General features: G+C 37.4%; 1 protein-coding gene and 3 non-coding genes across 4 annotated transcripts; 1 reads left to right on the top strand and 3 right to left on the bottom strand.

Annotated features, from left to right (window-relative positions):
* The first annotated feature begins 23282 nt into the window (after positions 1–23282).
* Positions 23283–27942, top strand: LOC107643632 (ninja-family protein AFP3). The gene is made up of 2 exons (XM_016347334.3): positions 23283–24708; positions 27321–27942. Exons 1-2 carry the CDS (start codon positions 23901–23903, stop codon positions 27731–27733), a joined length of 1221 nt encoding a protein of 406 aa, XP_016202820.1. The 5' UTR covers positions 23283–23900; the 3' UTR covers positions 27734–27942.
* A 9580-nt stretch (positions 27943–37522) lies between these two features.
* Positions 37523–37629, bottom strand: LOC148564459 (small nucleolar RNA R71). Its single transcript, XR_015884866.1, has one exon. It is a non-coding gene; the product is annotated as a small nucleolar RNA R71 (small nucleolar RNA).
* An 8962-nt stretch (positions 37630–46591) lies between these two features.
* LOC148564458 (small nucleolar RNA R71) lies at positions 46592–46699 on the bottom strand. The gene has a single exon (XR_015884467.1). It is a non-coding gene; the product is annotated as a small nucleolar RNA R71 (small nucleolar RNA).
* Positions 46700–63815: 17116 nt separating this feature from the next.
* On the bottom strand, positions 63816–63923 carry LOC148564457 (small nucleolar RNA R71). Its single transcript, XR_015884509.1, has one exon. It is a non-coding gene; the product is annotated as a small nucleolar RNA R71 (small nucleolar RNA).
* Positions 63924–72089: the final 8166 nt, after the last annotated feature.

Raw genomic sequence — 72089 nt, 5'->3', positions numbered from 1 at the left:
ATTTAAGTTTGGTGTTGTGATGAGCGGATAATTTATACGCTTTTTGGCATTATTTTTATTATGTTTTTAGTAGAATCTAGTTACTTTTAGGGATGTTTTCATTAGTTTTTATGTTAAATTCACATTTCTGGACTTTACTATGAGTTTGTGTATTTTTCTGTGATTTCAGGTATTTTCTTGCTGAAATTGAGGGACTTGAGTAAAAATCAGATTCAAAGGTTGAAGAAGGACTGCTGATGCTGTTGGATTCTGACCTCCCTGCACTCAAAATGGATTTTCTGGAGCTACAAAACTCAAAATGGCGCGCTTCCAATTGCGTTGGAATGTAGACATCCAGGGCTTTCCAGAAATATATAATAGTCCATACTTTTCCCAAGTTTATACGACGCAAACTGGCGTTCAACGCCAGCTCTCTGCCCAATTCTGGCATCCAGCGCCAGAAACAAGTTGCAAAGTGGAGTTCAACGCCCAAACTGGCACAAAAGCTGGCATTCAACTCCAGAAAGAGCCTCTGCATGTGGAACATTCAAGCTCAGCCCAAGCACACACCAAGTGGGTCCCGGAAGTGGATTTATGCATCAATTACTTACTTTTGTAAACCCTAGTAACTAGTTTAGTATAAATAGGACTTTTTACTATTGTATTAGATATCTTTGATCAGTTGTCTGCTATCTGAGATCACGTTTTGGGGGCTGGCCATTCGGCCATGCCTGGACCTTTCACTTATGTATTTTCATACGGTAGAGTTTCTACACTCCATAGATTAAGGTGTGGAGCTCTGCTGTTCCTCAAAGATTAATGCAAAGTACTACTGTTTTTCTATTCAATTCAACTTGTTCCACTTCTAAGATATTCATTCGCACTTCAACCTGAATGTGATGAACGTGACAATCATCATCATTCCTTATGAACGCGTGCCTGACAACCACTTCTGTTCTACCTTAGATTGAATGAGTATCTCTTAGATCTCTTAATCAGAATCTCCGTGGTGTAAGCTAGATTGATGGCGGCATTCATGAGAATTCGGAAAGTCTAAACCTTGTCTGTGGTATTCTGAGTAGGATTCAGGAATTGAATGACTGTGACGAGCTTCAAACTCGCGAGTGCTGGGCATAGTGACAGACGCAAAAGGAGGGTGAATCCTATTCCAGCATGATCGAGAACCTCAGATGATTAGCCGTGCTGTGACAGAGCATTTAGACCATTTTCACATGAGGATGGGATGTAGCCATTGACAACGGTGATGCCCTTGCATAAAGCCAGCCATGGAAAGGAGTAGGATTGATTGGATGAAGGCAGCAGGAAAGCAGAGATTCAGAGAAACGAAAGCATCTATACACGCTTATCTGAAATTCTCACCAATGAATTACATAAGTGTTTCTATCCTTATTTTCTGTTTAATTAGTATTATTTTCGAAAACTCCATAATCAATTATTATCCGCCTGACTGAGATTTACAAGGTGACCATAGCTTGCTTCATACCAACAATCTCCGTGGGATCGACCCTTACTCACGTAAGGTTTATTACTTGGACGACCCAGTGCACTTGCTGGTCAGTTGTATCGAAGTTGTGACAAATTATGAATTTGAGATTAGAGCACCAAGTTTTTGGAGCCATTACCAGAGTTCACAATTTCGTGCACCACTTATTGTATATATATATGCAAAAAATAAGAAAATACAAGTAAAAATCCTAAAAACCTAAAATGAAATGCAAAAGTGTTGGGATTAGAGATTTGTCACCCAAAAGAGGCACCGATTCGGTCGGACGACCTCCCACACTTAAAAGTTTGCACCGTCCTCGGTGCATTCAAAGATGAACAAGGGGGTACGGCGACTCTCCGGAATGCTACCTTCAGCTGGTAGATCAACCGGTTGCTGTGTGTTCTTCCTTCCGCTTCCATTTTTGCTTGTGGTGCATCGTTCATGAAAAACAAAAATATAACACCATAAGATGAGAAAATACAAAAGCAAGGAAGCATACATTGTTGGAATGAGGTAATTCACTAGAAATGAGTGAGTGGATTAGTGTGACATTTATGACAAAAAGATGTGTAAATTCTAAATTGCACGGTTTAGAACACACATTAGCATAAAAGCTATGTCACTAAAGAAGCATGTACATCACTCATCCTAGTGTGCTTGAAATGCATTAAGTAAACTTGTAAGGTAAAACAAGCATTAAAGAAGCATGATAGCATTCAAGCTAAAAGCATATGGATGCATGTGATCGTGAAATACAATGCATTAAGGTAAATGCACACCATCCAATGTCAAGAGATTGCCTAATTAAAGAATAGGGATCAAATCACATGATGGCCAAATCATGCAATTCAAGAAGAGTTACAAGCTCGAAGGCAATTCTCATCACTTGGTATTTTTAAAAGGTAAGCATGAAAAACTCAAAACCAAGTAGCAAAATATAACCTCAAAAATAGAATCCAACAAAGATTATAAACATAATGATGTTAAGATTACATCCTTTTTTAATACTCAGCAGCAATTAATGGTAAACAAGAATAGCAATCCAACACTTACAATGAAAGAGGAAATTAAATAAAAACTAACTAAAACTAACTAATTAACTAACTAACTAATGAATTAGTTAACTAAAATAAATGGTCATTAATGGTGTTTGGGAGTGTTAGATGAGGGGTAGAAGAAGGGAAGAAGAAAGGGAAAGGAAAGAAGTGGAAAGAGGAGAAGAAAAGAGATGTGTTAAAGGAAGGACATCCGCGCGTACGCGCGCATAGCGCGTGCGCGGATGACGGTGTAATGGATGCGACGCCTAAGCGTACATGGCGCGTGCGCGCGTGTGGCTTATTTCGAGAGTGACGCGTACGCGTCATGTGCACGTACGCGCGAGTTGTTTTGTGCCAAAGGCATAATGCACGCGCAACGTTCGCACAACTCTCGGGTTTTTTAGCTTGGGGGTGAAATTTCTCAATCCACACGTACGCGTACATGGCGCATCCGCGTGGGTAGGCGAAAATGCTTGATGCACGCGTATGCGCGCAGTGCGCGTACGTGCAGATGGTGCTCTATTTTTCAAATTTTTTTTTATGTTTTTGCACCAATCCAAGCATTTCAAACCTCCAAACAGCTACCAAAACACCTTAAAACCTTATTTAACATACTAAACTATCAATTATACTAAAAAAATCAACCAAAAACATGAATTTAAGCTAATTACCAATATGTACAAAAAGAGAAAATGAAAAGAAGTTACCATGGTGGGGTGTCTCCCACCTAGCACTTTTGTTTATTGTCCTTAAGTTGGACTTATGGGGAGCTCCTCTCAAGGTGCCTTGTGCTTGAACTCATCTTGGAGCATCCACCAATTCTTGAGTCTCTAATAAGCACTATTCTTCAAAATTAATAACTCCAAGCTTGGGTGGAGTTCCTCACAAACCATGGGCTCCCAAAAGTGGTCCTCACCTTGTAATCCGGGATCCCACACTCTATTTTCACATCCATCTTGAAGTTGATCATCATTATTAGTCCAACCGGGTGGTGAGTAAGGTGAATTCTCAATAAAATGGCCAACAATCCTCCTAGACCCCTCTAGTTGAGCACCACTCCAACCTTTATATCTCATGTTTGAAGCATCAACCATAATGAGCCTTGATTTGCAACGCCAACCACAAAACCTTTTTCGTTTATGCTTCATCCCACAAAGTTCCCTAAGTTGGCCATCCGTTTCAAGCAAACCATATTCAAGTGGAATAATAAAGCTAATAGAAATGAATTTCACCCACTCAAATGAAGGAGTAGATGGCAACCTAGGCAAAGAGGCTTCCAAGGGTCTTGACAAAGCATATTCAATTCCCATCCTCCTTTTTTCTAAAGATCTCCACCTCCTCACAAGATCTCTTAATCTTAATCCTTTGTTCAACAATTTTACCTAAGACTTTTCCCTTAGTCAAACTATAAATGGGAGGGTGAGAAAAATTTACCTCCTCAATGCTTTCACATCCAATGGGAGAAGGTTCTTCATACTCAAAGGATTCTTCACCACTAAGACTTGATGATTGATCTTCCTCACTAAGAAAACTCAATTCTTGCTCTATCCCATCCAAGTCTTCATAAGGGATATGCCTTGGAAGATGTGCACTTTCCTCCTTAGCCTCAAATTCAATCTTCTTGGAGGGGTTTTCTTCAATTCTAGATTCCCAAGGTGGTTCCGCATCTCCTAAGTCTTCAACCACTTCTTCCTCTTCTTCAACAATTGTAGCTTCCTCCAATTGTTCCAATACAAAGTAACTACCCTCATTCTCCACCAATCTCTCCTTCATGTTATGCTCTTCATTTGACTCTCCACATATAGCCATGGGAGTTCCTTGAGTATTCAGGCGCACAAGACGTCCGAGCGCTGCTGGCAGAGAGGGTCTCAAGACATGTGCGTGCGCACAAGGCTGTGCGCACGCACAGAATACTTCTTCTTTTTTCTTTTTTCTTTTTTTTTTGAGAAAATGGAGGTGTGCGGGCACACACAGGGTGTGCGGGCGCACGCAGGATGTGCGGACGTACGCAGGGTGTGCGGACGTACAGGAGGAGAGAGGGGGGTAGTGTTCCCATGCATAAGCTGTGCGCGTGCTGGGAACAGAGGGGGTGTTTAAGGGTGTGCGTGCGCACGTAGCTGTTCACATGCACGGGAACTGAAAAATAGGGGAACTGTGCGGACGCACAAGGCTATGCGTACGCACAGGTCTCTGTTTCTGCAACAAAAACTTTGCCTCTAAAGCATCAAACATGACATCCAAAACAGGTTTTCGCATCCCAAATCATCATAAAACTCCAAAAAACACATTATTTCACTAAAATTACCTAACAAACATCAAAATAAATCTAACTAACCAAGCAATATAGCCAATTATTCATGAAACAAAAGGTAAAAGAGAGAAAGCTAGAAGGATATTACCATGGTGGGGTGTCTCCCACCTAGCACTTTGGTTTAAAGTCCTCAAGTTGGACTTTTGGTTGGAGCTCACATCAAAGAGGCTTGTGCTTCCACCCATCCTTGAGTTGCCAACCATGCTTGCTCTTCAGAAATCCTCCGAGATCCCACACAAAGTACATCAAGCTCCTAGGCAACCTTAAGCAAGTAATTGGGATCCAAAATTGTTGGTTGTAAAGATGTATGCCCGGATCCCACACTTTGGTTTCTCTATCATCCTCTTGTTGACTTTCACTTGTGCCCTTAGATGAACAACCTCTCCAAGTACCTTTGAAGCACCCACTTGAGTGTTGGACTCCTCCAAATTGGACCTTGCAACATTTATGCCATGAATTCCTTTGACAACCAACACCCATTCCTTCACCATTTAACACCCCAAGAAGCACCTTTAGTTGATAATCCGTTTCCAAGAGAGCAAATTGATGCGGACCTAAGAAGCTCATTGAAGATATTGTTACCCACTCAATTTGTCCTTGATGATTAGGCTTTTGTGTGGTTTAGGATTTCTCAAATGAAGTCTCGTTGCAAGTATAGTTTCTAAACCAACACTAATCCTTTCATACAAAAATTTGTTTTTGGGATAAGAGACATGAAAAGTAAATGGTAAGGAAATTCAAATAACAAAAAGACCTTGGCAAGGGTTGGCGGTCAAGGATCTCTATCCTAATCTCTAACCACATGAGAATTGGTAAGGATCAATCCCACTAAGTCAACCCCTAACTAATAGTAGAGAAAAGTCAAGTAAGCTATATCAATCCAAGTCCATAAGTCCTAGTTCTCCACCAAATCAATTAGTGAGATCTAGCGTTAATGGATCCCAATCGTCAATCACTTGGACATTAGTGACTCAAGAGTTCCTAAGTTACCTTCCCAAGCCAAGAGGAACAAAATCTACACTAAAATCCCACCAAACATTTCATCAAACACTTGGAAGGCACAAAAGAAAAGAATAGAAAATTGACACCAAAATAGAATCTAACAACAATTATTACAAGGAATTAACAACAACAATCAAAAGAAGCAAAATTATTATGAATTACGTCTAATTGAATTGAAAAAAAAAATGGAAGGAGCAAGAGTAGATCTACAATAAAGCATAGAAACAACATAAAGGAAATTACAACAAAAGAATAGAAGAGTGATGATTGCAACAAGAAAGAATTGAGAAGGAGAAGTAGGTGAAAGCATGAATTAAACCCTAGATCTAAGATTATTGACCTAAACCTACTCCTAATTCTAGAGAGAAGTGAGAGCTTCTCTCTCTAAAACTAACTAAAACTAATCCTAATGTGTCTAATGGTGTGAAGTGATGCCTTCCCCTTCATTCCTTGGTATATTTAGCCTTTTCCCGCCAAAAACTCAGCCCCAAATGGGGCCAGAAATCCTCCAAAATCGCCAGGCACAAGTTCTCTTTTAAAAATCACGTGCGGCCTTCGACGCGTACGTGCACGGTGCTTGTACGCATCCATGGAGCTTTTCGCAATCCACGCTTGAGCGCACAGTGTGCGCGTGCGTCCATGGGCGTTTTCTAAATCTTTGTCTTTTCATGATTTCTCTACTTTGCATGCTTTCTCTTCACTCCTTTGATCCATTCCTAGCCCTTTTCAATCTGAAATCACTAACAAATACATCAAGGTATCTAGTGGAATCAAAGGAAGATGAAAATCATCAAATTAAAGATCTAAAAGTATGTTTTCACATTTAAGCACAAACCAAGGGAGAATCACAAAATCATGCTATTTCCTTGAGTAAATGTGAGGAAAGGTCAATAAAATGCTCTAAATTCAACACAAGATAAACCCTACAAATGGGGTTTATCAGTCCTCGGGGTGGAATTATCCTAATATGTTCTTGCACAATTGCTTCCACTTCTTGGGCATCCACCTCTTCCTCACCACCCTTTTCAAGATCTTCCCTTTCTGTCTCAAACTCCAAGAGGAAGGCTTCCTCAAGATCATTGAGGGGGTTGACCAAGGTGGACAAAAAATCATTAATGATGCAATCCACTTCTTGATCAAACTCCCTCAATTCTCCATTTACCTCTTCCGGTTCACTAGTTTTACCTTCTTTCTCTTGTGACTGAAAACTTGGCTCCTCTTCCTTTCCTTGAGGCTCCATGTTCTCCTTCTCCCTACACTCCTTACTTGATCCTTCACATTCCTCAAGGGGAATGTCTTGATTGCTTGAGTGTAGCTAGGTCAAGCAGTGCACTGCTTCAACTATGGTGTCCATGAACTCCCCTTGCTTCCTTCGGAACCCTTCTTGCTCTTGGAAGAATGCTTGAAGGTCTTATTCTTCTGGGGGTAAGGGTTGGAAAATTTCATATTGGGGTGGAAGAGAAGGTTCAAAAGTTGGGAGAAAGGTTGTATATGTGGGAGGTGTGTCATGTAGGTAGGGATATTGAGGTGGTGTATAAGGATGTGGTGGTTCATATGGTTGGAGGCAAGGTGTATAGACATTTTGGTTCCATGGAGGTGTATGGTATGGTTCTTGAAGGTTTGGTGGTTGAGGGAGGTATATGGGGTATCTCTCATATCCTTGGGTTTGATATTCATATAGGGGAGAGTTTGGCTCGTGAGGGAGGTGTTTGCCATGAGTGTTGCTCATACACAATGGTTCCTCCCTAAATTGATTCTCACACTCCATGAAGCAATCCCAATTTGAATTTATCATGCCTTACAAAATACTCACGACCAAGCTCCAAGCAACAAGGGTAATAACTCATAGAGAAAATAGAAAATAAAAGCAAAAGACATCAATAAACAAGAAAGCAAACACCTAAATATTAGCAACAACAACCAAATAATAAAGAAAGAAACTATTTACATTATCAACATATTTACAACAACCTAAGATATAGCACCAATTGCATCCCCAGCAACGGCGTCAAATTTGATGCTGGGAATTTATCGTCGATCTAGATTTCCACAAAATAGGTCGTTGAAAGTATAGTCTAGACCAACAATTGATTCCCAAATCAAATATTTAAATTCAAATCAAATAACCGAGATCAAGAGTACTTCAACCTCGGGTCGTTCTCCCTAGGACACAATTAGAATGTTTCTCTTTTGGTTGTTAAGAGGACAAAAGGGGTTTTGAATTAAAGAACTAAAGATTAAAGGAACTAAGCAATAAAAGAACTAAGAGATGCTCAAAATTGTAATTAATGCAAGTAAAGAGAAGATAAGATCAAAACTAGTGAAAATACTAAAAATGCAATAAAAGAGCCTTGACTTGGGAATGAGGGTCCAAGGAATCCTATCATCGCCATAACCACAACTATGGTAATTATGATGAGTCAATCTCGCCTAGTCAACCCCAACTATCGAGAAGTAAGTCAAGCAAGCATAATTGACCTTAATCTATAAGTTCTAGCTAACTTACCAAACTAGTTGACAAAAAGCTAGCGTTAATGGAAACAAGAGTCAACTAACTACCCAAGAATTACCACTAAATGTCAGACATTATGACTCTAGTATCCTAAGAACTCAAACCACAAGCCAAGGTGGGAAAATCTACTCAAATTCTAGAGTTGGTATTTTCACAAACACCCTGTGTGCATAAAAGTAAAACATGGAAAATTGCAAAGGAAAATGGAAAACTATAACCAACTATTCACAAAATCAACTAGAAGCAAGCAATCAAACATAAAGAAAACATAAAGCATTAAATTCATCAATCAAAACTTCAAGAAACTCAAAATTGGAATTATAAACAAGGTAACTTGAACCATAAGAACATAAAAGCAAAAGCAATGTAATTAAAGAGAAGATCAAGAGTACTTACAATAAAATAAGCAAAAATCCAAATAGAAGCTTGCTATAAAATGCTACAATGAAAATAGAAATTAAACCCTAAGAGAGCATTTTCTACTCTACTCCTACTCCTACTCCTAATGCATTTTCTACCTAATCTACCCTAATGAAAGATTGTTCTTCATATGTGTTGAATCCCCCTTATATAGCACTCCATAATCAGCATCCAAGCCTTCCAAAATGGGCCAAAAGCCCTCAGAAAATGCACAACATGCGTTTCATTAACAAAATCACGTGCAGGGACCTGTGCGGACGCACAAATGTGTGCGTCTGCATACTTGGCTGTTTTGGCTCCTGTGCGTACGCACGGGTACTTGTGCGCACGCACGCATGGAAATTTCCTCTTGTGCGTACGCACACTTGGCTGATGCGGTCTTGTGCGTACGCACGCTTGCTTGTGCGCACGCACACCTTGCGCTGTGTGCTTTTCCTTGTTTTTCTTCACGTTTTCTCCCTTGTACATGCTTTCTTCCACTTTTGGCTATCCATTCTTGCCTTTAAGGCATGAAATCACTCACAAACCATATCACGGCGTCGAATGACATAAAAGTGGAATTAAAAATCACTAATCTATGCATTAAAATGCATGTTTTCACATTTAGGATAAGATTAGGGATCAAACACAAAAGTATGCTATTTGGTGCTTAAGTGTGAGTTCATATGCTAGAATCTATTCAAATCAAGCCAAAATATATCGGAAAATATAGACTCATCAGGTGCTCACAGAGGAAGATAGTGCCATCATACAAAAGAAGCTTCCCCAAAAGATGAAAGATCTTGGAAGCTTTCAAATTTCCTGCATCATAGGGGACATCAACCTCATGTCCTTGGCCATGATGAAAAGAATGAGAATTGAAGATGCCAAACCAACAAGAATGGCACTTCAATTGGCTGATAGAACATTCAAATTTCCTCATGGGATGGTGGAGAACTTATTGGTCAAGGTGGGGAAGTTCATCTTCCCAGCTGATTTTGTTGTGCTTGATATGGAGGAACAGGCTAACATATCCATCATATTAGGAAGACCATTCTTAGCTACTGCTGGAGCTATAATTGATGTACAAAAGGGAGAGTTAGTCTTGAGGCTGCATGAAGAGAAGATAGTATTCAATGTTTTCAAGGCAATGAGCTACCCAAAGGAATTTATCGGTGAATGCATGATGGTGGACACAATGGAAAAGCTAGTTCAAGGATTCCTAGAAGAAGAACAATGTGAAGAGGTTATAGAGCAAGACCAATAAGCATCAGGTGGTGAACTACCACAAGAATTCATAGAAGGCTCAATCATGTTGGACAAGGCAAGTAAGAAGGAAGTGGAAGCACCAAAGTTGGAGTTGAAGACCCTGCCTCCAAGCTTGAAGTATGTCTACTTGGGTGACAATAACACATATACAGTCATCATTAATTCAAGCTTGAGTGAAGGACAAGAAGAGGAGCTTATCAATGTGCTGAGACAAGACAATGATGCCATAGGATGGACACTTTCAGACTTAAAGGGGATCAGTCCTTCAATGTACATGCACAAAATCCTTCTTGAGGAAGGTGCCAAGCCCTCAAGATAGTCACAAAGAAGATTAAATCCAACAATAAAGGAAGTGATACAAAAAGAAGTGCTGAAACTATGGCAAGCAGGGATAATTTATCCAATCTCAGACAGCCCTTGGGTAAGTCCAGTACATGTAGTCCCCAAGAAGGGAAAAATTACTGTTGTGCCAAATGAAAGAAATGAATTGATACCAACAAGAACAGTGACTGGATGGCGCATGTGCATAGATTATAGGAAGCTCAATGAAGCCACAAGAAATGATCATTTTCCTCTACCCTTCATGGATCAAATGTTGGAAAGGCTAGCTGGACATAAATACTACTATTTCTTGGATGGATACTCAGGCTACAATCAAATTGTAGTAGACTCCAAAGACCAAGAGAAGACTTCCTTTACTTGTCCTTATGGTGTCTTTGAATATAGGAGAATGCCCTTTGGATTGTGCAATGTACCTGCTACATTCTAAAGGTACATGCTCTCCATATTCTCTGACATGAGTGAAAGGTTTATTGACATTTTCATGGATGATTTCTCTGTGTTTGGTGATTCATTTTCTAAGTGCTTATACCATCTTGCCTTGGTGCTAAGGAGTTGTCAAGAAACCAACCTAGTTTTGAACTGGGAAAAGTGCCATTTTACGGTCACTGAAGGGGTGGTTCTTGGCCACAAAATCTCTAAAAGAGGCATATAGCTAGACAGAGCTAAGTTGGAAGTAATTGAGAAATTACCCCCACCTTGCAATGTCAAAGCAATTAGAAGTTTCTTGGGACATGCTGGGTTTTATAGGAGATTCATTAGAGACTTTTCAAAGATTGCCAAACCTTTGAGTAACTTGCTTGTCTCTAATGTACCTTTTATCTTTGATAGAGAATGCATGCAAGCCTTTGATGAGCTTAAAAGCAAACTCTCCTCTGCACCTATTATAGCACCACCTAGCTGGGATTTACCTTTTGAATTAATGTGTGATGCATCAGACTTTGCTATTGGTGCTGTTTTAGGACAAAGGAGAGACAAGTTAGTGCATGTCATCTACTATGCTAGCAAGGTTCTTAATGAAGCTCAAAAGAACTACACTACCACAGAAAAATAACTTCTTGCTATAGTCTTTGCATTTGATAAGTTTAGATCATATCGCATTGGTTCTAAAGTCATTGTGTTTACTGACCATGCAGCTCTTAAATATTTGCTGACCAAGCAAGAGTCCAAGCCTAGATTGATAAGATGGATCTTGCTACTCCAAGAATTCAACATTGAAATTAAAGATAGAAGTGGAGTAGAGAACAAAGTGGCTGACCACTTATCAAGAATCCCAAATAAGGAAGATGAAGCACATAGCCCTACAGTGAATGAGAGCTTTCCGGATGAACAATTGATGATGATCCAAGAAGCCCCCTGGTTTGCGGATATAGCCAATTTCAAGGCTATTAGAGAGCTGCCTTCCAACATCATCAAATACTTGAAAAAGAAGCTCATCAATGATGCCAAGCACTACATTTGGGATGAGCCTTACCTCTTCAAGAGGTGTGCTAATGAAATTCTAAGAAGGTGTATCTCTCATGAGGAAGGACAAGAAGTCCTTTGTTATTTCCATGGATCTATCTATGGAGGACATTTTAGTGAAGACAGGACTGCACACAAGGTGTTGTAATGTGGATTCTTTTGGCCTACAATATTCAAAGATGCAAAGGAGTTTGTGACAAGGTACAGTGCAATGAATGTCAAAGAGCTGGCAATCTACCCAAAAAAAATGAAATGCCACAGAGATTCATCATAGAGTTGGAGTTATTTGATATTTGGGGGATTGATTTCATGGGACCATTCCCACCCTCATACTCAAACAACTACATATTGGTGGCTGTAGATTATGTGTCAAAATGGGTAGAGGCCATAGCTACTCCAATAAATGATAACAAAGTGGTGATTAATTTCTTGAGGAAGAATATATTCAACCGGTTTGGGGTTCCAAGAGCTCTTATAAGTGATGGAGGAACTCATTTTTGTAACAAACAACTTGAGACACTCCTCCTCAAATATGGTGTCAAGCACAAGGTAGCCACCCCATACCATCCACAAACCAATGGTCAAGCTGAAATTTCAAATAGAGAGCTCAAGAGAATCCTTGAGAAGACTGTTGGAAACTCAAGAAAGGATTGGTCTAAGAAGTTAGATGATGCATTGTGGGTTTATAGGACAGCTTTTAAGACATCCATTGGCATGTCTCCATACCAATTGGTGTTTGGAAAAGCTTGTCATCTACCAGTGGAGCTTGAACATAGAGTATTTTGGACTCTAAAGATGTTGAACTTTGATAATCAAGCTGTTGGAGAAAGAAGGTTGCTGCAGCTAAATGAGTTAGAAGAATTTAGAATGCAAGCTTATGAAAATGCTAAGATTTACAAAGAGAAAACAAAGAAATGGCATGATTAAAAGCTGGCAAGAAGAGAGTTTGTAGAAGGTTAAAAGGTGCTGTTGTACAACTCAAGTTGTTCCCAGGGAAGCTGAAATCAAGATGGTCTGGACCCTTCACCATAGTCAAGGCCTCTCCTTATGGTCATGTGGAGCTTATGGATGAGAAGACTCAGAGGACTTTTACTGTCAATAGCCACAGACTTAAGCACTACTTGGGAGACTCACTAGAGGAGTAAAGGGTGAACTATAACCTCAGCTAAAGAAAGAAGAATTGTCAAGCTAGTGACGTTAAAGAAGTGCTAGTTGGGAGGCACCCCAACACTCATATCCTTTCAATTTCAAGCTTTCTAGAGTATCTTATGTTTAAGTCACTTTGGTTGATTGTTTTTCAGTTTCAGTTGTTTTGCTGATAATTTCTTTGATTTGAACTCCAAAAATTTTTCTAGTTGCTAGAAGTACAATCTTGCATGTTACATTATGTGATGATGTTAATTTGGTTGAGAAGCTAACTAAGGAACTAAGTTTGGTGTGGCCACTGACCACCTAAATTTTGGACTTACAACAATTTGATTAAATTTTAAGAGTAAGCCAAAAATTTAAGTTTGGTGTGGCCACTGATGAGCGGATAATTTATACGCTTTTTGGCATTGTTTTTAAGTAGTTTTCAGTATGTTTTAGTTAGTTTTTAGTATATTTTTATTATTTTTTAAATAAAAATCATACTTCTGGACTTTACTATGAGTTTTTGTATTTTTCTGTGATTTCAGGTAATTTCTGGCTGAAATTGAGGGACTTGAGCAAAAATCTGATTCAGAGGCTAAAGAAAGACTGCAGATGCTGTTGGATTCTGACCTCCCTGCACTCGAAATGGATTTTCTGGAGCTATAGAAATCCAATTGGTGCGTTTTTAATTGCGTTGGAAAGTAGACATCCAGGACTTTCCGGCAATATATAATAGTCCATACTTTGCCCGAGTTTTGATGACGCAAACTGGCGTTCAAACGCCAACTTCCTGCCCTATTCTGAAGTTAAACATCAGAAACAGGTTGCAAATCAGAGTTAAACGCCAGAAATAGGCTACAACCTGGTGTTTAACTCCAAAAGAAGTCTCTACACATGAAAGCTTCAATGCTCAGTCCAAGCACACACCAAGTGGGCCCCGAAGTGGATTTCTGCATCATTTACTTATCTCTGTAAACCCTAGTAACTAGTTTAGTATAAATAGGACTTTTTACTATTGTATTTACGTCTTTGGAGAGATCTTTGATCAGTTTTATGCTATCTTAGACTTTTATGGGGGCTGGCCATTCGGCCATGCCTGTACCACTTTCACTTATGTATTTTCAACGGTGGAGTTTCTACACCCCATAGATTAAGGTGTGGAGCTCTGCTGTTCTTCATGAATTAATGCAAAGTACTATTGTTTTTCTATTCAACTCAAGCTTATTTCTTCTCTAAGATATTCATTCGCACACAAGAACATGATGAATGTGATGATTATGTGACACTCATCACCATTCTCACCTATGAACGCGTGCCTGACAACCACTTCTGTTCTACATGCAAACAAGCTTGAACGTGTATCTCTTGGGTTTCTAATCTAAGATTAAAACCTTCGTGGTATAGGCTAGAATTATTGGTGGCCATTCTTGAGATCCGGAAAGTCTAAACCTTGTCTGTGGTATTCCGAGTAGGATCTGGGATGGGATGACTGTGACGAGCTTCAAACTCGCGAGTGTTAGGCGTAGTTACAGACGCAAAAGGATCAATGGATCCTATTCCAACATGATCGAGAACCGACAGATGATTAGCCGTGCGGTGACAGCGCATTTGGACCATTTTCACTGAGAGGATTGGAAGTAGCCATTGACAATGGTGATGCCCAACATACAGCTTGCCATAGAAAGGAGTATGAATGATTGGATGAAGGCAGTAGGAAAGCAGAGATTCAGAAGGAACAAAGCTTCTCCATACGTTTATCTGAAATCCTACCAATGAATTACATAAGTATCTCTATCCTATTTTATATTTTATTTATATTTTAATTATCAAAATCCCATAACTGTTTTGAATCTGCCTGACTGAGATTTACAAGATGGCCATAGCTTGCTTCAAGCCGACAATCTCCGTAGGATCGACCCTTACTCACGTAAGGTTTATTACTTGGACGACCCAGTGCACTTGCTGGTTAGTTGTGCGGAGTTGTGAAAAAGAATTGAGATTATGAACGAGCGTATTGAGTTTTTGACGCCATTGCCAGAGATCACAATTTCGTGCACCAGCCACCATCATGAGCTAGTCACTAGATGCAAAGAACTTAAGTTTGGTGTCCCAGAGACACACAAAATGAATGCCATTTAGGAGGATAAGCTTTTGGAAGCTAAAGTACATCCCAGCATAAGAAGGAGCCTCCAAGAAGAAGGATAAAGGAGCAAGAACATATGCATTGAAGCTGCACCATAATGAGCAAAGGTTGATGAGTTTCATGTTGAAAATCTACTCTCTGATTTTACTGCTTAGTGCTCCTTTTGCTTTGATATGCCTGCTGTTAGTTTTAGAGTCCTTCTGTGAGTCCTTTGATTTCCAGTTTTCATTTTGAGAAAGAAAATGTCTCTTGTTAAGTTTTCACTGCATCAATCAAATTAGTTTATTTCCATAAAGAGTCAATGATGAATAGTTGCAAAATAAGAATAAGAGACTAAGACCCAAGTGAGCTGGATTCAAAATAAGAAGATGAGAAACAAGTATAAAACCATGAATTGAAGTTTGGTTTGGAAGTGAGTAATTCATAATGAAACAATTAGACCCAGGGGACATTACAAGTAGATGCTAAGGATGACCCTTGAATATCAATAGAACCTAGAAGTAGTAAGCAAGACCCAAGGCACTGAGCATCAACTACTAGGATAAAAGAAAGGAACAAAATAGCTCAAAGAGCCAAGATCCTAGTAGATGCATGTGGTGAAGATGTGTCAAGAAGAGAGACCTGAGCAAGTAGATTCTTAGGGGTGTTTCAACACCTAGTACCCTAAAACCAACTGGTTTGGGAGTGTTGATTAAAAGCTTAACCTAAAGCGTCGTCTCGAGACAAAACACTTAGAGTCGTGGTCAATCAAAGAAACAAAAAAAGGATGAAAGGAGAAGAGCAATAAAAAGAAAAATAACAAATCCTACTGCTTCAAGGTGAGAATCAATAGAAAGGGCTCTAAAAGCAAGCACTTAAATGGTCCTCAATGGTTTTAGAGTTCATTATGATATAAAAGCAATAATAAAGTTCATGCGTGATTTGATGCTTAGCCTCTATCTTTAATCATGAATACAGTCTCTTAAAGGTCAAGTTTCAATCAGTTAGAATAATTCACATTGATTTTCTTGGGGACAAGCAAAATTTAAGTTTGGTGTTGTGATGACTTACATCATCTAACTCTTTCTCTTATCTAAAAGGACCATAGAATTGATAAAATATCATTCAAGTGATGCAATTATAAGAACTATATGATAAATTTATAGGACATTGCTTTGAAATGAGTTTTTGCACGAATTTTCAGGTGAAAAGAACAAAACAGGGAAGCATAACAGAGGATAGGACTACGCTCATACAAGGAGCGCTACGTTCTCCTGCAGCACCATCCATGACCAACGCTACGCTCGCCTTCAAGAGCGCTACGTTCTTCACCCAAGAAAATTTTGCTAGCGATGCGTACACGTGGGTGACGCGTACGCGTGGAAGTGGCATTTCTGAAGGATCACGCATACGCGTGGATGACGCGCACGCGTGGTAGGAGCAGCGTTCTTCAACCAAGAGCACTACGTTCCCCGTCCAAGAGCGCTTGCGATACTGATGTGAAAAAATTCAGCTGGCGACGGTATGCGTGGGTGACGCGTACGCGTGGAAATGATATTTTGAAGATCACGCGTACGCGTGAGGGACGCACACGCGTGAAAGTAACATTTTTGAAAAAGCATGCGGACGCATGGATAAAGCTTGCACGAGAGGGTGACATTTTTAGAAGACCACGCACACGCATGGAAGACGCGTACGCGTGGGAGAGCGCTCTTGGCAAAAATGCTACGCTCTCCTGGATAGCGCACTGAGGATGACGCGTATGCGTAGGTGACGTGTACGCGTGACAAGTGCTGAAGACAGAGATGAAGCGCACGCATGGGTGACGTGTACGTGTGAATATTCCAAAATTCTTGATGACACGTACGCGTGGAGGATGCGTACGTGTGGGTGCAAAAGAGCTCCGCTCTCCTGAAAAGTGCTACGTTCTCCTGGGAGCAAAATACTCAGCCAATTGAATTGTACTGACTGAAAATGTGAAAGGCCCACTTTGAGATCATGCAAGTACACCTGAGGACTCATAGAAAATTCATATAAATAGGCAGTACCTTGAATTAGAAAAGAACTTTTTGGCACTTTAGCTTCTGGAGACTTTTGAGAACTTTTACCTTTCTTTCACTTTTGTACTTAGTTTTATTTTTCTAGTTTGAATTTCCGTTTTGTACCTGAAGCTATGAGTAGCTAACTTCCTTCTCATTGGGGAGTGAGCTCTATTGTACTTGATGGATTAATTGATAGTGAATTTCATCTTCTCTTTATCTTCTCTTTGATTTGCTAGAAGGAATTTCGTTCTTTATTCTTAGTGTTCAATCATCTTGGAAAAGAGGTTGAATGCAACTTGGGTTTCATGGGAGCCTTGGAAAAGGAAACATGAAACCATGCTTGAAATCTCTTCTCACATTGAGTAGATCTGAGTTTTGGGATTGTATACGGTGACATGAAATCTGCCCAATTATTTGGATCTATGATGATGTGTGGTAAAATCAAGGACCAAGTTTATCTCTCTTCATGAGCAATTAGACCAAGGAATTGGTTGATTATCAAGATTTGAGAGATTGAATCACCAAGGAATTGGGGTTCAATCAATCATGATTGCCAAGAGGTCAATGAGTTCCATGATTGAAGATGAGATGATCTGAATTTAATCCAAAGAGAGCAATATCTCCCAACTCCAATGAATCTTCCCTATTCTTATCTTTCCCATTCTTTATATTTTACTTTAATTTCTGTTATCAACCCATTCTCCATTTATAATTCAGTCATTTATGTTTCTGCCATTTACTTTCTTGCTCTTTACGTTTCTGCACTTTATTGCTTTCTTTTATTTTTAAGTCATTTACATTTCTGCTAATTTAGAATTCTGCACTCATAATCATTCTTGATTAGCTTGACTAATCCACTCATTAATTAAAAGTTGCTCAATCTATTAATCTCTGTGGGATTCGACCCCACTCCTAGTGTGTTATTACTTGACGATATTTGGTACGCTTGCCAAAGAACGGATTTATTATATAATGAGTGAATTCCGATCATCAGGGTGGTGGTTGTGTTTGATGAAAGGGTGAGGAAGTGTGTTGTGTGTAATGAAATTAGGGTTGTGATTTTTTTGAATTAAAACGAGTAAGGGTATGTTGGTAATTTCAAATAAGAATATGGATAATGTAGTAAATGAAAACCAATTTTAATCCAACACTAATATTTATAAAAATACTATTTAATTATCAACTTACAAATTATTTTCAAATAAATACTCTAATTCAATAATTGGAGATAATCAAATTAATTTTCTTTTAATTATAAAATAAAGTTCAAAATCTAATTATTCAAATTTAAAGTTTATAAAATTCTCATTATTTTTCAATTACTAAAGTTTTAAATCAATAATAAGAAAGAACTCAATTAATATAAAAATATTTGAAAATAATATATTGAATAAATAAAATAAATCATATATAATTTATTAATCAATTTTCTAAAAATCTGGGCCAGGCTTGGAGGCTCTGGAGTTGGGCGCCTAAACTAACGCTAGCTTCCCTTTGCTGGCGCTAGGCTTGGCCTCCTGAAGCATGGCGCCAACTTTGTGTCTCTTTTTTTTAGGAGTGTACTTGTGTTTTCTTGTTTTTATTCTTTATCCTAATTATTACTTAAAAATAAATTCTGAAAACACACTCATTCTAAAACAACTCCAAACATATAATTGGTTATAAAAACTTTACTAAACATAAAAACTTTGATTTATACCTAAGAAAACTATTTAAAAAGAAACCAAAAAATAACTACAAATGTCAAGGCATCATATATTCATATTATACTTGAGGAAAATGCTTCCTTTTATATGATTACTAGCTTATCTTTTTCGAAAAGACGCTTGACCTTTTAAATTTCAAAAGACAGTTGGAGATACTGATATCTGAAAAATGAGGGTTTGTTGGAATGATTTAACCTTCTTAAATTGAGTTGGGTTAAGCCAGCCAATATATCATGTTTGGAATATATATATATATATATATATAAATAAAAATAAAGTACTAGTACAAAAATTTTCAAAAGTTATCCTATTTAACTTAATATATATAATAACACACTTATTACACATAATATTATGTATATTTTTCAACCATAATTCATAATACAAATAAAAATAAAAAGAACAAATCATGGTTATCTTTCAATCCTTTCAAACATTGTTGTTTCATCTACTTGACAACAGCACAAATAATAAAAGTGAATAGCTCTATATGGCTATACGGTGATTTCTATTTTTATGTGAAACAAATGATAAAAGTAGATAGTTATAAGGTTAGAATTGGTTATATGAATTAAACAACGACATTAATTCTATTATGTGTTATGTTTATAATGAGACAATTTATACATAAATCTCTTCTGATCATTTCATGTGTGATCTTTTTAATTCTTTTCTATTATTTATCTCTTATTTATTTTCTATCTCTCCCACTCATTTAACTTAAAACTTTATCAATTTTTTATTGAGATTCTATCATCTTTTAAACTATAAACACTATTTTAACTTTTTTTTTTACATATTTTTATTCTTTATTTGATTCAAACGTATATGATTGTTCACCCATCTTAATATTTTCATTTTTGTCACATTTAACTTTTGTTCATACTCATTTTTTTGTCGTCTATTCCATATAACATAACTTGTGTAGTGACATTACTTTCATTCTATTGGATATAAAATGGATAAAAAAAGCGTTCGATATAAAGTAGAAACTAAGCTTTAATAGTTTAATATTAGGGACAAAAGTTCTTTTTTATCATTTATCATCCTATACGGGAATGAAAAAGTGTTTTGGATACAAATGTATATCTTTCCCGGTTAAAATTGTGGAAACAAAATATAAATTTTAATTACATTAAAAAATAGTAAATAATGCATTGTAGATAGCATTTATAATATTTTTATTTAAACTTCATTACACATAATGGTGTAATGATTTTTCTTAGTTTATTTAATAAAAAAATATTTATTTTATTTTTATGCATTATCAATATTTTTTTATTTTTAATAGGATAGAGTAATAAATTTTTTAATTGGATTATTTTATATAAAAAAAAATCATTCATTGCATTTGCATGTGTAACTAAGATTATAAATGAACTATTATTTAATTACTTGTCCTTCTTTTTCTTTTTCTACATTTACGTTGTCTCCTTTTATATTTATTTATTTGTTTATTTCTTTGTGAATTCTTATAAATTTTATGAAGAAGATAGAAGAAGAGATGAAAATGCATAAGAAAAAAATATAAAATTTTTTGACACAAAATACAAAATTTTTTAATGAAACACAAATTTTTAAAATATAAGTACAATTTTTTGAAAAAAAACCTTTGAAAGAAAACATATAATTTTAATTTAATGAAAAAATACAAAAATTTTACTACAATAAATATGTATTTTTTTAAAGTAAACATAACTTTTTTGAAAAAAAATAAAAAATACAAAAATCTATGATAAACACAGAAATGTTTTAAAGATAAGTACAATTTTTTAAATTGAAAATTATAAGAACAAAACACATAAATTTGTTAAGAGAAATTTAGAGATTTTACAATAATAAATATAGAATTTGTTTTAGGATAAAATACAATTTTGTGAAGAGAAAAAATATAAAGAAAATACAACTTTTTATGTTGTATAACTAAAATTCTTATGTTTTTTAGCCATTTTTTGTAGTTTTTTATTCGGCTAAAAAACTACATAACTCAAAAGAATTTATGTCTTTCGAAATTAAAATTTCTGTATTGTATAGTTAAAATATTTATGTTTTTTATTTGTTATTTAACTAAAAATTTTATACCATTTACAATTTATGTGTTATATAATTAAAATTTTTTTATTTTTGATTAAAATTTGTGTGTTTTTCGACAAAATTTCTTTTTCTTTTAAACCACCCTTTTTTTATTTTTTTTTTCAAATAAAAATAAGAGAAAAAATATAAATAAAAAAAAAGAAATAAAAATATGAAATAGCAATAAAAGAAAGAGAATTGCACTCTAAGTCCGTAACAAAAAAAAATGTCTAGCAGAAGATGAAAAAAATTGAACGAAATAAGTGAACTTAATTAAAAAAATTTTGGTTGTCAAATATAAATAAAATTATTTTTAATAATATAAAATAAAATATTAAATAAGAGAAATATTAAGTGTGCAAATATTTTTTAAACTAAGTTTTTAACTAAGATTTAGTACGATTTTTTTCCCTACACAAGTGGGGCACTTGTTTTCCTCTTTTACTTTTTCCTTATTTTTGTCATTGTTTTTTTTATATTATTATTATTATCTTTTTTTTGCGTACTCTTTTTTTAACATTGTCGTTGTCATTTTGGTCACCGTTTGTTATTGTTATTTTAATTTTTTTTGTCTTCTTTTATTATTACCCTCTTTTATTATTATCATTATTGTCTTTATATTATTTATTATTTTATAAATATTTAAAAAATTAAAATATAAAAATTTATATATTATATACAAAAATTTATATATTATATATAAAAATTTATTTATTGTACTAATACAATACATACAATTTATAAATTTTAGTGAAAATAAGTACAAAATAAACGTCACAGAAACAAAATTACAAAATAAATATGCCTAAAAAATAAGAACAATTTACCAAAATAAATAATTTAGTTTCCAATTTTATCAGAATACACATTTTATAAAACTAATATCAAAATGCATTTTTTCATAAATTATGTAAATCGTAACAGGAGATTCACGATTTACAAATGAACGTAAACCGCTACAGGTGTTTTGTGAATTACGTTCGAAGCCAAGCGGATTATATTCAAAGCCAAATTGCACGTAATCCACGATAGGGGTGTTGTGGTTTGTATGTCACTTGCAAACGTGCATAAACCGTTACACTCCTACTACTGTTTATGTTGATATGCAAAATATGGCTAGAAACGCGACAAGGGTCTCGCAATTTTTTTGTATATGTGTTTGTTGCTCCCAGTTGAACATTTTTCCAACCTTAACCTTCAACTTTAATATAGTTTTCACCAGATTCAGTACTTCACCAGTTTCTGTGTATATTTGTTAAATTTTTTTATTTATTACTGAATTAAAAGAGTTATGGTGAATAATAGATTAATTTACTAGTCTTATTTTTTAATGGTTGATCTATATATAAAATCAATTAATTATTTTAAGATTATAATTTATTTCATATTTGATATTATATAAAAATAAATTGTTCTTAAACTTGAAGGAAGAATAAGGAGCATAATTGAGATTTTCTTGATTAAATGGTAGAAAACTTAGCCAATCAAATTAGCCAATAGTTAGAGAAGGTATAGTCTGATAAAAAACTAAGTAAATAAACACATCTCAGACCCCAAAAAATTGATCTTTTAATAAAATTGAAACAAAATAATCAAAAGGGTCGCTGACAAAATCAACAAAAAAATATAAAAAAAAAAAGAGAAACCAGAATAACATGAGAATTTGAGAGAATCAAGCAATGTAGTGGAACTAATGACAGGGGTATATTGATGTATGGTGACGCAGAGCAAAAAGATAGAGATGTAGAAGCGAAAAAGATCGCGGTTTATGGACGTTTACAATTCACATATAAACCGCGATACCTCTATTACGAATTATGTGTAGTTTGACTTCAAATGTAATCTGTGAGACGGACCCTATAACAATTTACATTTATTTGTAAACCATGAATCTCTGTTGCAGTTTACATAATTTATTAAAAAAATATATTTTAGTATCTATTTTACAAAATATGTATTTTGATGAAAGTAAAAATTAAATTATTTATTTTAATAAATTGACCAAAAAATAATTTATGCCAAAAAATAAACATAAAATTTGCTCCCTTAACCACTTTTTTGGTTGAGTTAATAACACACTTAAGAAAATCAAAATAAACCTGCAATCCATGATGGTTAGTTGCAAGCCACGCGTCCACTTATTTGTTTTCACATTTTTAACTGACACGTGGCAAGTTGATTCTGCCTCTCAGTTTATCCCAACACGTGTTCCTACAGCGACAAGTTGCTGACAGCGACCCCAATTGCTAAAGCACAAACATTTTGCAGTGAAAAACTGTGTCAGTCACAACACGTGTCACCAGCACACCCTCCCAGAATAGCCACGTGGCTCACAATCCACACACTGCTTGTCACATCCTAGGGGCATTCTCGTCATCCCATAAATATTATTCCTCCAACTTCTCTTTTTCCTCTCAATTCTTCTCTTCTCCTCTTGCTTCCTTTTGATTCCTTTCAACTCTTCGGTGTCTTTCCCTTTCATTTTTTTTTTCACAATTTTAGTCTCATTCCTCTGTACTGATAAACGAAGAAGAGAGGTGGGAAAATGAAAAATTAGCAACCTTTAATATTTTTTTGCTTCTTATATTTTACTAGGGCTTCTTCGAAATTGCGAATATAGAAATTTCATTGATTGATTTCAAAATATCTTCCTTTTTTTTTTCAAGAAAAAAAAAACGTTGCGATCGGGGAAGGTGGTGCTTTTTTGTGTGTGTCACTGTTGTTATTTCTGCATTATTGGATGAGGCAGAATGATTTCCTTCTGGTATTTTGCTCATTCGAATATGATAATCGTCACCATCACCTTCATCATCATCATCATTCATTGATTCACCATCAACGCCACCGTAGCCACCACCAATCTTCTTCATCTATGTAGCCACCACCAATCTTCTTCATCTATGCACACTTGCGGTGTAACTAGAGAAAGTAGCTAGCTCTGGCTGTTTCTTAGCCGTTTTGTTGTTTTCCTTTCTTTCTTCTTTCCTGTGTATGGTACGAGACATTGATGTTGAATCATCATCACTTTCATCCTCATCCATATCATCATCATCAGATGGAGAATTACCCAAGAGATCTACTTCAGAGATTCGTTGACGTGTCAACTAGTGCTGGTAACACTAGTGAAGATATCACACAAATACAACAAGAACAACAGCATCATCAGCAAGCTAAAGAGTATGTAGAAGAAAAAGAAGCAGAAGATGCCGATGAAGAAGTTGAGCTGAACCTAGGTCTCTCTTTAGGGGGTAGATTCGGCGTTGACAAGGACGCAAAGAAGAAGCTCACGCGCTCTTCTTCAATAGTTGGTACAATGCCTCTTTTCCGGGAAGACCGGCCGACGGAGCCGTCACATGTGGCAGCGTATCCAGCGGCGCTGATGAGGACATCATCACTGCCGACGGAGACTGAGGAGGAGTGGAGGAAGAGGAAGGAATTGCAGACTTTGCGGCGGATGGAGGCCAAGAGGAGGAGATCCGAGAAGCAGAGAGTTGTGCGGTCGGAGAAGGAATCCGGTGGTGGCGCCGGAGCCGGAATCGGTAGTGGTTTGGAAGAATTGGAGGGTGGTGCAGGTGCAAGTGCAACAACAATGGGTTTGAATAGATTCGGTTCTTCAAATTTGGCGGCACAACCTTTTGGGGTGCCAAATTGGGGTGCAAGGCAAGTGGTTCTTGGTGATGTTTTGGGAAAAGGGAAAATTGGTGATAGTGGCGGCTTTCAGGGTTTGTTTGCACAACCTTCTTCTCAATGTTCTGCAGAATCTCAAGGGGGAAGTTCCTCATCAGTGTCTGAAATGGAGAGCAAGCCTTTTCTAGGTATAAACAGCAATAACAAAGTTTATAATGTTTCTTATTTGTTTTGTTTTGATCATTTTTTTTTTGCCTTACAATGAGCATCGAATTTTGATTGGGTGAAATTGGTTGACTTAAGTGTTTGTTTGGTGGTGTGGATGTAATGATGTTTGATCCTTTTTTGAGTTTTTGTGTGTGTTTTGTATTATGGTGATGGTGGTGGGAATGGAATTTATTTAACTACACAATGATTGATTATGACACATTCTTCTGTTCTTTTAGTTCTATATTCTTTCCCTTTTTGTTACCTTTTTTTTTTAAATAAAAACACACACACATGTATGTATATGTATGAACGGTATGTGTCTGGTTTTTGTGAATAGGTTGATAACAAGGTGCTGATGGAGGGAATAAAGCGCACAAAAGATGTGATTCTCTTGCCAATTTGTTACCATACTTTCTATGCTGAATTTTTGAACAATAACTTAAGTGGATATGACTGATATAGAATCATTATTCTTGGTTAGCTACTTGCAAGTGGACAAAAAATTTAGTGAAGATTCGAGAGTGATCCTTTGAGCACCATATTGATTTGATTTCGGCTTAATTAAAGTTGCTCGACTTGGGAAACTCCTTAATTTTAGTTCACCGTATGCTTGTTGTGTTTCTGAAATTGGAATGGTTATACAGTTAATGCAATCCGAGTTTGTCTCTTGTCGTCTATAGACATAATAGTCTTTAAACCAAAGCACAATGAAACTTATTGATCTGTGCATCTCAAACTGTGATATTGAGGTTTTCATTTTCTTGTCTCTTGCATGGTAGAAGTTACTTAGGTTTTTCTTTCGCACATGATTGATGCATCTACATAGAAGCTTTGCATTAGACTGAATTATTGCATCCGAAGTAGGAAAGTAGATGTTGCCTTTGTTGATGATAACTCTTGGATTTACTAGGGACTTAGGCTTGAATAGTCACCATTGTTTTCAAGTATGCATTCCTCCAAATTAATGGCTTCTCCACTTAAGGTTGATAGATAAATCATCCAAGTGATTGGTCAAATTTCATGGGCCTTGGAGTTAATTTGTACAGCTTCCTCTATCGGTGCTGACCTGAGAAGCTGAAGATTAAGCACATGAAATAGCATTAGATAGTAGAGAAAGGTTTATTCAAGTATACATTTCTGTCACGTGCTTTGTGGCATCAATTTGTCTGATAAACATAGTTTTGTGTGTGATATATAATTGGTATTTTTTTTTCTCCTGTAGTATTTTGCATGTCTTGTTAGTTAGGGATGGATACTGTTTGATTTCCCATGTGCTAAACTAAATGCTGTTTTAATGTTTTATTTGTTGAAAGTTGAAAAATACATGAGTGATGTTATAATAGAGCTTGAAATGTTGCTATGTAATATTATTGAACTTCAATGTGTCAAAACTTAAAACAAGAAGAGTTTTGATGACCTTGGTATTATCTGTTTCTTGCCTTGTAAAAGACCTATTCTGCCGTTATACTATTTCTGCTGCATGGTTTGTGTTGTTGAAGCTCACTAATTTTGCAAGGCACTAATATATTGAATAGCCATTCTGATTTGCAACGATGTCCTTTACTTTCTCCCAAAATTTTCCCTTCTTGGGTTTTCCTGCTTTTTGTTTGGCTAGATCAACATGGGAAGGGGGAGCCAACTACCGGGTCTGGTGGACTAGTAACCAAACAAAACCATTATGGTTACACTCTGCCTTAACTGTTGAACAAAATATTGTGGTCATTCCATGATGTTTTATTATTCTTTTGGAAACTTGGTATCATATAGTATTATTACTGCTGTGGCAACAATAGTATACTTTGGCGGAATTAATTCAGTTTTTTTCTAAATCAAATCAGATTAAAATATTGTGGTAGTGTCGTCTTAGGTTTTAGGTCTTTAAAGTGTTCCATCACAACCGGTGTTCATAACTTGTTAATGTATCTTCTATCATTTTAAGTTAATGCTAAATATTTCTCAAGACATTTATTTTTTTGAGAATTTTCTGAATCCCAATGAAGAGGAGAAGCTAATCTGTATGGCTTAAAGGATAACATGAAGTTTTCTATATGTTGGTACAATTTGGATCTTGGATAGGTTATATTCTCAAATAAGTTTAGCTGCGTAGATGTGGTTGATGTGGAGAAAATAGTTTTCTATCTAAAGATAATATGAATTTTCTATCTGTAGTTGTGTAGATAACGATTTGGATCTTGGATAGGTTATGTTCTGAGATAGTTTAGTTGGGTAGATGTAGTTGAGTTGCTGCAGTCAAGTTTGGACATTCACCGAGTGCTGTAGGTTCTGTTGCAACTTCCATCATGTTGTGCTTGGAATGTGAAAGCTGATTTTTGTATCAGATGTTTCTTCCTTCCCATCTTTGTTGAGAAATTGTACTGTACTATCATCATTATGCTGTTGCTAGGACATTGTTATGGACTACATATGGATTTTTTTTGTCTTCCATTTTGTATTAGCTGTCGGTTTTTATTTTTTATTTTTATGATTGTGTTTTGTATTTACTTTTGCATTTTTTACATAATACCTATACCAAAATTTCGAGAAGGAAGACTCTCCTGTTTTATTTCATATATTTTTTTTTTCTCTGCAGGACGGAGCAGTTGTGGTGAAGCTAGAAGCCCTGCTAGTAATCAGTCCTTACAGGAACGAAGAAGCAGTCAGGATGCTGTTGGGGGTTCAGGGGCGAAGACAAACGAGAATGTGAGCAGAAGTTCCAGAGCTGAGATGGATAATCCATCTAAGAAACCGAACAAGGCGAGAGAAATTGGGACAAATTCAATGGAAGACATGCCTTGTGTATTTACAAAAGGGGATGGCCCTAATGGAAAAAGGATAGAGGGTATCTTGTACAAATATGGTAAAGGAGAGGAAGTGAGGATAATGTGTGTGTGCCATGGAGATTTTCTCTCCCCAGCAGAGTTTGTTAAGCATGCTGGTGGTGGTGATGTTGCTCACCCACTAAGGCACATTGTTGTAAACCCTTCTGCTGCTCCTTTTTTGTGATTGGAGTGTCCCTTTTTCAACAGTTTAGGCTTGTAACATAGGTTACATTGGAGAGACGACTAATGTTTACTTTGTTCCATAGTCAGTGTCTCCATTCTTGGGCTATAGAATGCAACAATGGTATATTTATATAGATGCCATTTTGTACTGGAAAGGAAAGTTAGATTCTCCATTTTCATATCTTTTATTTGTTGATTACATGTTTCCAAGTGTACAAGTGCATATGCAATTCTCAAGGATAATAATTGATAATTGTCTGTTAGTTGCTTTGAATACAGAGAATCTTTTTTAACTTGTGAAATTTATTATGCCATTGAAAAAAATGAATGATAGACAACTTCGATAGATCTTATTAGGAAAATTTTACTTCATTGTAATAATTTTTCTCGCCACCTCAGTGAATTTATGCGTATATATAGACCTAATATAGTCATTTTACAAGAGACTAGAACTAGTGGTGAACAAGTTAGAAGGTCTATTAATAGATTTGGCTTTGATTATAGTATCATCGTGATTGTTGATGCAGATTTTTGCAAATTACTATCTACAAGTGTACCGAATTGTATTAAATAATACTACGGGAGTAGATTATTTTTACGAGAATTAATCCCGGATTAAGTAAATAATGGTCAATTAATTAATTTAGTCAGGCAATTAGAATTTAGGGTTTTAGAATTCCTTAACATAAAACAATGAATAAAAGGCAAACAGTAAATGGTTGAAAGAGTAATATGATTAAAAGAGTTTAGGTTTTAGAAATGTTGAACTTTAAGAAGAATGCTTTTCACTCTATACTTTAATCTTGCAAGATATATCTATGACATATCACTAGTAATCAAATTCCAATTCATTGGTAATTCAATTTTTCTTAGGGTGTGTGCGGTTGGGGGAATATTAAAGTATTCCCAGAAATGTTTAGATGGGAATAAGAGAACTTTTATTCCTATATTTGTTTCAAAATTTAAAAATATATTCCTAAGTAATTTTTATTCTCTGAAATTAAAATATCACTAATTTAATTTCTATTTCCTCCTGGTTATCTTTAATTCCAATGAGAATAGAATGTGTATAATAAAGTAAAAAAAATCTTAGTAGAGCATATTCTCTACCTCTTCTTCAAATTCATAGAGGATCTACTAGCATCGGTGCCGTCTCGCCGTCGATTTGAGTTTGCACCATCACTGCAAACCTCATTCTAGAAGGAAGATTCACCTCGGTTCACCGCTACTGCATTTTTGCCGCTATTGCGGTGACTCTGTTCGGATCCTTCACGTCGTGTGGTCGGGCGTTTGGCCTCTCTCCTCCATCTGAGCTCGACTGCTCGTGCATCTCTCGCCTCCGCGTTTATTCGAGATATGCTTCCTGCTGGTGTCATCATCGCGCCTTCCTCACCTGTCTCCCTCCTCGCATCTCAGCAATAACCACCAGAGAGAGTTTAATTTGTCTTCTGCAATCTTGTTCATCTTTTTCAAGTACAAGATTTCTTCAGGTAAGAATTTGGGTTAAGGATACTGAATATTTATGTATCCATGGTTGCTTGTCATCTTAGAAATTTAGGTATTCATCTATGTTTCTCTCTAATATTTTTTTTTTTAAAATTGTTAGTGCTGTAATTGTCTTTCTACTAGAACCTGTGGTTTGACCTTGTTTCTGTTTAAATTTTATTTTTTATTTGTTATTTAATTTATTTATTATTTGGCTGAACTCTATTTGTGCTGTGAGTTATTTGGTGAATGTTGGAAATGGTGACTGCTTTTTGTAGAGTTGCAAATATATGTTGATGACTTTTATTGCCAACAATGAAATATATGACATATGATGTAGTTTATGGTAGTATTTGATTTATTCGTTACATATGTTAGTGAAATTTGATTTGTTTATGACATATTTGACTGTTTACTTCGTGTAATGTTGTCCAACTTGCCATTTTTAAAAGCTTACTGAAAGAAGTTCTATCATGAAAGATGTTGTGCTTGGCTGCATTTATACATAATGAATTAATATAAAGATTTGCTAAGAGAGAATGTGTATTATGTATTGATTATAGTTGCCATATATGATTATAGTTTAGGTAAAAAGAAACTAAGAGCATTAAAAGAGTGCACATACGAGCAAGCATGCATGCATTCATTTCAGAATTTCACAGGCATATGCATTCTTTTTCTTTTCAAAGTGATATTGATTTGTATGAAGTTCTATTCTAATACTTGTTGTCTTTTTTAGCATTCTGTGTTTGTCAAGCATACAAATAGATAAAAGTTTCATTTTAGTCCTTTAAGCTTTATGAATTAGTCACTTGAGTCCCTAATATTCAAATATTAACTTTACTCCCTGAAGTTGAAAAATATGAGTCATTAGTGGTTTTGCCTCAGCGAACACACTACTAAAGTATATTCCAAATAAAGTAATTTCAGTGGTTAATCACCATGCTACTTACTGCATTCTTAGTCTAGTGTAATAATTTCTTTGTAAATGAGTTATTGATCTAATCATATCTTATTGTTGCCATGTTCTGCAATAGATTATAATTTAGATATAAAGCATGCTTTTTCCAAAGTACTTATTAGTTATTAATCTATAAATAAAAATTGTTGAATATACTTTGTTACTTGCTTATTAATCTGCTTATGAAAATAATTTTATTTGTGTTATTTTCTATTTATTAATCTGTAAAAAATGGAAGAGAATTCTCGACCTAATTCAAAGAAAACTAAGTATCAATGAACACCACACGGAGACGCCAAACTAATTGAATGTTTGGTAGAGCTTGTAACTACTTCTTGAAAGTGTGACAATGGCACATTTAAATCTGGTTATGAAAAATATTTAGAAAAAATGCTCCATGAAAAGATCCTTGGATGTGATCTTAAGGTACAATTTTTTTACATAATACTTGTCTTTTTCATTTACAATTGTATAGTTTGTTAATTAGATGTTCTAATTCTATTTATTAGGCAAATCATTTATAGTTTGTTAATTTACAATAGAAGAATGCCTTTTTGGATGAATTGTGGTGCCGCTATACCAAATTCAGTTTATTGAATTTAGTCTTAGTAGTAATAACTCTAAATTGTGATGCTATATTTAGGCTAATTCACACATTGAATTAAGGGTGAAATTGCTAAAGAGACAATATTTTGCAATAGTTGAGATAATGGGTGTAAATTTCGGTTAATTAATAAATAATTAACTAATAGATTAATTATGAGCCAAGAAAATTAGAAATTTAATTTTATAGTTCGGAAAAGCAAAAATATTTAGGATACACATTGAAACACTAATCATAAAGGTTTTGTCCCAAAATTAGGCCAAACGCACCAAAAGTCAACCTTGGGCCATACTTGGACCCAAGGCCCATACACTAATACCCCTTGCCCTAAAACACTTCAGCCACAATATTCCTAAGTGAAAGAGAAAGAGAGAAAAGGTGATGGGGGAGGAAGAACAAATGCCCTGTGTCACTATTCACACGTCACACTAAATTGCTCATAACTTTCGATTCGTATTTTCGATTGACGAGCCGTTTGGGCCACGAGTTGGTCTCGGAATTCTCTTCAAATCTTTCTACATAAAGTGGTAAGAAACGCAAAATTTCTCACCTAGTTCTCCCTTCTCTTCACTTTCATGTTTTTAGTTTTGGGTATTGAGAACTTTTGTAATTTTGATGTTTTAGGAGTACTCTAGTATGAGCTATTGCTGTGTTTTATCCATATGATCAACAGGTAAAGGTGAGAAACTCTTATCCTCTTTGAATTTTTTAATTTCATGAAGGTTAGGTATTGAGAATTGTGATTATGTATGAATTGGTGAAAAATTAGATTGAATAGTGAAGCGGATTTTGAAAACTACAAATTAACCAGTAAGTGCACCGGGTCATACCAAGTGGTGCACGAAATTGACTTCGCAATATTCGCACAGATAGACCAGCAAGTACACCGGGTCGTCCAAGTAATACCTCAGGTGAGTGAGGGTCGATCCCATGGAGATTGTTAGTTTGAGCAAGCAATGGCTACCTTGTAGATCTTAGTCAGGCGATTTGAAAAGATGATAGTTGTTATGAAAAATGCATAAAACAGATAAATAAAAAAATGTTACTAGATAGATATGAAGTCAGTGATGAGAGAACGGTTGAGGCTTCAGAGATGCTTCTTCCTTCTAGATCAACTTTTCTCACCATCTACTCCAACTTCTGATGATTTATTCCATGGCAGGCTGTAAATGACTAATGCCAGGTCAGTGGTCATTAGCCTCCTCTGCTTTAGATCAAACGCCAGGTCAGTGGTCATCCAATCTGAATGGGGTTGAAGCTCCTGCAGTCCATTCTCTTGGTGATCCTACTCAAGGCACCACAGACAAGCTCGCATCTTCCAGATCAGAGAATGTTGCGTCCTAGTTCTAGCCTATACCACAAAGGCCCTAATCGCCCTGTACCTCGGTTGCACTGATGTCTCCAAGTACCCAACGAAGTCGTGGATTAGCCATTTAAGAGATGTATAATCAAGCATGTGGTTCAGTACTATCCGATCAAGGACTCGCAAGAACCCATGTGAAATAGGGATGACAATCAAGTTACACTCCTAATTCGTTAGGATGAAGAACGAAGATACATCTTAGAATGTAATCAAGCATAGATTGAAATAGAATAGTGATATTATTAATCCATAAGAATTAGCAAAGCTCTTAACCTTAACCTAGGAGGTTAGTAACTCATACTGTACAATAATGTTCGAAAGTAAAAGTGGGGGAAGAAGATCCTAAACATGGGTGATCTCCTCCTTAAATAGTAATCTAATGACTAAAAATTACATAAATAAGATAAACTAGTCTTGTAGTGCCCACTTGGTGAGTGTTTGGACTGAACTTGAGTGAAGCCACGAGTTGGTACTCCCTCTGGGGCATTGGATGCCAACTTTGGACTCCTGAATGGGCATTGGATGCCAGCTGCTCCCTTTTGGGCATTGGACGCCAGGAATGGGGTTGGTGGCTGGCGTTGAACGCCAGTTTTGGGTCTTCATTTCAAAAGCAAAGTATAGACTATTATATATTTCTAGAAAGCCCTGAATGTTAGCTTTCCATAGACATTGAGAGCGTACCATTTGAACTTCTGTAGCTCCAGAAATGATCTTTCGAGTGCATGGAGGTCAGAATCTGACAGCATCTGCAGTTCTTTCTCTATCTCTGAATCGGACTTTGCCAAAACTCCTCAATTTCAGCCAGAAAATACTTGAAATCATCATAAAACACAAAAACTCAAAGTAGTATCCAAAAATGTGAATTTTGCACTAAAACCTATGAAAATATAATATAACTTAAACAAAACATAACAAAAACTATATGAAAATGATGCCAAAAAGCGTATAAAATATCCGCTCATCAGAACACCAAACTTAAACTCTTGCTTGTCCCCAAGCAACCAAAAACAAAGTAGGATTAAAATGAAGAGAACAATACAATAAATCTCAGAATTTTCAATGACGCTCAGTTTCAATTAGATGAGCGGGACTAGTAGCTATTCACTTTTGAATAGTTTTGGCATCTCACTTTCCTTTGAAGCTCAGAATAATTGGCATCTTTAGGAACTTAGAATCCAGATGATATTATTGACTCTCCTAGTTCAGTTCTTTTTTATTCTTGAACACAGCTTCTTTTAAGTCTTGGTCGTGACCCTAAGTGCTTTGTTTTCCAGTTTTACCACAGGATACATAAACGCCATAGACACTTAACTGGGTGAACCCTTTAGGATTGTGATTCAGCTTTGCTAGAATCCTCAGCCAGTGGTATCTAGAGTTCTTAAGCACACTCTTTTGCTTTGGATCATGACTTTAACTGCTCAGTCTCAAGCTTTTCACTTGACACTTTCACACCACAAGCATATAGTTAGGGAAGCAGCTCATTTGAACTCTTTAGGCCAAGATTTTGTTTCTTTTAGGCCCTCCTAACCATTGATGCTCAAATCCTTGGATCCTTGCTTTTGCCTTTTGGTTTAAAGAGCTATTGACTTTTTCTTTCTCTTTCTCTTTCTTTTTCTGCTTTCTCTCTTTTTTTTTCCGCTTCTTTTCTTTTTCTTTTTCTTTCTTTTTGCTACTTTTTCTTGCTTCCAGAATCAATTTATGGATTTTTGCAGATTACCAACAATACTTTTCTTTTTTCATCATTTTTTCTAGAGCCAACATTCTTAATTCCAACATTAAATATGCACTATTCATTCATGCATTCAGAAAGTAAAAGCAATGCCACTACATCAACATAATTGAACTATTCTTATGATATAACTCGAAATTCAAGTATCTCCCTTTTATTTTTCAAATAAAATTTTCTTTCAAGAAAGGTGAGAGATATATGGAATATTTCATAGCTTTAAGACATAAAATAAGGATGATCATGCACTAGAAATAGACAACAAGATAAAATACATGGAAAACAGAAAAATAACATAGGCAATAGGGGATTAAGGGAACGGGTCCACCTTAGTGATGGTGGCTACTACTCTTTCTGGAGAATCCAATGGAGGGCTTGATTTCTTCTATGTCTCGTCCTTGCCTCTGTTGTTCTTCCCTCATGGCTCTTTGATCTTCTCTTATTTCATGGAGGATGGTAGAATGCTCTTGGTGTCCCATCCTCAGCTGATCCATGTTGGAGGTCAATTCTCCTAAAGAAGTATTCAGTTGATCCCAATAACCTTGGGGTGGAAGATGCATCCCTTGAGGCATCTCAGGGATTTCTTGTTGAGGCTGCTCCACATGCTCTTGTTGAGGTGCATGTGTAGGCTATCTAGTTTGCTCCATCCTTCTTTTAGTGATGGATTTTTCCTCGTCAATGGGGATGTCTCCTTCTATGACAATTCCAGCTGCATTGCATAAGTGACATATAAGGCAGAGAAACGCCAACCTTGCTAAGGTGGAAGGCTTTTCAGCTTTCTTGTACAATTCTTGAGGTATTACCTCGTGTACCTCAACCTCATCTCCAAGCATGATGCAGTGAATCATGATGGCTCGGTTAATGGTAACTTCTGACCAATTGCTAGTAAAGATGATAGAGCGTTGGATGAATTCCAATCATCCTCTAGCTGCGGGTTTGAGGTCAAGCCTTCTCAGTTGGATAGGCTTGCCTTAAGCATCCCTCTTTCACTGAGCTCCTTCCACACGAATATCTGAAAGGACTTGATCCAGCTTCTGATAAAAATTGTCTCTTCTAGTGTAAGGATGTGGGTCTCCTTGCATTATTGGCAAAAGGAGCGCCAACCTTACACTCTCTGGGCTGAAATCCAAAGGTCGCCCTCGGACCATGGTGCTCCAATTTTTGGGATGTGGGTTCACACTAGTGTCATGATTTTTAGTGACCCATGCATTAGCATAGAACTCTTGCACCATCAAGATTCCAACTTTCGGATAGGATTGGTTAGGACTTCCCAACCTCTCCTCCAGATTTCTCGTCGGATCTCCGACTACTTGATGCGTGAGCATCTTTCCTATCTTTTCCTAGTGAATTTGCATTTAAATTGTTGAGTTTAATTAAGAATTAATTATCTTTTAGCCACTATGGATGCTACTTTGAGTCTTGTGCAATTCTATTTATTTTAGGTAGCATTTGGTTGGATTTGATGGAGTTTCTGCAAAGAAAAAGAAGAAACCAAGGAGTTGACTAGCGAGGAGCGACGCGTGCGCGTGCCTGACGCGTGCGCGTGCCTGACGCGTACGCGTGAAAAGAGAAGTTGCACAACAACGCGTGCACGTACCTGACGCATACGCGTGACACGCGAAGCAGACCATCGACGCGTACGCATGACTGACGCGTACGCGTGACATGCGCCACGTGCAGAAAACGCAGAAAAACGCTGGGGTGATTTCTGGCTATTTTGACCCTATTTCTAGCCCAGAAAACACAGATTAGAAGCTGCAGAGTAGACGAAACAAGGGGTCCCCATCCATCAATTGAAGACATGCTGATTGCTTTAATTAATTCTGATTTAAATTTAAATTTTAAAATAGGAAAAGATATTATTTTAATTTTAGAAGATAGATTTTAAATTAATTAGGATTAGATATAAAAGGAGATTGGAATTACTCTAGAGAAAATCCCATTCCAGACTACCAAAGTATATTTTATCAGAATCCTTATTTTTCTCTCTGAACCATGAGCAACTAAACCTCCACTGTTAAGGTTAGGAGCTCTATCTATTGTCTGGATTGATTTTATTGTTTTTCTATTTTAATTCATGTATTAATTTATATTTCGAGAATTGTTTTCGTTCTTTATTTTATGAATTTGGGTGGAACGGAAGTATGACCCTCTTTCTAATTGAGTTCTTGTATAACTTGGAAAAGCTCTTTACTTGAACAACAGCTTGAAAACATATTCTCCTAATTTTTAATTATCTGGATTTAACAGGATACGTGACATATAATCCTCTTATATTTGGGTAATTAGAATTTTTGTGGCATATAACTAGAATTGAACTTCACCCCCTAATCGGAATTAATTGACCAAGGAATTGGCTGTTGATGAATTTTAGAGGAGACTAGAAAGGTCTAAGGAATTAGGGTCTGGTCACATATAGTTGCCATAAATTGAGTCTTGCATGATTAAAATAAATTAATAAGAAAAGTCAATCCAGAAAATAGATAACTCTGAAACCTTAACTGCTCTTTCAATACTTTATTCCCAACTTATTTACTTGCTTTTCTTTAATATTCTTGCTATTGTTTAATGTCTTTGAACTCTTAAACACTATTTTCTGTTTGCCTAACTAAACCAATTAATCAACCATTGTTGCTTAGTCCATCAACCCTCGTGGGATCGACCCTCACTCACCTGAGGTATTACTTGGTACGACCTGGTGCACTTGCTGGTTAGTTTGTGGTTGTAAATTTCCGCACCAAGTTTTTGGTGCCGTTGCCGGAGATTGACTGTGATTAACAACTATCAGTTGTTTGATTGGTTAGATTAAGTGTTTTAGTTTTAAATTTATTTAAATTTTGCCTTATTATTTTCGAAAATTTCTTTAACAATAGTATTAATATTTTTCCTTAATTTCTGAAATTAAGTTTGGTGTTACCTAGTTAAATTTATTTTAATTTTCCTGTTTATTTTTTCTGTTAATTTTCGAAATTTTGTTATTTAATTTATGTTATTATTTTCGAATTTATTTATTTAGTATTTTTATTTTATTTCTTTACACAAGTTACCTCACTGGGAGTTCTCTGCACTCTGACGTAGAGAATTCCATCTTTTCTTGTCTTCTGTCTGTTTATGAGCAGAAACAGGGACAAAGAACCTCTGTTAGACTTTGATCCAGAACCTGAAAGGACTTATAGGCGACATTTACAACAAGCAAGACTTTGCAAGGCTGCAGAATCCACCATAGATCACAATAATGCTGTTAATGTCAATGTGACAAATCCGAATGGGGATGATCAACAAAGGAGAGTGCTTGGCTCTTATTCTGCTCCTACTGTAGATCTTTATGGAAAAAGTATTGTAGTGCCTCCTATAGCTGCGAACAACTTTGAGTTGAAGCCACAATCGGTCACCCTGGTGCAACAAAACTGCCAGTATCATGGACTTCCCCATGAAGATCCAAATTAATTTATATATGATTTTCTGCAGATTTGTGATACCGTGAAGACAAATGGAGTGAACCTTGAGGTGTACAAACTCATGCTCTTCCCGTTTGCTCTAAGGGATAAAGCAAAACTATGGCTAGATTCCCAACCAAAGGAGAGTTTATATACGTGGGAGAAAGTTGTTACTGAGTTTCTTATTAAATTTTTTCCACCAAAGAAGCTGACTAAGCTTAGATCGGAGGTCCAGACTTTCAAGCAAAAGAAAGGTGAAACTCTTTATGAAGCTTGGGAGAGATACAAGCTACTGACTAGGCAATGCCCTCCGGACATGTTCTCCAAATGGACCCAATTAGATATCTTTTATGAAGGCTTGGGTGAGATGTCCAAGATAAGCTTAGATACTTCTGTGGGTGGTTCATTGCACAAGAAGAAGACACCAGAGGAGACTATTGAGCTTATTGAATTAGTGGCTAGCAACCAATATTTATACTCATCTAATAGGAATCCTGTGAACTCTGAGACCTCTCAGAAGAGAGGCGTGTTGGAAGTGGAAGCTGTTAATGCTCTTCTTGCTCAGAACAAGCTTATGTCTCAAAAAATAAATCTATTTACTCAGCAGATGGGTAGCATGCAAGTCTCAGCTATCAACACCCAAAATCCACCTCAAGAGGTCTCCTATGACATGGCATGTAACTTTGTACAAAATGATAATTATGATTATGCTCAATCCTCTTCTGAACAGGTCAATTACATGGGGAGTGGTCCTAGGAATCCCAACAATGATCCATATTCTAAGACATACAATCAGGGGTGGAGAAATCACCCAAATTTTGGATGGAGGGACCAACCTCAGAGACCTCAAAACTTTAACAATAATTCTCAGGGCGGCTTCCAACAGAACAATTACAATAACTGCCAATTTCAGTCTCAGCAGCAACAACCACCTCAGCAGGCAAACTCTAAATCCCAAGAAGATTCTAATTGGGAGATGATGAGGAGTTTTATGCAGAAAACCAGAGCCTCCATCATAAATTTAGAGGTGCAAATGGGCCAACTGAGTAAGCAAATACCTGAGAGGTCTACAAGTACATTTCTAGGTGATACAGTGGTGAACCCAAGAGAAGATTGCAAGGTTATTCAATTGAGAAGTGGTAAAGTAGCTGGCTCTGAGACCAAGGCCAATGAAGAGCTAGTTTAAAATGAAGCTCCAGAGGAGAAGAAGGGAGAAGTGGAGCACGCCCCTCCTAAGCGTACAGACAACCCATTCCCTGATTCTCTTGACACTTATTCTACGTTGCCAAAAGCTCCTGAATACAAGCCAAAAATGCCATATCGTCAGAGGCTTCAGAAGGCTTCCAAAGAAAAGCAATTTTCTAAATTTTTAGATATTTTCAAGAAGCTACAGATCAACATTCCTTTTGTAGAGGTCTTTGAGCAAATGCCTCTCTATGCAAAGTTAATGAAAGAGTTGTTGACCCACAAGAGGAATTGGAAGGAACAAAAGATAGTGGTGTTAACCAAGGAATGTAGTGCTATTATTCAACATAAACTTCCTGAGAAAATGCAAGATCCAGGAAGTTTTGTGATTCCTTGCACCATTGGAGATGTAACCATTCAGAGAGCTTTATGTGATCTTGGAGCTAGCATCAATCTCATGCCACTTTTAGTGATGAAAAAGCTTCAATTGAGGAGGTAAAACCCACTCGTATTTCTCTTCAACTTGTTGATCTTTCTATTAAATTACCTGTGGGTGTTGTTGAGGATTTACTTGTGAAAATAGGACCATTTATTTTTCCTATTGATTTTGTTATATTAGACATGGAAGAGGAGGTAAAATCCTCTATTATACTTGGTAGACCCTTTTTTAGCTACAGGTAGAGCTCTTATTGATGTGCAAAAGGGTGAATTAACCCTGAGGGTCAATGAAGAATAGGTGGTTCTGAATGTTTTTGAAGCTCTCAAGCACCCTAATGATTCTGAAGGGTGTATGAAAATAGATGTTATTGAACCACTTGTTCAAGAGGTACTGGAAGTTGAGGTACTTGATGACATTCTGGATCCCATTTCTGAGTATGAATTAGTGGAAGTTGATGATTCACCACCCCAGAAGGCTGAAGTCCACACGCCTAAAGCGGAGGAGGAAGCCCCCAAGCTTGAGCTCAAACCTTTACCTCATTCTTTGAAATACATGTTCTTGGGTAAAAATGATTCATATCCAGTGATTATTAGCTCTTCCCTAAAGCCTGAAGAGGAAGAGGCGCTTATTTCAGTGCTCAGGAGCCATAAAACAGCTCTTGGGTGGACCATTAGTGACTTGAAAGGGATTAGTCCAACCAAGTGTATGCACAAGATCCTCCTTGAAGATGATGCTAAACCAGTTGTGCAACCACAAAGGAGACTCAATCCAACCATGAAAGAGGTGGTCCATAAAGAGGTAATGAAATTATGGGAAGCATGTATTATTTATCCTATTTCTAACAGTCCTTGGGTAAGTCCTGTGTAGGTAGTTCCCAAGAAAGGAGGGATGACAGTGATCAAGAATGAAAAGAATGAGCTCAATTCCTACAAGAATAGTCACAGGATGGAGAATGTGCATAGACTACAGGAGGCTCAACACTGCTACAAGGAAGGATCATTTCCTCCTGCCTTTCATTGATCAGATGCTTGAGAGGTTAGCTGGTCATGCTTTTTATTGTTTTCTAGATGGATATTCTGGATATAATCAAATTACAGTGGACCCTCAAGATCAAGAGAAGATAGCATTCACATGCCCCTTTGGAGTATTTGCCTACAGGAGAATGCCATTTGGACTTTGTAATGCTCCAACAACTTTTTAGAGGTGTATGCTTTCAATTTTTTCTGACATGGTTAAAAAGTTCATTGAGGTATTTATGGATGACTTTTCTATTTTTGGTAATTCTTTTGAATCATGCCTTAAGCACTTATCTCTTGTCTTGAAACAGTGTCAAGAATCAAACCTTATTTTGAACTGGGAAAAATGCCATTTTATGGTTACAGAAGGTATTGTTCTGGGACACTGGATTTCAAGTAAGGGAATTGAGGTTGATAGAGCAAAGGTGGAGGTAATTGAAAAATTACCACCACCAACTAATGTTAAGGAAGTAAGGAGTTTCTTGGGTCATGCAGGATTTTATAGAAGACTTATAAAGGATTTTTCTAAAATTGCTAAACCATTAAGCAACCTGTTGGTTGCTGATGTGCCTTTTGTCTTTGATTCTGATTGCCTGCATGCTTTTGAAACTCTGAAAGCAAACCTTACCTCTGCTCCCATCATAGTCCCCCTGACTGGGATTTACCATTTGAATTAATGTGTGATGCTAGTGACTTTGCTATAGGAGTTGTTTTAGGACAGAGGCATGGTAAGCTTGTACATGTCATTTACTATGCCAGTCGTGTGTTAAATGATTCCCAAAAGAATTACACAACTACAGAAAAGGAATTATTAGTGGTTGTGTATGCTGTTGATAAGTTTAGGTCCTATTTACTGGGTTCTAAGGTTTACACTAACCATGCTGCTTTGAAGTACCTTCTAACCAAGCAGGACTGTAAACCAAGATTAATCAGATGGGTGTTGCTCCTTCAAGAGTTTGATATTGAGATAAAAGACAGAAAAGGGTCAGAAAATCAAGTGGCTGACCATCTTTCCAGAATTGAACCTGAAGCAGGAGTACAACCACCCACAGTTGTGACTGAGACATTTCCGGATGAGCAATTGTTCTTCATTCAGCAGGCTCCATGGTTTGCAGACATTGCAAATTATAAGGCCATGAATTTTATTCCAAGGGAGTACAGTAGGCAACAAGTGAAGATGCTATTGACTGATGCAAAGTACTACATTTGGGAGGAACCATACCTTTTTAAAAGGTGTTCAGATGGTATAATCCGAAGATGTGTTCCAGATGACGAAACACAGCAAATCCTTTGGCACTGTCATGGTTCTGATTATGGAGGCCACTTTGGTGGTGAGAGGACAGCTACAAAGGTCCTTCAGAGCAGGTTTTACTGGCCGACTCTCTTCAGAGACTCAAGAGAATTTGTGAACCACTGTGACAGATGTGAAAAACCCACAAATCTCCCTTCCAACCATGAAATGCCACAGCAGGGGATTCTTGAGGTTGAGTTGTTTGATGTGTGGGGTATTGATTTCATGGGACCTTTCCCACCCTCACATGCAAACAACTATATTTTAGTGGTAGTTGATTATGTGTCCAAATGGGTAGAAGCTGTGGCTCTACCCACCAATGTTGCCAAGGTGGTAATGAGCTTTCTTCAGATATATATATTTAGCCGGTTTGGTGTCCCAAGGACACTCATTAGTGATGGAGGCAGTCACTTCTGTAATAGACAGCTGGACTCTCTTCTGCAAAGATATGGACTCCGTCATAAGGTGGCAACCCCCTATCACCCTCAGACAAGTGGATAGGTTGAAGTTTCCAATCGGAAACTCAAGAAGATTCTAGAAAAGACCGTCAGTGTTTCAAGAAAGGACTGGTCTAGGAAGCTTGATGATGCTCTCTGGGCATACCGAACAGCGCACAAGACTCCCATTGGCATGTCCCCTTATCAGTTGGTTTATGACAAAGCCTATCACTTACCAGTTGAGCTAGAGCACAAAGCTTACTGGGCAATCAGGTATCTGAATCTTGATTCAGAAGCTGCAGGAATTAAGCGAATGCTTCAGTTGAATGAGCTTGATGAATTCAGATATTCAGCTTATGAGAATGCCAAGCTCTATAAGAAGAGAACCAAGCTACTGCATGACAAGCAGATTTCCATCAGAGTCTTTGAGCCAGGACAGAGAGTGCTTCTGTATAAATCAAGGCTCAAATTCTTTCCCAGAAAGCTGAAATCCCGGTGGTCAGGACCATTTGTGGATACCAGAGCTTCACCATATGGTCATGTAGAAATATAGGAAGAGAATTCTGACAGGAAATTTACAGTGAATGGCCAGAGGTTGAAGCACTATCTGGGAGGTGAGATTGATCGCCAGAGGACCGCTCATCTGCTGAATTAGCAGAACTGACTGTCAAGCTAGTGATGTTAAAGAAGCACTTGTCGTGAGGCAACCCAATAATTTTGTATCCTTAGTTATTTTTCATAGTAGTAGTTTTCTTACTTATTTGATTTTTATTGAGTTTTTACTATTTTTTTCTGATCATGCAGCTATTTTATAACAGGAACCGAACATTCAGGCGACAAAAAAAAAATGAGCACACGATGCGCAAGAATCGCTGACGCGTACGCATCATATGTGTGTGCGTGAAAAAAAATTGGACAGAATGTTGAGCAGGAGTGGGGCTAGAACTGTGCTGAGTGCACAAGCCACATCACGTGTACACGTACCTCACGCGTGCGCGTCACTGACGCGTACGCGTGACCCTGAAAATCGGCGTCAATGAGTGTTTGGGCAGAGAGTTGTGATGGCTTGGGGATGGAATTGTGCTAGAGGCACAAACTTGATCACGCGTATGCATCCCTAACGCGTGCGCGTTTGATGAGCGGATAATTTATACGCTTTTTGGCATTGTTTTTACATAGTTTTCAGTATGATTCAGTTAGTTTTTAGTATATTTTTATTAATTTTTAATTAAAAATCACATTTCTGGACTTTACTATGGGTTTGTGTGTTTTTCTGTAATTTCTGGTATTTTCTGGCTGAAATTGAGGGACCTGAGCAAAAATCAGATTCAGAGGTTGAAGAAGGACTGCAGATGCTGTTGGATTCTGACCTCCCTGCACTCAAAGTGGATTTTTTGGAGCTACAGAACTCCAAATGGCGCGCTTCTAATTGCGTTGGAAAGTAGACATCCAGAGCTTTCCAGCATTATATAATACTCCATACTTTGCCCGAGTTTAAACGATGCAAATTGGCATTGAACGCCAGTTCCATGTTGCAGTCTGGCGTTCAGCGCCAGAAACAAGTTGCAAAGTGGAGTTCAACGCCAGAAAAACGTTACAAACTGGCGTTCAACTCCAAGAATGACCTCTCCACGTGTAAACTTCAAGCTCAGCCCAAGCACACACCAAGTGGGCCCCGGAAGTAGATTTCTGCATCGTTTACTCATTTATGTAAACCCTAGTAACTAGTTTAGTATAAATAGGAGTTTTTACTATTGTATTTAGATCTTTAGTTTCATCTTTAGATCACGTTTGGGGGCTGGCCATTCGGCCATGCCTGGACCTTATCACTTATGTATTTTCAATGGTAGAGTTTCTACACACCATAGATTAAGGTGTGGAGCTCTGCTGTTCCTCAAAGATTAGTGCAAAGTACTACTGTTTTTCTATTCAATTCAACTTATTCCGCTTCTAAGATATTCATTCGCACTTCAATATGATGGATGTGATGATCGTGACAGTCATCATCATTCTCAACTTATGAACGCGTGCCTGACAACCACTTCCGCTCCACCTTAGATTGAATGGATATCTCTTGGATATTTAATACAGGGGACCGAGTCCGAGTTATTCGTGTCTTCGTGGTATAGGTTAGAACCCATGGATGGCCATTCCTGAGATCCGGAAAGTCTAAACCTTGTCTGTGGTATTCTGAGTAGGATCTGGGAAGGGATGGCTGTGACGAGCTTCAAACTCGCGAGTGCTGGGCGTAGTGACAGAGGCAAAAGGATAGTAAATCCTGTTCCAGTATGATCGAGATCCGACAGATGATTAGCCATGCAGTGACAGCGCATTGGACCATTTTCATAGGAGGATGGGATGTAGCCATTGACAACGATGATGCCCTACATAAAGCTTGCCATGGAAAGGAGTAGGATTGATTGGATGAAGACAGCAGGAAAACAGAGATCAGAGGAACGAAAGCATCTCTATACGCTTATCTGAAATTCTCACCAATGAATTACATAAGTACCACTATCCTATTTTATATTTTATTTATTTTCATCCACTATAATTTCTTAATACAATTTAATCCGCCTGACTGGGATTTACAAGGTGACCATAGCTTGCTTCAAGCCGACAATCTCCGTGGGATCGACCCTTACTCACGTAAGGTTTATTACTTGGACGACCCAGTGCACTTGCTGGTTAGTTGTACGAAATTGTGAAACATATATAAGATCATGAACGTGCATATTGAGTTTTTAGCACCGTTACCAAGGAATGGAATGATCACGATTTCGCACACCAAGTTTTTGGCGCCGTTGTCGGGGATTGTTCGAGTTTGGACAACTGACGGTTCATCTTGTTGCTCAGATTAGGTAATTTTATTTTAATTTTAAGCTTTTTGTTTTTATTATTCTTAATTTCGAAAAAAAAAATTCTTCTTTTTCGTTTTTCCCAAAATAATTTTCGAAAAATACAAAAAAAAATTTATAAAATCATAAAATAATTTTTGTGTTTCTTGTTTGAGTCTAGAGTCAAGATTTAAGTTTGGTGTCAATTGCATCTTTTTAATTTTCTAAAAATTATTTTTGAAAATTTCATGCATTGCATTCTTCATGATCTTCAAGTTGTTCTTGGCCAGTCTTCTTGTTTGATCTTCATATTTTCTTATTTTGTGTCTTTCCTTGTTTTTCATATGCATTCTTGAATTATTAATGTGTAAAGAATAAAAATTTTTAAGTTTGGTGTCTTGCATGTTTTTCTTTTCTTAAAATTTTTCAAAAATAAGTCTTGATGTTCATCTTGATCTTCAAAGTGTTCTTGGTGTTCATCTTGATATTCAAAGTGTTCTTGCATGCATCACATGTTTTGATCCAAAATTTTCATGCATTGAGTCAATTTTGTGTTTTTTCTCTTTCTTTATTAAAATTCAAAAATAAAAAAAAATATATTTTCCTTATTTTACTCAAAATTTTCGAAAATATGATTTTATTTAGTCAAAAATTTTTCAAATTTAGTTATTTCTTATGAGTCAAATCAAATTTTCAATTTAAAAATCTTATCTTTTTCAAATCTTTTTCAAAATCAAATCTTTTTCATTTTTCCTTCATATTTTCGAAAACTTTTTAAATTTGATTTTCAAAATCTTTCTCTTATTTTATTTCTTAATTAGCATTTAATGTGATTGATTCAAAAATTTCAAGTTGTTACTTGCCTATTAAGAAAGGTTCAATCTTTAAATTTTAAAATCTTATCTTTTTGTTTCTTGTTAGTCAAATAATCAACTTTAATTTTCAAAATCAAATCTTTTTAAATTTTTTTTTTCAAAATAAGTTTCAATCAATCATATCTTTTTGTTTCAATCATATCCCTTTTTTTTATTTCAATAATATCTTTTTCAAATTCAATTTCAAAATCTTTTCTAACTTCTTTCCTAAGCTCTTATCTTTTTTAAAATTGATTTTCAAATCTTTTTCAATCAATCTTATCTTTTTGTTTCAATCATATCTTTTTCAAAACCACCTAACTAATTCAATCTCTCTTAAAATTTTCGAAAATACCTCCCTCTTTTTCAAAATTTCATTTTGATTAACTAATTGTTTCAATTTTAATTTAATTTCAACTTTAATTTTCGAAATCTAACTTTCAATTTTAAATTTTTATTTTTAATTAAATTTCGAAATTCTCTCTCTCATCTCCTTCTATTTATTTATTCATCTACTAACACTTCTCTTCCATCCAAAAAAAATTCGAACACCACCTCCCTCTCTGTGTTCGAGTTTTTCCTCTTCTCTTTTTTACATTACATTCTTTTTTCCTTTTACTCACACAAAGGAATCTCTATACTATGACATAGAGGATTCTATATTTTCTTTGTTATTCCCTTCTTTGTCATATGAGCAGGAGCAAGGACAAGAACATTCTTGTTGAAGCAGATCCTGAACCTGAAAGGACTCTAAAAAGGAAACTAAGAGAAGCTAAAATACAACAATCCAGAGATAACCTTACAGGAATTTTCGAACAGGAAGAGGAGATGGCAGCCGAAAATAATAATAACGCAAGGAGGATGCCTGGTGACTTCACTGCACCTAATTCCAATTTACATGGAAGAAGCATCTCAATTCTTGCCATTGGAGCAAACAACTTTGAGTTGAAACCTCAATTAGTTTCTCTGATGCAGCAGAACTGCAAGTTTCATGGACTTCCATCTGAAGATCCTTTTCAGTTCTTAACTGAATTCTTGCAAATCTGTGATACTGTTAAGACCAATGGGGTTGATCCCGAGGTCTACAGGCTTATGCTTTTCCCGTTTGCTGTAAGAGACAGAGCTAGAGTGTGGTTGGACTCTCAACCTAAAGATAGCATGAACTCTTGGGATAAGCTGATCAAGACTTTCTTAGCCAAGTTCTTTCCTCCTCAAAAGCTGAGTAAGCTTAGAGTAGATGTTCAAACCTTCAGACAGAAAGAAGGTGAATCCCTCTATGAAGCTTGAGAGAGATATAAGCAACTGACCAAAAAGTGCCCTTCTGACATGCTTTCAGAATGGACCATCCTGGATATATTCTATGATGGTCTGTCTGAATTAGCTAAGATGTCATTGGATACTTCTGCAGGTGGATCCATTCACCTAAAGAAAACGCTTGCAGAAGCTCAAGAACTCATTGACATGGTTGCTAATAACTAGTTCATGTACACTTCTGAGAGGAATTCTGTGAGTAATGGGACACCTCAGAAGAAGGGAGTTCTTGAAATTGATACTCTGAATGCCATATTGGCTCAGAATAAAATATTGACTAAGCAAGTCAATATGATTTCTCAGAGTCTGAATGGAATGCAAGCTGCATCCAATAGTACTCAAGAGGCATCTTCTGAGGAAGAAGCTTATGATCCTGAGAACCCTGTAATAGCAGAGGTGAATTACATGGGTGAACCCTATGGAAATACCTATAATTCCTCATGGAGAAATCACCCAAATCTCTCATGGAAGGATCAACAAAAGCCTCAACAAGGCTTTAATAATGGTGGAAGAAACAGGTTTAGCAATAGCAAGCCTTTTCCATCATCCACTCAGCAAAAGACAGAGAGTTCTGAGCAGAATCCATCTAGCTTGGCAAATATAGTCTCTAATATATCTAAGGCCACTCTAAGTTTCATGAATGAAACAAGGTCCTCCATTAGAAATTTGGAAGCACAAGTGGGCCAGCTAAGTAAAAGGATCACTGAAATTCCTCCTAGTACTCTCCCAAGCAATACAGAAGAAAATCCAAAAGGAGAGTGCAAGGCCATTGAAATGACCATCATGGCCGAAATCACAAAAGAGGAGGAGGACGTGAATACCAGTGAGGAAGACCTCTTGGGACGTCCAGAGATCAATAAGGAGTTTCCCTCTGAGGAACCAAAGGAATCTGAGGCTCATCTAGAGACCATAGAGATTCCATTGAACCTCCTTATGCCATTCATGAGCTCTGATGAGTATTCTTCTTCTGAAGAGAATGAAGATGTTACTGAAGAGCAAGTTGCCAAGTACCTTGGTGCTATCATGAAGCTGAATGCCAAATTATTTGGTAATGAGGCTTGGGAAGATGAACCTCCCTTGCTCACCAATGAACTGAGTGATCTGGATCAACTGATATTGCCTCAGAAGAAACAGGATCCTGGAAAGTTCTTAATACCTTGTACCATAGGTACCATGACCTTTGAAAAGGCTCTATGTGACCTTGGGTCAGGGATAAACCTCATGCCCCTCTCTGTAATGGAGAAATTGGAATATTTGAGGTGCAAGCTGCCAGAATCTCACTAGAGATGGCAGACAACTCAAGAAAACAGGCTTATGGACTAGTAGAGGACATGTTAGTAAAGGTTGAAGACCTTTACATCCCTGCTGATTTCATAATCCTAGACACTGGGAAGGAAGAGGATGAATCCATCATCCTTGGAAGACCCTTCCTAGCCACAGCAAGAGCTGTGATTGATGTGGACAGAGGAGAGTTGGTCCTTCAACTGAATGAGGACTACCTTGTGTTTAAAACTCAAGGTCCTCCTTCTGTAACCATGGAGAGGAAGCATGAAAAGCTTCTCTCAGTACAGAGTCAAACAAAGCCCCCACAATCAAACTCTAAGTTTGGTGTTGGGAGGCCTCAGCCAAACTCTAAGTTTGGTGTTGAATCCCCACATCCAAACTCTAAGTTTGGTGTTGGGAATCTATAAAATTGACCTGATCACCTGTGTGGCTCAGTGAGAGCCTACTGTCAAGCTATTGACATTAAAAGAAGTGCTTGTTGGGAGGCAACCCAATATTATTTAATATATTTTATTTTATTTTCTCTTTGTTATTTCATGATTTACTAGGTTGATGATCATGTGGAGTCACAAAAACTACAAAAAAAAAATTCAAAAACAGAATGAAAAATAGCTTTGAAAACAGAACACCCTGGAGGAAGGGCTTACTGGCGTTTAAACGCCAGTAAGGAGCATCTGGCTGGCGTTAAACGCTAGAAACAAGCAGCATTCTGGCGTTTAAACGCCAGGAATGCACCCCAAAGGAAAACTGGCGTTCAACATCAGAAACATGCTGCAGACTGGCATTGAACGCCCAAAACAAGCATGGAAGTGGCGTTTAACGCCAGAAACATGCTGCAATCTGGAGTTAAACATCAGGATTGCCTACAGAGGGAATTTACATGCCTAATTGGAGCAGGGATGATTAAAGTCCTTGGCCCCACTGGATCTGTGGACCCCACAAGATCCCCACCTACTTCTTCTCTCCTTTTCACACCTTTTCATAACTCTCTTCCCCAAATACCCCTCACCAATCAACTCAATCACTCTTTCCCATCACCTCTTCACCACTCACATCCATCCTCTCTTCCCCAAAAACCCCACCTACCTTTAAATTCAAAATAATTTCCCTCCCAAACCCAACCCTAAATGGCCGAACCCTAACCCCTCCCCACTCCTATATAAACCCCTCATTCCTTCTTCATTTTCACACAACACAACCCTCTGTTCTTCCCCTTGGCCGAATCCACCTTCTCCCTCCATCTCCTCTATTTTTCTTCTTCTTCTACTTCTTTCTCTTTTATTTTGCTCGAGGACGAGCAACCATTTTAAGTTTGGTGTGGTAAAAGCATTGCTTTTTGTTTTTCTATAACCATTTATGGCACCTAAGGCCAGAGAAACCTCTAGAAAGAGGAAAGGGAAGGCAATCGCTTCCACCTCTGAGTCATGGGAGATGGAGAGATTCATCTCTAAGGTTCATCAAGACCACTTCTATGAAGTTGTGGCCAAGAAGAAAGTGATCCCTGAGGTTCCTTTCAAACTCAAAAAGAATGAGTATCCGGAGATCCGACTTGAAATCCAAAGAAGAGGTTGGGAAGTTCTAACCAACCCCATTCAACAAGTCGGGATCTTAATGGTTCAAGAGTTCTATGCAAACGCATGGGTTACCAGGAACCATGGTCAAAGTGTGAACCCGAACCCAAAGAAAATGCTTACCATGGTTCGGGGGAAATACTTAGATTTCAGTCCGGAGAATATAAGGTTGGCGTTCAACCTACCAATGATGGAAGAGAACGCACGCCCCTACACTAGAAGAGTCAACTTTGATCAAAGGTTGGACCAAGTCCTCGTGGATATATGTGTGGAAGGAGCTCAATGGAAATTGACTCAAGGGGCAAGCCGGTTCAACTAAGAAGGCTTGACCTCAAACCAGTGGCTAGAGGATGGTTGGAGTTCATTCAACGCTCAATCATTCTTACTAGCAACCGGTCTGAAGTTACTATAGACCGGGCCATCATGATCCATAGTATCATGATCAGGGAGGAAGTGGAAGTTCATGAGATTATACCTCAAGAACTCTACAAGGTGGCTAACAAGACCTCCACTTTGGCAAGGTTAGCCTTTCCTCACCTCATTTGCCACCTCTGCAATTCGGCTGGAATTGACATAGAGGGTGACATCCTCATTGAAGAGGATAAGCCCATCACTAAGAAAAAGATGGAGCAAACAAGAGAGCATGAACCTCAACATGAGCATGAGGAAATTCCTCACCATGAAACCCCTGAGATGCCTCAAGGGATGCACTTTCCTCCACAAAACTATTGGGAACAAATCAACACTTCCCTAGGTGAATTAAGTTCCAACATGGGACAATTAAGGGTGGAACATCAAGAGCACTCCATCATCCTCCATGAAATTAGAGAAGATCAAAGAGCTATGAGGGAGGAGCAAGAAAGACAAGGAAGAGACATAGACGAGCTCAAAAGCACCATTGGTTCTTCAAGAAGAGGAAGACGCCACCCTCACTAAGGTGGACTCATTCCTTAATCTCCTTGTTTATTTATTTTCCTGTTTTTCAATTTTTATGCTTTATGTTTGTTTATGTTTTTGTCTTCATGATCACTAGTATTTAAGTGTCTATGCCTTAAAGTTATGAATGTCCTATGAATCCATCACCTCTCTTGAATGAAAAATGTTTTAATTACAAAAGAACAAGAAGTACATGGTTTCGAATTCATCCTTGAAACTAGTTTAATTATTTTGATGTGGTGACAATACTTCTTGTTTTCTGAATGAATGCTTGAACAGTGCATATGTCTTTTGAAGTTGTTGTTTAAGAATGTTAAATATGTTGGATCTTGAAAGAATGATGAACAGGAGAAATGTTATTTGATAATCTGAAAAATCATAAAAATGATTCTTGAAGCAAGAAAAAGTAGTGAATACAGAAAGCTTGCGAAAATAAAAAAATAAAAAAAATAAAAAAAATAAAAAAAGAAAAAAAAAGCAAGCAGAAAAAGCCAAAAGCTCTTAAAATCAAGAGGCAAGAGCAAAAAGCCAGTAACCCTTAAAACCAAAAGGCAAAGGTAATAAAAAGGATCCAAGGCTTTGAGCATAAGTGGATAGGAGGGCCTAAAGGAATAAAATCCTGGCCTAAGCAGCTAAACCAAGCTGTCCCTAACCATGTGCTTGTGGCGTGAAGGTGTCAAGTGAAAACTTGAGACTGAGCGGTTAAAGTCAAGGTCCAAAGAAAAAGAAGAGTGTGCTTAAGAACCCTGGACACCTCTAATTGGGGATTTTAGCAAAGCTGAGTCACAATCTGAAAAGGTTCACCCAGTTATGTGTCTGTGGCATTTATGTATCCGGTGGTAATACTGGAAAACAAAGTGCTTAGGGCCACGGCCAAGACTCATAAAGTAGCTGTGTTCAAGAATCAACATACTGAACTAGGAGAATCAATAACATTATCTGAATTCTAGGTTCCTATAGATGCCAATCATTCTGAATTTCAATGGATAAAGCGAGATGCCAAAACTATTCAAGAGGCAAAAAGCTACAACTCCCGCTCATCTGATTGGAGCTATGTTTCATTGATATTTTGGAATTTATAGTATATTCTCTTCTTTTTATCCTATTTGATTTTCAGTTGCTTGGGGACAAGCAACAATTTAAGTTTGGTGTTGTGATGAGCGGATAATTTATACGCTTTTTGGCATTGTTTTTACATAGTTTTCAGTATGATTTAGTTAGTTTTTAGTATATTTTTATTAGTTTTTAATTAAAAATCACATTTCTAGACTTTACTATGAGTTTGTGTGATTTTCTGTGATTTCAGATATTTTCTGGCTGAAATTGAGGGACCTGAGCAAAAATCAGATTCAGAGATTGAAGAAGGACTGCAGATGCTGTTGGATTCTGACCTCCCTGCACTCAAAGTGGATTTTCTAGAGCTACAGAACTCCAAATGGTGCGCTTCTAATTGCGTTGGAAAGTAGACAACCAAGGAGTTCCAGCAATATATAATAGTCCATACTTTTCCCGAGTTTAGATGACGCAAATTGGCATTGAACGCCAGTTCTATGTTGCAGTCTGGCATTCAGCGCCAGAAACAAGTTGCAAAGTGGAGTTCAACGCCAAAAACACGTTACAAACTGGCATTCAACTCCAAGAATGACCTCTCCACGTGTAAAATTCAAGCTCAGCCCAAGCACACACCAAATGGGCCCCGGAAGTGGATTTCTGCATCGTTTACTCATTTCTGTAAACCCTAGTAACTAGTTTAGTATAAATAGGACTTTTTACTATTGTATTTACATCTTTAGTTTCATCTTTAGATCACGTTTGGGGGCTAGCCATTCGGCCATGCCTGGACCTTATCACTTATGTATTTTCAACGGTAGAGTTTCTACACACCATAGATTAAGGTGTGGAGCTCTTCTGTTCCTCAAAGATTAATGCAAAGTACTACTGTTTTTCTATTCAATTCAACTTATTTCGCTTCTAAGATATTCATTCGCACTTCAATATGATGGATGTGATGATTGTGACAGTCATCATCATTCTCAACTTATGAACGCGTGCCTGACAACCACTTCCGCTCTATATTAGATTGAATGGATATCTCTTGGATATCCAATACAGGGGACCGAGTCCGAGTTATTAGTGTCTTCGTGGTATAAGTTAGAACCCATGGATGGCTGATAAACCACTATTTTATGGTTTATCTTGTACTCAATTGAGTGGTTTTTATCTACTCTTTACCCACTTATTCATACTATTTGCATGGTTTTATATTTCCTTCCAAATTATGTGCTTTGATTGAAAACATGCTTCTTTGGACTTATATTTGCTTATTATTAATCCTCTCTTATTACCATTAGATGCCTTGATATGTGTGTTAAGTGTTTTCAAATATTATAAGGCAGGAATGGCTTGGAGGATGGAAAGGAAGCATGCAAAAGTGGAAGGAATACAAGAAGTTGGAGAAATTGCTAAGCTGTCCAGCCTGACCTCTTCGCACTCAAACGGCTATAACTTTAGCTACAGAGGTCCAAATGACGCGGTTTCAGTTGCGTTGGAAAGCTAACGTCCGGGGCTTCGATTTTATATTTAATATGCTATAGTTCCTCTGACTCTAGATGACGTGACCGCGTGATCTATGCGGCCGCGTCGCAGTAACGGAAATCCAGCGTAGCAAAATTCGAAACCAGCAAATTCTGGACTGTTTCTGACCCAGTTTGCGGCCCAGAAAACACAGATTAGAGGCTATAAAGTGGGGGACTGCATCCATTCACAGGGAGGCTCTCATATTCACAATTTTAGGAGTAGATGTAGTTTTTAGAGAGAGAGGTTCTCTCCTCTCTCTTAGGATTAGGATTTAGGACTTCTTTTAATTTTAGGAGTGACTCTCAATCCCAGGTTCTTTATTTTTATTTAATTTATCAACTCTTCCATGTTATATATAATTTTCTTAATTAATGTTATTTGAGGTATTTCAATTTATGATTGCTGTTATTGTTGCTTTACATCTGAAGGCATTTTTATTCCAGTAGATTTACTTTTTCCCTTTTGGTTTTGGTTAAGAAATCAGTAACTCAGGAGTTATCCAACTCAACAGCATAATTGTTAATTGTTATCTTGCCAATTGAACTGAACTTCAATAATCCCAATCTTTTCTTAGGAAATAAATAAGATTCGAAGATCAAACTAATTAGTCCCTTGACTTTCCTTTACTTTAGTAAAGGTTGACTAAGTGGAATTAAGATTCAATTTTCGTTATCATTGATAAGGATAACTTGGTCTGGACTTCCAATTTCTCTTACCTTGCCAAGAGTTTAGTTTACAGTTATTTATATATTTTACTTGTCATTTAAATATATCTGTGCCCATTGCCCAAACTCAACATTCCCCAAAAACACACTTTTTCATAATCAATAATAAGAACACCTCCCTGCAATTCCTTGAGAAGACGACCCGAGGTTTAAATACTCGGTTATCAATTTTAAAGGGGTTTGTTACTTGTGACAACCAAAACGTTTGTACGAAGGGATTTCTGTCGGTTTAGAGACTATATCTACAACGCGACTGTTTTTATGACATTCTTTACTGGCAAAAATGCTAACGTCAAAATGGCACCGTTGCCGGGGAATTGCAAATGTGTGCCTTATTATTGGTTATTGTAAATTTTTTTTATTTTTGCTTGTTTATTTATTTTTATTTATTTTTATTTTTGCTTTTTCATAAATTAAGAGGTAATTGGTTTTTATTTAGTTATTACAAAATTTTTCAAAAATTTGTTCTTAGTGTTCATCTTGATCTTCGAGTTGTTCTTCACGTTCATCTTGACCTTCAAGCTGTTCTTAGTTGTTTTCTTCGTTTTGATCTAAAAATTTGAAATTTGGTGTCACTTTATTGTTTTTCTCTTTCCTCATTAAATTCAAAAATATTTTTAATTAATTTTTTTCGGAAAAAAAAAATTTCAGATTTTTATTTTTTAAAATTTTTATCTTATCTTATCTTATTTCAAAAATCAATTTTCAAAATTCAAATTTAAAAATTTTCAAAATTTAAATTTAAAAATTTTCAAATTTCAAATTTCAAATTTCAAAAATTTAAAATTCAAATTTCAAAATTTCAAAATTCAAATTTCAAAATTTAATTTTCAAATTCAAAATTTAAATAACCTTTTAATTTAAATTTATTTTTATTTTTGTTTTTAATTTTTTATTTGCTACTATGAACTCTCACCCCTTTGGCTATGAGTCTGGTTACAATAATGTTGCAGGAAGAAGAAATTACAATGAGAACAGGCATCAAGGTTAGAACAATCAAAGATAGGAGGAGCCACAAGGATTTGGTCAACCCTCATGGCAACAACCACCTCCAATGGACTATCAACAACCACCACCATATGCCTATGAACCCTTTCCTCAACACAACTTTGGACCACCATACTCACAAGCCTTTTTCCGCCATTCACCTCCATATGACCCTAACCCTCAACCACCATACCAACCACCTTATGAGCCATATGAACCATATATAGAACCACCCCAATTCCAATCCAATCACTCCCAACCACCACCACTTTCTTTTGTATCATGTCCAAGTCCGGCAACCCGAGAAGCAGAGAATCGCCTAAGGGAAACAGTAATTAAATTTCAGGCAACCGTTCAACAACTGGGGCAAGTATTAATTCAATGGGCTTCTAGACGCTTAAATACACAAGGATCAGCCACAGCCCCATATGGACAGTCTAGTGAAGAGCATAGCATGAAGGAGATACCAGAAACCCCAGTGGACAAGACAGAGAATGAATTCGTACTAGAACAAGTAGAAGAAGCTGTCATTGTTCAAGAAGAAGAAGAAGTGGTTGAAGACTTAGGAGATGCAGAACCTCCATGGGAAAGTCCAGTCATAGAACCTCCTTCCAAGGCGGTTGTAATTGATGCTGAGGAAGGTGTACAACCTCCAAAGCATATCATAGTTGAAGACTTGGAAGAGGTTGATCAAGAGATGGAGATTCAAGAAGAAGAAGCACAACCTCCCATGCCCTTGGAAAGCAATGAAGAGGAGATTAAATTGGAAGAGAGCTGCCAAGAGGAAGAGGTTGAAATTGAAGAAGCTTGCAAAGAGGTGGTAATTATCAGAGAAGAGCACAAGGGAGTGGAACTTGCAATTTCATTAAAAATACCTCCCCCTAAGTTGCCATCATCCTTCACAACATTCAACTGGGTAAAATTCATATCCCATAGCTTTCTAATCCCACTTGAATATGGGCTACTGGAGACGGATGGTCAACTTAGAGCTCTTTGTGACATTAAGAGTAAGAGGAAGATGGCCAGTGGTAAGAATTGTCCTGCAAGGTTCATTATGGTTGGAAGCTTTAAGTTTAAACGCAAAGGTTGGTGTAGAGCTCAATTGAATGGGTCTAGGAAGCTGTCTGGTAGCTGCAGTGAGAATTCAAATTACTTATCACCCGGCTGGAAAAATACAGATCCCGACAAAAATGGGTGTAAAAGCAAGGTTTGGGATCCTGGAATCTGTTCTGACATCTAACACCCCGGGAGCCTAAGAATCTTTTTGAAGCTGCTTAAGGGCTTTACATGCTTAGTTTAGGACTCCGGAGGTTACTGGAATCACAAACACTGGTGGAGATTCCTGGATGAGTTCAAGCATAAGCCACCATAATAGGAAGCTCATCAAATGTCCAACTTAAGGACTTTAACTAAAAGTGCTAGGTGGGAGACAACCCACCATGGTATGATCGTCCTTTTTCATTTTTATTTAGTTTTATTTGTTTTTGAATTTTATTTTATTTTGTTATATTGAACCTGGAGTTTTGCATCATATTCATATTAACATTACATTCTGCATTTTTCAGATTATAAAAAAAAAAAGCGAGCACGCGACGCGACCGCATCAGCGACGCGTCCGCGTCGCAAGGAGAGAAGAGAAAATAAAAACGAATAGAGAGTCACGCTGGAGCAAGGCTGGAGGCGTGCCAGTGGCACAATTCGTCCCACGCGACCGCATCACCGACGCGTCCGCGTCACATGGGAACTTTGGCCTCCCACGCGACCGCGTCCCCCACGCGGCCGCGTGACCTGAAAATCGACGTCAACCAGGTGCATGGCCGAAAGTTGAGTTGGAGTTGGGCTGGAATCGTGCTGGTAGCCCAAGCCTCACCACGCGAACGCGTGCCTCACGCGTCCGCGTCATATCCCCATGATGGCCACTCACGCGATCGCATGACCCACGCGATCGCGTCACCCAGAATTTTGGAAAAAAGAGTTTCGAACAGAGAGTTGCGCGACCACAAGGCTGCACTCGCGCCAAGCGCACAAAACAGGCCACGCGTCTGCGTCACTCACGCGTCCGCGTCACAAGCGGCACACAGATTATCCAGATCAGCCAAATTTCTTATCTTTTCTTCTCTAATCCTTATTTTTCTTATCTTTTCTTATTTCTTTCTTCTTCCTTTCTTATCTTCTTTCCCTTCTCATCTCTCTTATTTTTCTTTTTATTTTATTTTAGTTTATTTACATACTTTCATTCATTGCATTATTTTCATTGGTGTTAGAAATTTATTTGGGTCATTATTTCTATATTTTACTTGTGGATTATTAGAGGAATTATTTGACAATTATATATATTTATTTTTAAAGGGTTGCTTGCATGTTCAATTTATTATTTTCACTAGATTATTTAACATGCATGCTATGTGTTTGTGAAAACGCCCGTATGGCATTGTGCACTGCTTTTCAGTATCTTTTATCCTACTACTCTGAATGCTTGCTTTTCATAAACTCCCTTTACTATTGTATTAATTGAAATTAATTGTCAATACAAACGTGATGGTTTGTTACAAAGTATTGCTTGGTCTATGCTACTCATGCCCTTTGCCGGCATGCCAATAAACACCTTGCATTCACTTGTTTTTACATGCACTAGCTATTTCCCATTGTTGGCTTTTCACATGTACTCGCGAGCTTGTGATAATGTCAGTTATATCTTAATGTGCATCCATCACCACCTTTTCCGTTGTCCTCCTTGCTATATATATCTCTTTGAATTTAATTTACTTTCTCTTCCCTTTTTCAGGATGGCCACCAAGAAAGGAAAAGAGAAAGCCATTCCCAAATCAATAGCAAGGAAAGGAACAAAAAGAGCCCCAGCTGAGGAACCACAACCCCCATCCACTTGCACATCTTAGCATGCACCGAGGACGGTGCAATCTTTAAGTGTGGGGAGGTCGATACCGATCTCCATGGGTTAGTTATTTCCTATTTTAACACCAATGTTAATTTGTTCATTGTTGCATCTGCATATTTGATTGCATGTTTATTTGATTTTGTGCATTTAGTTACTACTTGGTTAAAGTAATAAAATTCTTTTTAGGACCCTATTTTTGAAAATTTTCACTAATTTAAAATGAAAATTTTTATGTTAAAACTTGTTTGAAGTTGTATTTGGAACATGGTTTTTAAGCCAAAGAACACACAACCTGTGAGACTTTGAGCTTATTTACATGGTTACATTATTTAACCATAAATTTTTATTCCTGTGTGTTTCCTTCTCTATGATTGTAATCTATATTTTGTTCCAATCTATATGTCCATTATTTAGTGTATTTTCATGCTTGCATATGATTGAGGCCATTGTTTGATTTTAGCTCACTTATCCCAAAATTAACCTACCTTTTACACCACCCTTGTTAGCCCCCTTGAGCTTTTAATCCCCTTCTGTTCTATAACCACATCACTAGCCCTAAGCGGAAAACAAATTAATTATCCCAATTGAATCTTTGGTTAGCTTAAGATAGAGATTGTGTAGCAAATAAGTGTGGGGAAATTTTGGGAACATGGGTTGATAAGGGAATATAACATGTTTCTAATTTATTTGAATATTAGGAATTTGGGAACCTACTCATGAAAAACCAAAATAGAAAAATAATAGAAAAATCCATGTGCATTGATAAGTTATGTTTATTTCTCTACAAAAAAAAAAGAAGAGAGAAATATATATATATATATATATATATATATATAATATAATATAATATAATATAAATAAATAAATAAGGGGACAAAATTACCCCAATGTTAAGTTAATAAAAGATCAATGCACATGTGATAAAAATTAAAGAAAATTTGGTACATAAGTTTGGGAATTATACAAAAGTGGGAATTATGGGTAGCTAGGCATGAATTTAAAAGTATAAAGAGTATATGTATATTAGATGAGAGCTTAGGTTAATTGAAGATTCATATTATAGCTCACTTGGCCATACATATATCCTTACCTTTACCTCAGCCCCATTACAACCTTGAAAAGACCTCATGATGTTTGCATTGGTACATTAAATTTTTGTTGATTGGTTAGATGAAGAACAAGGTTTAGAAAGCATGACTAGAGAAGAGTAGAGTGAATAACCCTATACACTTGAGAGATTAGAGTGATATACACTTCCAGTGAGGGTTCAACGCTTAAATTCTATGTTCCCTGCTTTCATGAGCTGTCTTCTTACAAGTTCACTTGCTTTTTATTGTATGATTTGAATTAGTGGAAATTGGTTTGTATTTCTCTTGGAGAAATTATTTACTCTTAACCAAGTAAGTCAAAGCATTTAGCATGTAGTTGCATTCATAGGTTGCATTTCATACCATTCCTCTTCATCTTTATAGCTTCTCTTGAGCTTAGCATGAGGACATGCTAGTGTTTAAGTGTGGGGAGGTTGATAAACCACTATTTTATGGTTTATCTTGTACTCAATTGGGTGGTTTTTATCTACTCTTTACCCACTTATTCATACTATTTGCATGGTTTTATATTTCCTTCCTAATTATGTGCTTTAATTGAAAACATGCTTCTTTGGACTTATATTTGCTTATTATTAATCCTCTCTTATTACCATTAGATGCCTTGATATGTGTGTTAAGTGTTTTCAGATATTATAAGGCATGAATGGCTTGGAGGATGGAAAGGAAGCATGCAAAAGTGGAAGGAATACAAGAAGTTGGAGAAATTGCTAAGCTGTCCAGCCTGACCTCTTCGCACTCAAACGGCTATAACTTTAGCTACAGAGGTCCAAATGACGCGGTTCCAGTTGCATTGGAAAGCTAATGTCTGGGGCTTCGATTTGATATATAGTATCCTATAGTTCCCCTGACGCTAGTGATGATCGGATAATTTATACGATTTTTGACATTGTTTTTAGTATGTTTTTAGTAGGATCTAGTTACTTTTAGGGATGTTTTCATTAGTTTTTATGTTAAATTCACATTTATGGACTTTACTATGAGTTTTTGTGTTTTTCTGTGATTTCAGGTATTTTCTGGCTGAAATTGAGGGACTTGAGCAAAAATCAGATTCAGAGGTTGAAGAAGGACTGCTGATGCTGTTGGATTCTGACCTCCCTGCACTCAAAGTGGATTTTCTGGAGCTACAGAACTCGAAATGGCGCGCTTTTAATTGTGTTGGAAAGTAGACATCCAGGGCTTTCCATCAATATATAATAGTCCATACTTTGGCCAAGAATAGATGACATAAACTGGCGTTCAACGCCAGCCTTCTGCCCAAATCTGGCGTCCAGCGCCAGAAAAGGATCCAAAACCAGAGTTGAACGCCCAAACTGGCACAGAAACTGGCGTTCAACTCCACAAATGGCCTCTGCACGTGCTACACTTAAGCTCAGCCGAAACACACACCAAGTGGGCCCCGGAAGTGGATTTATGCATCAATTACTTACTCATGTAAACCCTAGTGACTAGTTTATTATAAATAGGACCTTTTACTATTGTATTAGGAATCTTTGGTCTCAGTTTTAATCCATTGTTCATCTTAGGAGACTATTGATCACGTTTTAGGGGGCTGGCCATCTCAGCCATGCCTGGACCTTCACTTATGTATTTTTTACGGTAGAGTTTCTACACTCCATAGATTAAGGTGTGGAGCTCTGCTGTTCCTCAAAGATTAATGCAAAGTACTACTGTTTTCTATTCAATTCTTCTTATTTCGCTTCTAAGATATCCATTCGCACCCAAGAACGTGATGAAGGTGATGATTATGTGTGACGCTCATCATCCTTCTCCCTTATGAACGCGTGCCTGACAAACACTTCTGTTCTACATGAAATAAGCTAGAATGAGTATCTCTTAGATCTCCTAACCAGAATCTTCGTGGCGTAAGCTAGAATGATGGCGGCATTCAAGAGAATCCGGAAAGTCTAAACCTTGTCTGTGGTATTCCGAGTAGGATTCAATGATTGAATGACTGTGACGAGCTCCTAACTCGCGATTGCAGGGCGTTAGTGACAGACGCAAAAGGATAGTAAATCCTATTCCAGCATGATCGAGAACCGACAGATGAATAGCCGTGCCGTGACAGGGTGCGTGAGCATATTATTCACTGAGAGGATAAGATGAAGCCATTGACAAGGGTGATGCCTCCAGACGATTAGCCGTGCCGTGACAGGGCATTGGATCATTTTCCCGTGAGATGACCGAAAGTAGCCATTGACAGTGGTGATGTATCACATAAAGCCAGCCATGGAAAGGAATGAGACTGATTGGATGAAGATAGTAGGAAAGCAGAGGTTCAGAGGAACGAGAAGCATCTCCATTCGCTTATCTGAAATTCCTACCAATGATTTACATAAGTATCTCTATCCCTATTCTATTATTTATTATTCGAAAACATCTTCATCACTTTATATCTGCCTGACTGAGATTTACAAGGTGACCATAGCTTGCTTCATACCAACAATCTCCGTGGGATTCGACCCTTACTCACGTAAGGTATTACTTGGACGACCCAGTGCACTTGCTGGTTAGTTGTATCGAAGTTGTGACAAATTATGAGTGTGTAATCACGATTACGCGCACCAAGTTGCTCACGTTGCCAGGGATTGTTCGAGCCTGGACATCACAATTTCGTGCACCAAGTTTTTGGCGCCGTTGCCGGGGATTGTTCGAGTTTGGACAACTGACGGCTCATCTTGTTGCTCAGATTAGGTAATTTTCTTTTCGTTTTGTTTTCAAAAAAAAAATATTTTTAAAAATATTTCTAAAATTTTCTCATCTGTTTTCGAAAAAAAAAAAAAATAAAAATGTTTTCAAAAATTTTATTCAAAATTTTTAAGAATGAATTCTAGTGTTTCATGAAGCATGTGAAGCCTGGCTGGCTGTAAAGCCATGTCTAAATTTATTTGGACTGAGGCTTGCAATTTGTTATCAAGAGCAATATACTCTCGTGTCAAATGCTGAAGCTTGGCTGGCCATTGGCCATGTCTAGTGTTTTGGACTGGAGCTTTCTTTGAAAGCTTGGCTGGCTAGTGAGCCATGTCTAATTCCTGGACTGAAGCTTTAGACTAAGAATGCAAAGATTCCTGGAGTTCATATTAAAAATTTTGGAATCCTTATTTTCCCTTTTCAATAAATTTTCGAAAAAAATCCAAAAAAAAAAAATTAGAAAATCATAAAAATCAAAAATATTTTCTGTTTCTTGTTTGAGTCTTGAGTCATATCATAAGTTTGGTATCACTTGCATGTGCATCTTGCATTTTTCGAAAATTTCATGCATTCATGGTGTTCTTCATGATCTTCAAGTTGTTCTTGGTAAGTCTTCTTGTTTGATCTTGATGATTTTTTGTTTTGTGTCTTTTCATGTTTATCATATGCATTCTTGAATTCTTAGTGTCTAAGCATTAAAGAATTCTAAGTTTGGTGTCTTGCATGTTTTCTTTGCATTAAAAATTTTTCAAAAATGTGTTCTTGATGTTCATCATGATCTTCATAGTGTTCTTGGTGTTCATCTTGACATTCATAGCATTCTTGCATGCATTCATTGTTTTGATCTAAAAATTTCATGCATTGCATAATTTTCATGTTTTTCATAAAAATTTCAAAAATAAAAAAAAAATATCTTTCCCTTTTTCTCTCATCAAATTCGAAAATTGAGTTGACTTTTTCAAAAATTTTTAAAAATCAAGTTGTTTCTTATGAGTCAAATCAAATTTTCAATTTGAAAAATCTTATCTTTTTCAAAATCTTTTTCAAAAATAAAATCTTTTTCAAATTTCTTAGTTATTTTCGAAAATTCTAAAAATAATTTTCAAAAATCTTTTTCTTATTTTTATCACAAATGTTCGAAAATAACATAATCAATTAATGTTTTGATTCAAAAATTTGAAGTTTGTTACTTGCTTGTTAAGAAAGATTCAAACTTTAAGTTCTAGAATCATATCTTATGAATTCTTATGAATCAAGTCATTAATTGAGATTTTAAAAATCAAATCTTTTTCAAAACTAATTCCTATCATATCTTTTCAAAAATATCTTCTTATCTTATCTTTTTCAAAAATTTGATTTCAAAATATCTTCTCTAACTTCCTAACTTCCTATCTTTTCAAAATTTGTTTCAACTAACTAACTAACTTTTTGTTTGTTTCTTAACTTTTTCAAAACTACCTAACTAACTCTCTCTCTCTCTCATTTTCGAAAATATCTTCCCCCTTTTTCAAAATTTCTTTTTTTAATTTATTAATTATTTTATTTCTTTTAAATCTTAATTTTCGAAAATCACTAACTTTTTTCAAAAACTATTTTCAAAAATCACTAACTCCTTTTCAAAATTAATTTTCAAAAATTCCCTCCTTCTCTCTCATCTTATTTTATTTATTTATTCATCTACTAACATCTCTTCCTCACATCATCACCAAATTCGAACCCCCTCCTCTATCTGTGTTCGAATTTCTTCTTCTTTTCTTCTACTAACAATAAGGATCCTCTTTACTGTGACATAGAGGATTCCTCTTCTTTTCTTTTTCTCTCCTCGTTCTTATGAGCAGGGACAGAGAAAAAGGCATTCTTGTTGAAGCTGATCCAGAACCTGAAAGGACTCTGAAGAGAAAATTAAGAGAAGCTAAATTACAACAATCTAGAGACAACTTGATTGAAAATTTCGAACAAGTAAAGGAAATGGCAGCCGAACCCAACAACAATGCAAGGAGAATGCTCGGTGACTTTACTGCACCTAATTCCAATTTACATGGAAGAAGCATCTCCATTCTTGCCATTGGAGCAAACAACTTTGAGCTGAAATCTCAGTTAGTTTCTCTGATGCAGCAGAACTGCAAGTTTCATGGACTTCCATCTGAAGATTCTTTTCAGTTCTTAACTGAATTCTTGCAGATATGTGATACTGTTAAGACTAATGGAGTAGATCCTGAAGTCTACAGGCTCATGCTTTTCCCTTTTGCTGTAAGAGACAGAGCTAGATTATGGTTGGATTCTCAACCCAAAGACAGCCTGAACTCTTGGGATAAGCTGGTCACGGCTTTCTTAGCCAAGTACTTTCCTCCTCAAAAGCTGAGCAAGCTTAGAGCTGATGTTCAAACCTTCAGACAGAAAGAAGGTGAATCCCTCTATGAAGCTTGGGAAAGATACAAACAGTTGACCAAGAAGTGTCCTTCTGACATGCTTTCAGAATGGACCATCCTGGATATATTCTATGATGGTTTATCTGAGTTATCAAAGATGTCATTGGATACTTCTGCAGGTGGATCCATTCACCTAAAGAAAACGCCTGCAGAAGCTCAAGAACTCATTGACATGGTTGCTAATAACCAGTTCATGTACACTTCTGAAAGGAATCCTGTGAGTAATGGGACGCCTATGAAGAAGGGAGTTCTTGAAGTTGATACTCTGAATGCCATATTGGCTCAGAATAAAATATTGACTCAGCAAGTCAATATGATTTCTCAGAGTCTGCATGGAATGCAAGCTGCATCCAACAGTACTCAAGAGGCTTCTCATGAAGAAGAAGCTTATGATCCTGAGAACCCTGCAATAGCAGAGGTAAATTACTTAGGTGAACCTTATGGAAACACCTATAACTCATCATGGAGAAATCATCCAAATTTCTCATGGAAGGATCAAAAGCCTCAATAAGGCTTTAACAATGGTGGAAGAAACAGGTTTAGCAATAGCAAGCCTTTTCCATCATCCACTCAGCAACAGACAGAGAACTCTGAACAAAATGCTTCTAATTTAGCAAATTTAGTCTTTGATCTATCTAAGGCCACTGTAAGTTTCATGAATGAAACAAGGTCTTCCATTAGAAATCTGGAAGCACAAGTGGGCCAGCTGAGTAAAAAGATCACTGAAATCCCTCCTAGTACTCTCCCAAGCAATACAAAAGAGAATCCAAAAGGAGAGTGCAAGGCCATTGACATAAGCGCCATGGCCGAACCTGTGAGGAGAGGAGAGGACGTGAATCCCAAGGAGGAAGACCTCCTGGGACGTCCAGTGGTCAATAAGGAGCTTCCCTCTGAGGAACCAAAGGACTCTGGGGCTCATCTAGAGACCATAGAGATCCCATTGAACCTCCTTATGCCCTTCATGAGCTCTGATGAGTATTCCTTTTCTGAAGAGAAAGAGGATGTTACTGAAGAGCAAACTACCAAGTTTCTTGGTGCAATCATGAAGCTGAATGCCAAATTATTTGGCATTGATACTTGGGAAGTTGAACCTCCCTTGTTCATCAATGAACTAAGTGATCTGGATCAACTGACATTGCCTCAGAAGAGACAGGATCCTGGAAAGTTCATAATACCCTGCACCATAGGCACCATGATCTTTAAGGCTCTGTGTGACCTTAGTTCAGGAATAAACCTCATGCCCCTCTCTGTAATAGAGAAACTGGGAATCTATGGGGTGCAAGCTGCTAAAATCTCATTAGAGATGGCAGACAGCTCAAGAAAACAGGCATATGGACAAGTAGAGGATGTGTTAGTAAAGGTTGAAGGCCTTTACATACCTACTGATTTCATAGTCCTGGATACTGGAAAGGAAGAGGATGAATCCATCATCCTAGGAAGACCTTTCCTGGCCACAGCAAGAGCTGTGATTGATGTTGACAGAGGTGAAATAGTCCTTCAATGGAATGAGAACTCCCTTGTGTTTAAAACTCAAGGATCCCCCTCTGCAACCATGGAGAGGAAGCAGAAAAAGCTTCTCTCAAAGCAGAGTCAACCAGAGCCCCCACAGTCAAACTCTAAGTTTGGTGTTGGGAGGCCACAACCAAACTCTAAGTTTGGTGTTAAACTCCCATATCCAAACTCTAAGTTTGGTGTTGGAGAGTCTCAACAAAGCTCTGCACATCTGTGAGGCTCCATGAGAGCCCACTGTCAAGCTATTGACATTAAAGAAGTGCTTGTTGGGAGGCAACCCAATGTTTATCTAATTCTTATTTTTATTGTTTGTCATGTTTACTTAGGTTCATGATCATGTGAAGTCACAAAATCAATATAAAAATTGAAAACGGAATCAAAAACAGCAGAAGAAAAATCACACCCTGGAGGAGCATCTGTCTGGCGTTCAGCGCCAGAACAGAGCATGGTTCTGGCGCTGAACGCCCAAAATGGGCAGCTTCTGGGCGCTGAACGCCAGAACAGGCATGGTTCTGGCGTTCAACGCCAGAAATGGCACACAAATGGGCGTTGAACGCCCAAAATGGCCACCAACCTGGCGCTGAACGCCCAGAGTTAGGTACAAAGGCATTTTTACATGCCTAATGAGTGCAGGGATGTAAATCCTTGAACACCTCAGGATCTGTGGACCCCACAGGATCCACTCAGGATCTGTGGACCCCACAGGATCCCCACCTACCTCCACTCACTTCTTCTCACCACTTTCTTTCACACAACCCCATAAACACTCTTCCCCAAAAACCCTTCACCAATCACCTCAAACTCTCTTCCCCATCACCTCTTCACCACTCACATCCATCCACTCTTCCCCATAAACCTATCTCATAAACTCCACCTACCTTCAAAATTCAAAACCAATTTCCCACCCAAACCCACCCATATGGCCGAACCTTAACCCCCCTCCCTTCCCTATATAAAGACCTCCATTCTTCATCAAATTCACACAACCCATCCCTCTACACTCTTCTTGGCCGAAACCACATCTCCCTCTCCCTCTCCATATTTCTTCTTCTTCTTCTTCTATTCTTTTGTTTATTGCTCGAGGGCGAGCAATATTCAAAGTTTGGTGTGGTAAAAGCATAGCTTTTTTGTTTTTCCATTACCATTAATGGCATCTAAGACCGGAGAATCCTCTAGAAGAGGGAAAGGGAAGACAAAAGCTTCCACATCCGAGTCATGGGAGATGAAAAGGTTCATCTCCAAAGCCCATCAAGACCACTTCTATGATGTTGTGGCCAAGAAGAAGGTGATCCCTGAGGTCCCTTTTAAACTCAAAAGAAATGAGTATCCGGAGATCCGACATGAAATTCAAAGAAGAGGTTGGGAAGTTCTAACAAATCCCATCCAACAAGTCGGCATCCTAATGGTTCAAGAATTCTATGCCAATGCATGGATCACCAAGAACCATGATCAAAGTAAGAACCCGGATCCAAAGAACTATGTTACAATGGTTCGGGGGAAATACTTAGATTTTAGTCCGGAAAATGTGAGGTTGGCGTTCAACTTGCCATACATGGAAGAGAACGCACGCCCCTACACAAGGAGAGTCAACTTTGATCAAAGGTTGGACCAAGTCCTTATGGACATATGTGTAGAAGGAGCTCAATGGAAGATTGACTCCAAAGGCAAGCCGGTTCAACTAAGAAGATTGGACCTCAATCATTCCCACTAGCAACCGGTCTGAAGTTACTATAGACCGGGCCATCATGATCCATAGCATCATGATTGGAGAAGAGGTGGAAGTTCATGAGATCATACCTCAAGAACTCTACAAGGTGGCTGACAAGTCCTCCACCATGGCAAGGTTAGCCTTTCCTCACCTCATCTGCCACCTATGCAATTCGGCTGGGATTGACATAGAGGGAGATATCCTCATCAAAGAGGACAAGCCCATCACTAAGAAAAAGATGGAGCAAGCAAGAGAGCCCAGTCATGGAGCTCAAGAGGCGCAAGAAACTCATTTCCATGAGATCCCAGAGATGCCTCAAATGCACTTTCCTCCACAAAACTATTGGGAGAAAATCAACACCTCCCTAGGAGAATTGAGTTCCAATATGGGACAACTAAGGGTGGAACATCAAGAGCACTCCATCATGCTTCATGAAATAAGAGAAGATCAAAAAGCAATGAGGGAGGAGCAACAAAGACAAGGAAGAGACATAGAAGAGCTCAAGGACATCATTGGTTCCTCAAGAAGGAAACGCCACCATCACTAAGGTGGATTCATTCCTTGTTCTTGCTTTCTCTGTTTTTAGTTTTCTATGTTATGTGCTTATCTATGTTTGTGTCTTCATTACATGATCATTAGTAGTTAGTAACTTTGTCTTAAAGTTATGAATGTCCTATGAATCCATCACCTCTCTTAAATGAAAAATGTTTTAAAATCAAAGGAACAAGAAGTACATGAGTTTCGAATTTATCCTTGAACTTAGTTTAATTATATTGATGTGGTGACAATGCTTCTTGTTTTCTGAATGTATGCTTGAACAGTGCATATGTCTTTTGAAGTTGTTGTTTAAGAATGTTAAATATGTTGGCTCTTGAAAGAATGATGACTAGGAGACATGTTATTTGATAATCTGAAAAATCATAAAAATGATTCTTGAAGCAAGAAAAAGCAGCAAAGAACAAAGCTTGCAGAAAAAAAAAATATATAGAAAGAAAAAGAAAAAGCAAGCAGAAAAAGCCAATAACCCTTAAAAACCAAAAGGCAAGGGCAATAAAAAGGATCCCAAGGCTTTGAGCATCAGTGGATAGGAGGGCCTAAAGGAATAAAATCCTGGTCTAAGCGGCTAAACCAAGCTGTCCCTAACCATGTGCTTGTGGCGTGTAGGTGTCAAGTGAAAACTTGAGACTGAGCGGTTAAAGTCAAGGTCCAAAGCAAAAACAAAGAGTGTGCTTAAGAACCCTGGACACCTCTAATTGGGGACTTTAGCAAAGCTGAGTCACAATCTGAAAAGGTTCACCCAATTATGTGTCTGTGGCATTTATGTATCCGGTGGTAATACTGGAAAACAAAGTGCTTAGGGCCACGGCCAAGACTCATAAAATAGCTGTGTTCAAGAATCATCATACTGAACTAGGAGAATCAATAACACTATTCGAAATCTGAAGCTCCTATAGATGCCAATCATTCTGAACCTCAATGGATAAAGTGAGATGCCAAAACTATTCAAGAGGCAAAAAGCTATAAGTCCCGCTCATATGATTGAAGCTCTGTTTCACTGATAGTTTGGAATTTATAGTATATTCTCTTCTTTTTATCCTATTTTGATTTTCAGTTGCTTGGGGACAAGCAACAATTTAAGTTTGGTGTTGTGATGAGCGGATAATTTATACGCTTTTTGACATTGTTTTTAGTATGTTTTTAGTAGGATCTAGTTACTTTTGGGGATGTTTTCATTAGTTTTTATGTTAAATTCACATTTCTGGACTTTACTATGAGTTTGTGTGTTTTTCTGTGATTTCAGGTATTTTCTGGCTGAAATTGAGGGACTTGAGCAAAAATCAGATTCAGAGGTTGAAGAAGGACTGCTGATGCTGTTGGATTCTGACCTCCCTGCACTCAAAGTGAATTTTCTGGAGCTAAAGAACTCGAAATGGCGCGCTTCTAATTGCGTTGGAAAGTAGACATCCAGGGCTTTCCAGCAATATATAATAGTCCATACTTTGGCCAAAAATAGACGACGTAAACTGGCGTTCAACGCCAGCCTTCTGCCCAAATCTGGCGTCCAGCGCCAGAAAAGGATCCAAAACCAGAGTTGAACGCCCAAGCTAGCACAGAAACTGGCGTTCAACTCCACAAATGGCCTCTGCAGGTGCTACACTTAAGCTCAGCCCAAACACACACCAAGTGGGCCCCGGAAGTGGATTTATGCATCAATTACTTACTCATGTAAACCCTAGTGACTAGTTTATTATAAATAGGACCTTTTACTATTGTATTAGGAATCTTTGGTCTCAGTTTTAATCCATTGTTCATCTTAGGAGACTATTGATCACATTTTAGGGGGCTGGCCATCTCGGCCATGCCTGGACCTTCACTTATGTATTTTTTACGGTAGAGTTTCTACACTCCATAGATTAAGGTGTGGAGCTCTGCTGTTCCTCAAAGATTAATGCAAAGTACTACTGTTTTCTATTCAATTCTTCTTATTTCGCTTCTAAGATATCCATTCGCACCCAAGAACGTGATGAAGGTGATGATTATGTGTGACGCTCATCATCCTTCTCCCTTATGAACGCGTGCCTGACAAACACTTCTGTTCTACATGAAATAAGCTAGAATGAGTATCTCTTAGATCTCCTAACCAGAATCTTCGTGGCGTAAGCTAGAATGATGGCGGCATTCAAGAGAATCCGAAAAGTCTAAACCTTGTCTGTGGTATTCCGAGTAGGATTCAATGATTGAATGACTGTGACGAGCTCCTAACTCGCGATTGCAGGGCGTTAGTGACAGACGCAAAAGGATAGTAAATCCTATTCCAGCATGATCGAGAACCGACAGATGAATAGCCGTGCCGTGACAGGGTGCGTGAGCATATTATTCACTGAGAGGATAAGATGAAGCCATTGACAAGGGTGATGCCTCCAGACGATTAGCCGTGCCGTGACAGGGCATTGGATCATTTTCCTGTGAGATGACCGAAAGTAGCCATTGACAGTGGTGATGTATCACATAAAGCCAGCCATGGAAAGGAATGAGACTGATTGGATGAAGATAGCAGGAAAGCAGAGGTTCAGAGGAACGAGAAGCATCTCCATTCGCTTATCTGAAATTCCTACCAATGATTTACATAAGTATCTCTATCCCTATTCTACTATTTATTATTCGAAAACATCTTCATCACTTTATATCTGCCTGACTGAGATTTACAAGGTGACCATAGCTTGCTTCATACCAACAATCTCCGTGGGATTCGACCCTTACTCACGTAAGGTATTACTTGGACGACCCAGTGCACTTGCTGGTTAGTTGTATCGAAGTTGTGACAAATTATGAGTGTGTAATCACGATTACGCGTACCAAGTTGCTCACGTTGCCAGGGATTGTTCGAGCCTGGACATCACAATTTCGTGCACCAGCTAGGCGACACGACCGTGTGATCCATGCGGCCGCATCGCAGTGACGAAAATCCAGAGTAGCAAAATTCGAAACCAGCGAATTCTGGACTGTTTCTGACCCAGTTTGCGGCCAAGAAAACACAGATTAGAGGCTATAAAGTGGGGGACTGCATCCATTCACAGGGAGGCTCTCATATTCACAATTTTAGGAGTAGATGTAGTTTTTAGAGAGAGAGGTTCTCTCCTCTCTCTTAGGATTAAGATTTAGGACTTCTCTTAGTTTTAGGAGTGACTCTCAATCCTAGGTTCTTTATTTTTATTTAATTTATCAACTCTTCCATGTTACATATAATTTTCTTAATTAATGTTATTTGAGGTATTTCAATTTATGATTGCTGTTATTATTGCTTTACATCTGAAGGCATTTTTATTCCAGTAGATTTACTTTTTCTCTTTTGGTTTTGGTTAAGAAATCAGTAACTCAGGAGTTATCCAACTCAACAGCATAATTGTTAATTGTTATCTTTCCAAATGAACTGAACTTCAATAATCCCAATCTTTTCTTAGGAAATAAATAGGATTCGAAGATCAAACTAATTAGTCCCTTGACTTTCCTTTACTTTAGTAAAGGTTGACTAAGTGGAATTAAGATTCGATTTTCGTTATCATTGATTAGGATAACTTGGTCTGGACTTCCAATTTCTCTTACCTTGCCAAGAGTTTAGTTTACAGTTATTTATTTATTTTACTTGTCATTTAAATATATCTGTGCCCATTGCCCAAACTCAACATTCCCCAAAAACACACTTTTTCATAATCAGTAATAAGAATACCTCCCTGCAATTCCTTGAGAAGACGACCCGAGGTTTAAATACTTGGTTATCAATTTTAAAGGGGTTTGTTACTTGTGACAACCAAAACGTTTGTACGAAGGGATTTCTGTCGGTTTAGAGACTGTATCTACAACGCGACTATTTTTATGACATTCTTTACTGGCAAAAATCCTAACGTCAATGGCCATTCCTGAGATCCGGAAAGTCTAAACCTTGCCTGTGGTATTTCGAGTAGGATCTGGGAAGGGATGGCTGTGACGAGCTTCAAACTCACGAGTGCTGGGCGTAGTGACAGACGCAAAAGGATAGTAAATCCTATTCCAGTATGATCGAGAACCGACAGATGATTAGCCATGCAGTGACAGTGCATTGGACCATTTTCACAGGAGGATGGGATGTAGCCATTGACAACGGTGATGCCCTACATAAAGCTTGCCATGGAAAGGAGTAGGATTGATTGGATGAAGACAGCAGGAAAGCAGAGATCAGAGGAATGAAAGCATCTCTATACGCTTATCTGAAATTTTCACCAATGAATTACATAAGTACCACTATCCTATTTTATATTTTATTTATTTTCATCCACTATAATTTCTTAATACAATTTAATCCGCCTGACTGAGATTTACAAGGTGACCATAGCTTGCTTCAAGCCGACAATCTCCGTGGGATTGACCCTTACTCACGTAAGGTTTATTACTTGGACGACCCAGTGCACTTGCTGGTTAGTTGTACGACGTTGTGAAACAGATATAAGATCA

The sequence above is a fragment of the Arachis ipaensis genome, chromosome B5 (genome assembly GCF_059453495.1).
Source record: "Arachis ipaensis isolate K30076 ecotype BB chromosome B5, ASM5945349v1, whole genome shotgun sequence".
Lineage (NCBI taxonomy): Eukaryota > Viridiplantae > Streptophyta > Magnoliopsida > Fabales > Fabaceae > Arachis > Arachis ipaensis.
Note: the sequence above shows the minus strand (reverse complement) of the source record. Positions and strands in the feature narration are given on the sequence as shown.

Bases quoted from the DNA above. Each gene is read 5' to 3' on its own strand.
- LOC107643632 (XM_016347334.3), top strand. From the start codon at position 23,901: ATGTTGAATCATCATCACTTTCATCCTCATCCATATCATCATCATCAG. The intron at 24,709-27,320 runs GTATAAACAGCA...TTTTCTCTGCAG, and splicing joins GGAGAGCAAGCCTTTTCTAG to GACGGAGCAGTTGTGGTGAA.